Source organism: Alnus glutinosa, chromosome 3 (genome assembly GCF_958979055.1).
Source record: "Alnus glutinosa chromosome 3, dhAlnGlut1.1, whole genome shotgun sequence".
NCBI classification, from domain to species: Eukaryota; Viridiplantae; Streptophyta; class Magnoliopsida; order Fagales; family Betulaceae; genus Alnus; species Alnus glutinosa.
The window spans coordinates 5,565,237-5,625,000 of record NC_084888.1 but is presented as its reverse complement, the minus strand read 5'-3'; the positions used below and the strand labels follow the sequence as shown (position 1 = coordinate 5,625,000).

At 35.7% G+C, this 59,764-nt stretch overlaps 5 protein-coding genes across 9 annotated transcripts; 2 read left to right on the top strand and 3 right to left on the bottom strand.

Annotated features, from left to right (window-relative positions):
* Positions 1-7,793: 7,793 nt before the first annotated feature.
* LOC133862966 (mediator of RNA polymerase II transcription subunit 12) lies at positions 7,794-23,616 on the top strand. Of its 4 annotated transcripts, none has more exons than XM_062298904.1 (14): positions 7,794-8,139; positions 9,372-9,437; positions 9,644-9,838; positions 10,918-10,977; positions 11,249-11,354; positions 12,543-12,611; positions 12,733-12,786; positions 12,970-13,077; positions 14,252-14,401; positions 14,498-14,845; positions 15,020-17,433; positions 18,200-20,803; positions 21,659-21,992; positions 22,796-23,616. In XM_062298904.1, exons 3-14 carry the CDS (start codon positions 9,711-9,713, stop codon positions 23,246-23,248), a joined length of 6,828 nt encoding a protein of 2,275 aa, XP_062154888.1. In that variant the 5' UTR covers positions 7,794-8,139; positions 9,372-9,437; positions 9,644-9,710; the 3' UTR covers positions 23,249-23,616. The 4 variants fall into 4 exon arrangements, with proteins under 4 accessions (XP_062154888.1, XP_062154890.1, XP_062154887.1 ...); XM_062298906.1 differs by having other exon boundaries at positions 9,372-9,513; positions 12,979-13,077; XM_062298903.1 differs by having other exon boundaries at positions 9,372-9,513.
* A 2,909-nt stretch (positions 23,617-26,525) lies between these two features.
* LOC133863935 (rop guanine nucleotide exchange factor 3-like) lies at positions 26,526-29,964 on the bottom strand. The gene is made up of 8 exons (XM_062300097.1): positions 29,718-29,964; positions 29,017-29,360; positions 28,794-28,910; positions 28,528-28,682; positions 28,323-28,397; positions 27,712-28,002; positions 26,927-27,271; positions 26,526-26,821 (listed from the first exon to the last, which is right to left on the bottom strand). The coding sequence occupies exons 2-8, from the start codon at positions 29,333-29,335 to the stop codon at positions 26,702-26,704; spliced, it is 1,422 nt and encodes a 473-aa protein (XP_062156081.1). The 5' UTR covers positions 29,336-29,360; positions 29,718-29,964; the 3' UTR covers positions 26,526-26,701.
* A 4,325-nt stretch (positions 29,965-34,289) lies between these two features.
* LOC133862707 (pentatricopeptide repeat-containing protein At3g24000, mitochondrial) lies at positions 34,290-37,813 on the bottom strand. Its single transcript, XM_062298560.1, is given in 12 exon segments — positions 34,290-34,566; positions 34,889-35,027; positions 35,113-35,178; positions 35,297-35,397; positions 36,210-36,611; positions 36,613-36,707; positions 36,709-36,801; positions 36,803-36,895; positions 36,897-37,138; positions 37,141-37,201; positions 37,204-37,533; positions 37,679-37,813. Coding segments are annotated over 12 exon segments (2,034 nt in total).
* A 2,768-nt stretch (positions 37,814-40,581) lies between these two features.
* Positions 40,582-42,135, top strand: LOC133864020 (gibberellin 20-oxidase-like protein). The gene is made up of 2 exons (XM_062300201.1): positions 40,582-41,018; positions 41,143-42,135. Exons 1-2 carry the CDS (start codon positions 40,663-40,665, stop codon positions 41,750-41,752), a joined length of 966 nt encoding a protein of 321 aa, XP_062156185.1. The 5' UTR covers positions 40,582-40,662; the 3' UTR covers positions 41,753-42,135.
* Positions 42,136-44,492: 2,357 nt separating this feature from the next.
* On the bottom strand, positions 44,493-48,885 carry LOC133864428 (transcription factor EGL1). Of its 2 annotated transcripts, XM_062300761.1 has the most exons (9): positions 48,488-48,885; positions 47,540-47,797; positions 47,310-47,406; positions 47,141-47,155; positions 46,828-46,884; positions 45,810-46,709; positions 45,690-45,737; positions 44,981-45,424; positions 44,493-44,876 (listed from the first exon to the last, which is right to left on the bottom strand). In XM_062300761.1, exons 1-9 carry the CDS (start codon positions 48,610-48,612, stop codon positions 44,805-44,807), a joined length of 2,016 nt encoding a protein of 671 aa, XP_062156745.1. In that variant the 5' UTR covers positions 48,613-48,885; the 3' UTR covers positions 44,493-44,804. The 2 variants fall into 2 exon arrangements, with proteins under 2 accessions (XP_062156745.1, XP_062156746.1); XM_062300762.1 differs by lacking the exon at positions 45,690-45,737.
* Positions 48,886-59,764: the final 10,879 nt, after the last annotated feature.

The following is a 59,764-nucleotide window of genomic DNA, read 5'->3' as shown; positions in this document are numbered from 1 at the left end:
AGCAATTTGCATGGAATAAAGGGAATCTAACCAATCAGCCAAAACCTCCAAATACTCGACAGTGACAGTGGTGAGAAATTTATACCCAAATTGTCGTTAACCCCTAAACCATAGAAATATTAAACCAATCACCAACCGGAATTAAACTAAGCAAACAACATAAACAAACCCTAAACCCAAATTCTCGACAACCAAAACCCCCAAATACTTGACAGTGGTAGTGATTTTATACCCAAATTGCCGACAAACCCTAAACCCCCAAAAATATTAAACAAATCACCAACTATAATTAAACTAAGCAAACAAAATAAACAGAACCTAAATCCAAATCCCAGACAACCGAAACCCAAAAATATCCGACAATTACAGTACACACACAAATTTATACCCAAATCACCGACAAACCCTAAACTATAAAAAAGATTAAACCAATCACCAAAAATGAAAGAAAAAGCCACTCACCTGCTTTTTTCAGTTGGTTGAGAGAATCTTAGTGTATGTCTGAGATAATATCGACAAAAATCGGCGTCTTGGTGCGTCGCCTTCTTCTTTTTGACTCGAGAGTGAAAAAGAGTGGGGAACAACCGAACAAAGTGTGGGGCATGAGACAAACATATGTGGGTTTGTAGGGCTTGATGGGGTCGGGGGTATTTTAGGAACGGGTTTTGTGTTGCATGTGACCTTCTTTCCGTCCAAAATGACGGGTGGGTGAGCGGAATGTCCACTTTGACACATGTTAATGTCAGGGGGGTCATTTACCAATTTTTAAACATTGAGGGCCAAATCGCCATATGGTAGATATATCAGTAGAGTAAAGTGTAATTTCCCCAATAAATAAATAAATAATATTTAAATAATAAAAAAAATAAAGGAAAAATCTCACTTATAACCCGTGATCTTTTTTTATCACTTTTACAATTAATTAAGTACTAAAACTTTGAAAGGTGTTAATTTAGGATATCCTTCTTTAATTTTTTTTAAATTCAACATTCCGTTACAATTTTCCGTTAAATCCTATCAAAATTTTCAAAATACCTCTATTTTTTTTTTTTTAAAGAAAAAAAAAGATCAAGGATTTAGGTATTGATCATAATTTAACGAAATTTGCAAAATACCAATGCCTGAATCTTTGAAAATTTATAATTTTTTTTTTTAAAAAAAAATTACGGCATTTTGGGAATTTTAACAGAATTTAACAGAAAATTCTAACATAGGGTTGAAATTAAAACTTTTTTTATTTTTTTTATTTTTTATTTTTATAGATACATGAGAAACATATTACATCAAGAAATAAAAAACACAGTAAGGGCTGGGCAACCCAAAAACAATCTTAAAAACGAAATTACGCGGGGGCAATGCTTCCGAAGTTGCAGGCCCAATAGCTTGAGGCACGGATGCCACAAAGCCGGGGTCACCACTGAAGGTAATTTGAAAAGTGTATTAAGTCACAAGGACCCAAACACCAAAATAGGGGTGAACATGGGGAGATGGAAACAATAAATAAGCCCAAAAATACAATAACGCAAAAACAATAACATAAACAGCAGAGGTCCAGATGAAGGCGGGGTGGGAGCCTTCCCTGACGGTGAATGGGGCACATGCACCGCCAAGGGGAGGCCTCTCAGTAGCCGGATTCGCAGGCGAAGCCTAGAAACACCGATGGTTGACGAGGTGGAAAGCGAGGAGAGCAAACATGGCATCCACGAGCCGATGAGAGAGCTCTCTGGAGGGCGTGTGTGCCACGCGCGGGGGAGCAGATGGCAGTGGAGCGAACGGAGACCATCGGTGGATGCCGTAGATGCCGATGAACCCATTGGTGAGGTGCGTGTCTTGTAATAGTTGTTAGAAGAATATAGATCTAGATCCAAAAAATTTAAAAGAAACCCCTTGCCAAAAATTTCAAAAAACTCGGTGGAAGGTGGAGGAAATGATCATGAACAACTGTTGTTTAGACTCAAGCCACAAAAAAACAAGGAAAATGTGAATAAGATAGGTGGGTAGCTAGAGCTTATGTCTTATCTCCAAAGGCCTAAAAAATTGTAAAGATGCTAGATGGTGGAGAGATAGATGATGGAAAGTGAGAAGTAAGGGTGGTTGTGTGGTGGGGTGGAAGGAGGAGATATGGAACGGAGATGGGTGGTGGGGGGGGGAAGCACATTGCTTTCCTCCCATGGCAGTTTGCACAGGAAGAAATATCAGGGAGTGGGATAGAGGAGAGAGAACAGAGAGAACAGAGAGATTAATTAGAATTCTGAGTGGAAAGTTTTAACTTTGAAATTGAAACTAATTGAATGGCTTGACCACTCCTGGATTTTTATTTTCATTATTATTATTATTTCGTTTTATTATTATTATTATTGAGTTGGTTTGAATTTGAAAAGTTGGGTTAAAAATTGCTCGAAAAGCAAGTTGGGTAAAACCTGTAGGGGTGTGCAAAACCCGCAATCCTCGCCCCGCCCCGCAGCACCCGCCCCACCCCACAGAGGACCGGGTTTTCAGATTTTTTTGCCGGTTAGGGTCTTAATTTGAGAAATTTATACGGGGCGAGGCGGGTTGCAGGTTTAGCCTTTTAAAAAATGCGGGTCCCCGCCCCGCCCCGCCCTACACAGAGGAGAAAAGAAAAAGAAAAAGAAAAAAAAGAAATCATGTTTCTTAGAATTTTATCTTATAATTAATAGGGCTTTTAGTTTAGTTTACAAGGCTAATTCCATGGAAAATGTTCTTGTATAGAAATATGAACGATTGAAAGATATGTGTCTAACATGTTGAAGGACTAAATTTAAGGAGCTTTGAAATTATAATTTTTTTTCTTTAATGAAACAGAGTGGATTCCCTAAAAATTTGACTTTGCATTCATAAGATTCTGTGAAAAAATAATATGAATTTAATTTTTTTTATTAAAAAAACCAGTATTTTTTCAAATTTTTATTTTTTACAAAGTAAAATCAAAATTACTTAAATGCCACTCAAAATACCCGTCCCGCCCCGCACGGGTTGTCTTTATTAAGTGCGGTTTGCGGGTTGGAAATTTCCAACCCGCATAGGTGCGGGGCGGGGCCAAAAAAGGCGAAAAACCGCCCCGCCCCGCCTATGCACACCCCTAAAAACCTGGAAACAATTTTAATTCTAATTCAGAATTCAAAAAGCATCAAAACATGCTTTTCAAATATAATACAATATAATTTGAAAAATATAGACACTCAAACATCCAGTTAAATTGACACTTTTTAAAGTTTAAGAACTTAATTACAAAAGTAATGAAAGATCAAAAGTTATACAAAAATAAAAATAATCGGATGTAAAATGTAGTTTATTTGAACCTTTTTTTTGTAGATAAAATTTTAAATAATGTGATGGGAAGCTCTCAACATGAGCGCGGTGTGAATAAACTGAAGTCTAAGCCATCGATCAATTCATCTGACAGCTGGCAAGGCATGAATACTTGGAGCTCATTTCTACACTTTGCAGAGGCAGAGCCGCAGAGGCTAGACCTGTTAAAACAGAGATCGTGTGATCGTGGGAGTCATGGTTAAGACTTGATAACAATTTTTTATTATTATTATTATTATTATTATTATTATTATTATATACGTGAATTATATTGGATTCTGATGTAAAGAAGAGTTACGAGTTACGAGAATGTTTTTCTTCGCCACTGAGAAAGCAATGACAAAAATTTCCCACAGAAAGCACAGAAAATGGTAACTTGTGCAATTTTCAGCTATAAGATAAAGGGCAGAAGGCTTGTGCCATAGCTTTTGAACTGGAAATCTACAACATAGCAGCTATAATGACGTACAATATTGCAAGTGTCAAAACCTTTTCTAATTGCAATTTTTATCACACTCTTTGTTGGTATAGCAGCCTATTTATAGGCACACAGTCCTAAAAATACTGGAGTGATTAAGTGCAATAGGATTAGGAGTTTGTCCTAGATTGCACGAGCTTCAAACTTATCTTAATAGAGTCAAAGTCGGGTAGAACTCCAACTCTTTAGTCAATTCCATGTTAATATGTGCCTTATCTCCTGATTTATGGGATAAGGGTTTATCCTGAAATATTTGAAATAGGAGTCTTTTGATAATATGAAAAGTCCTTAATAGATAAATTAATCCGTAAAATCCGAACATAGCTCCTTGAATACATTGCAACATCTTCCTGTAGGATCCGAGGAGTATATCTGAGTTGGTTTGACATGCTTTGACAATATGTCCGAGGGACAGTGATCCCGAGACAGTCTATCACCAAGGTATAGAGATCTCGAGATGTTTTATACCTTGAGGAGTTTTAAGCCCGAGATGCTTGTACTCCGAGATGATTTTATCTCCGAGGTCCTTAGGGTCCAATGTGTATTTACCACGTGACATTGTACCAAATACCCGAGGCGAAATTGACTGAACTAATCGTAGTTAGGTCGATCCGACTAGCTGGGCCCCCAATTCGGCTGTGGGCCCAGTCGAGTTTAGGATTAATAATTTCTCCAACACTCTTGATTCGAAAGAAAGACAGAGTGGGCACCTTAAAAAAAGGGTAGGCTCTCTAATAACAAACAAAAAACAAAAATTATAGTGCAAACAGTAAAAAATGGGCCGCGTAGAGCGGTGAAAACACCAAAACAGAAGGCACAAGCAGGGAAATGACTATCTCGAGACCCTTCAACCTTATCCGAATCCCAATGAACATAGATAGCTAGGAACATGACCCGCAAAATACCATTCCAATCCTACCCAAGTAGATAAGGTCATAACGTGTAAGATTATGTGAACGACATCTTTTCTTTTATGAGACTTTGAGCAACGCCCTCGAATTATTTTCCTTTAATGATAAGTCGAAGTCGAAGAGCTACTACTATGTCTCTTTGACATAATTACAGAAAAAACAAGTGGCTATATATATATATATTCCTTTCTCAACAAGCATCATCAAACAAATATCAACCTAGCTAGCATCTAAATAATACCCATCACATCATACCATGAATATTACATGTGTTTCATAGGTCGATAGTTGCAATTATATCTAATACCCATCAAATCATACCATTATATCTAAGTTTGAATCATGCCTTAATGTATATACAATATCAAAGAGCAGTTAAGCTCATAATATCGCCCAATGCCCCACATATAGTGCCATCCACAGTCTACCACATATATCATATCAGGTCCTCGAAAAATATAAACATAAATAATCATACATATTCAGGGTGCTTCATATACCTCCTGGTCCTCTTGTTCGTCCTTTTAAGGTTGAGTTTTCCAACAAGTAGAATGTGTAAGTCCACGACTTATTGGATAATTGCCTCCATTCTTTTTTATACTCTAGCTTGATCTACTAAGTACTCTCAACAGATAATTAGCTACCAAAATTGATAGGAGCGGTAAATATCCGTGCTCGTATCATTGTTCAATGGGCCGTTACAATTAGCTCTACTAATACATGTTCCTCTTGCTAGATCTACCTTTCCACAGTTTCAAAGACCCTCCTTAAGAGTTACTTTAAGGCCTTTTTGTAGTCCTGGTTTGCCTGTAATGCATGTTCTCTTTATGTAGTATTGTGTTATTTCTTAGATTTGGTTTTTCTTTTCAGTTGTTTATGTGTTGTTTTTCGGTACTATCCCATATATTAAAAAAACAAAGTATGTGTTTTTTTTTGTCTTTTGCCCAAAAAGGTACGTACCACACACGAGATCTCTCAAGTACAAACACCCAATGAGTTGATCAATCCTAAACTGCTACAAAGAAAGGTGCTTGTTCAGAAGAAAGAGAAAAATGCAAGATTTGTTGTTTAAGGATGTATACAAAAACTGTTCTTTTGCGTTCAAAAGCTACCACACAAGTGCTCTTTTAGGTGCAAAAACAATGCCAATTTCGTCATGTTCATATGACGTGTATATAATTTAGTTTTAACCTGATTGAAATCAAGTTTATTCATATATATATATATAAGCTAAAATAATTAAAAATAAAAAATAAAATCGAAGAGGATATGAATCTTTTTCAAGTTAGTGATGTATCTAAATCATATGTGCTGCAAATATTAAAGCTGTTACCAATTTATTAAGTGAAAAATGTTTTTTTGGGTGGATGTCCAAAATCACTATAAATATACGTAAAAAGACATGGATCTCATGGTTTCAATTTTACTCTTTTACATGTCTCTTTTATGCTATTATTTTTCTCAAAAAAAAAAAACTTTCTTGCTACTCTGGAAAGTACTATTTTAGAGCAACGCACGAGCTTCATTGTGTTATGGGAACTATTTTTTCAAATCCTTTATCACTTAGAGAGAGGACAAGATATATTATAAAGATATCATCATTGCGATCGAACCTTGAAATCCCAAATTTTATTTTGCCTTCATAATTTGACCTCTTGTATTCCATAATTTTTCCAACACTTGTAGAAGGGATGTAATAATTTGCTACCAAATAAAGAAAATAATTTTAGAAGGAAGATAGTGCAGGATCCACTTTGTCTTATATGTGGGTTGGAGGTGGAGACTCATAACCATACTATGTGGAGATGTCGGTCATCCATTGACTTATGGGCTGATTGTCTCTGAAAAATTCAAAAATGCTCGAGTGAATAAGACAATTTCCTACTCATGTTTAACAGGATATTGGAGAAACTTGAAGGGGAGAGAGTAAGCTAATTGGTAGTAACAATAGTTAGAATAATATGGTTTCGAAGAAATACTTTAGTATTTAGAGGGGATCTCACTCTTCCTTTTCAGCTAGTATGATGTGCTAAGGAGTTTGGGGATGACTTTCGTAGAGTTGCACAGAATATGAAGAAGAATATTGAGTAGGAATGTGCTATGTCGACCCTAAAATGGATTTGACCCCCCTTGTGAAGTAATAAAGATAAATTGGGATGCGATAATAGACTTATCAACAACAAAAAAAGAAGAAGGGGTGAACGCTATTGTATGAGACTATATATAAGGGAAATGTGTTAACATCTATGTGTTCCTCTAAATCTTATATAACTGATCAAACAATAACCGAAGGTTTAACAACATGGAAACTAGTGAAATTTTGTAGAAATTTGAGTCTTCAAGATGTTATAATTGAAGGAGATGCAATAAAAGTAATTCAAGCATTGAGGAAGGGAGAACGATGTTGGAGTCGGTATGGATAATTGATTGACGATAAAAAGATGGTGCTTAAAAGCTTTCAATCATGTCACCTGAGGCATATCAAAAGAAAAGCAAACATGACAGCTCATAATCTAACGAATGCAGCTATCGAATAATATTTGGAGCAAATTTGGGTGAAAAGATTATCCCAACTTTAAGTGATATTGCACTTGTTAAGCCTTAATGATAGTTTGAATTCTTACAATTTTTTTTTTTTAAAAAAAAAAAAATCTAAAATCTAAAATATGTTTGAAAATTAATTATCTAATCTCTTCATAAATAAAATTCTACATACAATTATCAAAATTGGATGTGTTTCACACACACATCTTTACCCAATCGAAAATCAAAGCATCCAGTTAAAACACAACCGATTCCATGCATTTCAAACAACCACAAATCACACACACACGAAATATACAGATTAGTAATTAAAGCACGCAAAACACAACACTAGACCATTATGAAGGAGTAGGATTAATTGCGGTGCGAACTCGCTTTGACCATTCAACCCTCCTAAAACTAACTGTATACCCAAGCACCCATTCAACACTACTACAAACGAAGAGGGCAAAATAGGAAGCAAAGTTAGATACAAATAGATTAATAATATTATTTTTATTGATATTTACGAGATCGCCCTCCTTCCCCTTTATTCTAAGTACAGGAAGTCGGGAAGCAACAGAGGCATCATCGTCATCATCAGCAACAACAAAAGCTAAAGAGTCAAACCCCTCAAGCCCCGAGACCCTTCTTCTCCTTCGTATCTCTCTCTCTCGCTCCCTATTCGAATCCCTAAATCCATCAAAGGTGTGGCTCTAGGAATCGCGATTTTTTTTGTGATTCCCATTCTGTCCCGAATTTCTTCACCCTTTTTACGAGATTGCCATCAAAACCCTAGCTCCGCTTTTCTCTGTATAGCCTAATCCGAGGCGTCTATGTAGCTCGCGCTCCGTCTCCGAAGAGAGGAATCGGGATTCGTTCAAAACCCTAGCTTTGGTCTGTGCTTTGAGTCATTGTGCCTTTGGTACTAGATTTGATAATTTTTGGTGCGAGATTTTATTTACTTTGATGAAAACGGTAGCTTGGATTCCGCGTAATTTGTAAATTTATGATGGTCAGTAGATTGGTGTATTGGAATTGTGTATTTCGTTTTTAATAAGTTTCTGTTGATTTTTTGTTTTTTGGGCGGGGGGATTTGAACTGATTTGAGCTACTTGGGTTGTTAGGTTTGGAGAGGAAAGTTTGAATTTTCAAGTAACATTTGATGGGTTCTTAGTTTTGGTTTTGATCAATTACGCAACTTATTTGCTCTGTCGGCAGTGAATTTGAAATTTGTAAACAATAGAAGCTCCAAGGTATAGGGTTGTGCTCAATTTTTAGTTAGAAATTGTAAACTTCAAAATAGGTGGTTAGCATTCTGTTTTATGAAATTGACGAAGAACTTAGTGTCAAATTTATGCTAGGGTCCAAATTTTTATTTGGTTGAACATGGTTATCGTTTTATTATTAGCAACTCCAAATTATTATCTTAGCATCTTGAAAGTCCAGCATTTTGTTTTGTTATAACCGGTTTCCTTAGGTTTTTAAATTTTAGCAATTTCTAATTGTTGGGTTATACTGGATTTACAATTTGGCATGAGTGATCAGTTTCAAGATGTAAGATTTTATGATGTGTTTAGGGTTAAAAATGATGATTAGTTTAAATGTTTGAAATTTCAAGTTTTGACTATTCCAGGTATTGAATCATGACTTATGAGTTCCTTTAATTAATTAATTAATTATTTAAATATTTTCCAGATGGATTTACTCCTTGAATTTATCTGTTTCAAATTCTATACTTTAGCAACTTCAAGCAAGTGAGGGGTTCATTATCTTTGTTGTTTATGTTTAAAATTGGGAAATGTTGCAGCCCCAATGGTAAAAGTCCTGGTTTGTGTATGTAAGAGAGTACAATGTTAACTTTTTATATTTGCCTGATATTTAAAACACCAGCAATTTAGAGTTCACAATTATTAAGTTTCCCTCCAAAAGACCATTTGTCTATCTCAAGTTCAGGCAACTTAAGTATAAATTGATGTAACGAGTAACACACGAGAAAGTTCCTGCATTTTTGGTTATCTTGTTTATACGACTGTCCATCTTTTAGCTTTATGTTTGTCCTTGCATTCTTGCCGTTTTCCCCAGCCATATGATGTTTTACTCACATATTCTAGCTCTAACTCTGACAGGTTGATGGTACACATTCAATTTGATACATTTGTGGTTCCTTGGACTGAGTCACAAAGATTCGACACGTAAGATAAACGGAAATTTCAAGATTCAACTAATATTCTGTAGCTGTTTATAGAACTCATTGACCATATGCTTGAGGTCATACATTAGAATCCCTTTGTGCACATCCAATTTTGTTCCCTAGTTTGTCAATTATTTGACTGTATTAATCAGGTGGTAAACTCGCATTTGTTGGACATAATTTGGTGAACATGCTTTTCTATTGCAGTTTAGCTTTCACAACTTTGAATAGCAGCTTGATGCTGGGGGCAGTATGCCGGTGATAGTTGGGAGAAATGCAAAGGTATCATGCTGCCAGCTGCACTAGTGCAGTTAATAACAGTGCAATAGGTGGGCCATCAGCTAGGGATACTGCCCGAGCTGATTCATCATCATTATCGGCTAACTTTGCCCTGAATCCTAGGTAACTGGGTTCCAGAAAGTCAGTTATCTTACACTCTTTCTGCAGATAATGAACCCCTGTACTGCCTACCATCCCAAGTTCTTTTATAATTATTTTTCTTTTGAAAGCATATTGTGACCATGTTCTTGCTAGTTTATGATATGACGAGGTTCCAATTAATAGCTGGTTGATCATATTAGGAGAGTAGGTTATTGAGTGTCTCATACCCGCTTGCTTTGTTATCATAATTAATTTACTTGTGATACAATTTATCATTCGGTTTGTCAGGAAATGATGTAATTCTTTATTATCAAGCATTTCCATACAATAAGCAATGAGATATGGAGATCAGAATAATGCTTCGAAGCAGGAGCTAGTTCTCTAGTCTTTGTTTGTTATCAAAAGTTGACTTTCTGCAACCTTTTTCTCTTGCTAAGAGGACTTTCTGAGACTAATATTTGTGATCTTGTGGTTTCATTTATCAGTAGTGATGAATTAGCCATGCTTCAAATATAGACACTTGTGCTCCTGCTGTGCTTTAAATAAGCAACAAAATTAATAAAAAAGTGAAATGGCGCAAGACTCTAGCACAGAGATAGTAGACAAGAGAAACCCTAAGACAAGACCTAAGAAAAAAAGGAATCAAGAGGCCTTGATGTAGCCATCAAATGGACTAGCGAGTGCAAGAATAAAAGTTTGAGATTATGAAGAGAAGCTTGACACCAACACCACATTAGGAATAATGGGTATGCACATTATACCCTTTTTTTTTTAAGCTTTTCTAACCTCCCTTCCAGCTAGCTAGTATCCCAACCACCATTTGGAGCATTAACCATGAAATCTCAAACATGTAAAAGTTGTTTTCGTAAAGTTCCCTAACGATCCAATGAGTGTAGGGTCCTGCTTTTTTCTCTTCAAGAAAACCTTTTCCTATTGTCCTACTCATTTTTTGCTATTTCTAGGATCCCTTTTAAATCCTGATGTTGCTTAGACAAGATTGGTCAAATAGAAGTTGTTTGTTTGCAATGTGTTATAATGTATTTCTCATATTTTACTTATAAAAAATAGAGCTATCAATTTATCATTGACATTTTGTGCAGGCGGCCATCACAACTAACTCCCTACAAGTTGAAGTGTGATAAAGAACCTTTAAATTCCCGGTAACTCTGCAACAAAATAGCACCTATATTTTTTTTAATAAGTTTTTTTTTTTTGCCCTTTTCCACAAAATGTTTTGAATTGAGAAGTTCACAGAGTAGTCATATTTCAATTTCTTATGCATTTTGGTTTTCCTTTGTTTTCAATACATTAGATTTTGGACTAGAACTGTGTTAAAGTTGCTGGTTGTTTTGATATTTTGCTTTTGCATCTATCATTTGTGGTTCATAGCTCTTATCTCATTCTATATTTTTGTCACTCATTTAATCTCAGACTTGGGCCACCTGACTTTCACCCCCAAACTCCAAATTGCCATGAGGAGACTCTCAACAGAGAGTATGTGCTGACTGGTTACAGAGAGACCATCGAAGGAATTGAGGTACACTTTTACTATCTGCTTAATAAATTAATTAATTTTCTAAGAGGGAGTATGTATAATTTGGATGGTATTGCCTTATTGAATTGTAAATGCATTTTTGATCCAGTGTCTGCTTTTTAAAACTAATTTGTGCTTTCGAACGTTACTTAAGAAAAGAAATTGTGGTTCTCTTGTATACAAGTAAAGTCCTTTCCTGGTAGTTATTTTTTTCAGTCTCAGACATGCAATGGATGATATTTTTAGGCTAGTGTTCCTGTTTTCTACTATTTTATGAGAAGTCCTTGCAGAAAGTGTAATCAATATATTGTCCTCTACCTGTTTTGAGGGGAGTGGCCCCATCATTATAGCTGTTCTAATATATATTATATTCCCTTGTGAGTTTGAAGCATGTGTCTCAGTATCTAAGTTTATTGCAATGGAGAATCAAGTCTTGCAAAATCTGCTTCATTGAAGTCTTTCAAACTGTTCATATTTTAGATTTTTTCCCTTAGTCATACTGAGTTATTACTACGTCATGGTTTGTAGGAAGGTAAATGGTTTGTTTACCAATGGATGACTAGCAAAGTCGTGGGTGGTTTAAGGATTCTTGATTTATGGGTGAATACCATATGCTTCAAATTTGCATACTTGTTTTGGCTACTCTATATCTTAAGCTCTCTCTGTGTGTGTGTGTGTCTCAGTTTTTATTGGGGAAATATTTCATTTTGGTTTGTTGTAGATTAAAAAGTGTTGATTTGTATGGATGCGTAGTTGAATTTAGAAATCACATTCATCAATTAAGGAGGTTTTGTTGATTTGGATGGGGTAGATAATAAATGACACTCTTTGAGTGACCTAAGTACAATGATAGATCCAATTTTGGTATAAAAAAATTCTGATGTTATTATGAACTGAGAAAATCAACCAGCATGTTTCATATTTAAATTTTGGTGTCTGTATCAGTGCAGTAGACAGTTGACATCATGATGATGTATTAACATTTTTTTGATAATTTTTCATGTAATTCAAGGCCATGGAATTGTGGTGATAAGAAGGTTACTTGAGTGTTGAACGAATAGGTCCCTTAAGAAAATAAATATTTACCGTGCATGTTTGCCTTCAAACATACTATTGACAAGAACCTCAATTCTCTTGTATTCTCCTTCGGTGGTTATTATCTAACTTGGTTTTACTTGCTGAGTGTGTTAGGAATCTAGAGAGATCTCATTAACTCAGGTTCAAGCTTTTTCTAAGCCTGTTATCGTCAAGTGCAAAGAGGTGAATCACTTGGGCTACGATAGCTGTCTATTATCTCTTACTGTATAACATTATCGGTTCTATTTTTTTCCACCACAATCTGTGGGCTACATGATTTGATACTGTTTGCTCTTCTTTGCAGGCGATCAGAAAACGTCTCAGGGCCATCAATGAATCTCGTGCTCAAAAGCGGAAGGTGATGACTTTTTTTTCTCAATTATTATTGGCTTCCAGAAATAACAGATTCAAGTCTTTTTCTACTTGTGTGCTTTAAAATCCATGTTCATCTTGTAATGGTTCTGTCTTGCCTATTGAGGTTTTTCAGGTTTTGAAATCTTGTTATGAAATTTGACGCTATATGATATTCTTACTATGACAGGCTGGTCAGGTTTATGATGTGCCTCTTTCTGGTTCACAATTAACTAAACCCGGCTTTTTTCCTGAACAAAGACCTTGTGGTGAAGACTTCCGGAAGAAATGGATTGAGGTATGTCTTCTATTATCCCTCAATACCATTGTGCCTGTGCTATTATAATTGATAACATTTTATGTCCTTTTTTCCCTTTCGATGATTAAGTTACCACCATTGCGCCTCTTTGAGCGTTTAACGAATTTGAATTACTATTAAAAAAAAAGTAGAACAAACTAAGCAACTAGCAACTGATCAATTGCAAAATCTTATTATTATCCCTAACTAAAAAATTATCATCGGGTATGAAATTCTGAATAACGAGTTTTGGTAGAATACGTCTTCTTTATCTAGAAGAAATGGGTGAAAGATATGTTGGGGAGTTGGATGGGGCCAAAGGGCAATCGGACGTTGATACCGATTTGGCGCATGGCTCCATTGTGTTTGATGTGGTGTGTATGGAGGGAACGAAATGCACGCTGTTTTGAAGATTGTGAAACTGACTTGATGAACTTGAAGAAAATGATGCTACAAACATTGTTTATGTGAAGAGAGAAATTTCAGTTTATGCATGAGTGTTCTTATTTTGAATTTATAGGTAGGTGCTCTCTTTTTTCTTTGTATTAGGGGTTTCATGTATACGTCCTTGGGTTGCGCCCCTTTGTGCCTTTTAAATATACTTATCAAAAAAAGAAAAGAAAAAGAAATGGGTAGAATGGTGATCCTGGTTCCAAAAATATTTAAAATCTGAGAGTTATGAATAATTAGTCTTGTCTCAGAAATGCTCTTAGGGGAGTAGAGAAGGGGACCTCAGTGTGCTTGCCAATATTTCTCTAGCTATGGTAGAGAAATTCTTGATTTTATAGGAATTATAAGTTCCTACGTCATATGTAGACTGTTATGAGAAAGGTGAGATAAGAACTGCATATTGCCCATTGGGACAATTGGTAGCGGTAGTAAAGCCTACATGCCCCATCTCCCAGCATGATTAGGATTTGACAATTTTTGTAGTGGTTTTTCTTGAAATTGATCAATACACAATCTTAAAAAAGATTTCTAGTGAAATGGCTGCCTATGATAAAGCATCTGAACCTTATTTTCTCTCTTTAATATTGCTGCCTATGATAAAGCATGCGTTTCATACGTGAAATATTAGATGTTTGACTTAATAAATCTTTGACTTTGATTTCCTTTATTCCTTCCTTTGTTCAACAAAAAAAAAAAAAAAAAAAAAATTAAAATTTGATTGCAGGGTCTATCACAACCTCACAAACGGTTACGTTCTTCGGCTGATCATGTTCCTCATGGATATAGGAGGAAATACCTCCTTGACGTTCTTATTAAGAATAATGTTCCATTACTTAAAGCAACTTGGTTTATCAAAGTAACTTATCTTAATCAGGTATGTATACTTGAACACTTGTACCCAGTGTTACTATTCTCACCTGTTCTTTGCTATTTTTAATACTGGAAGGTTGCTTACGGTTTTATTTTGCAGCTCCGGCCTGGTTCTGCAACTATCGCTTCGGGGACACCTGACAAAACACAGCTGTCCCGCACTGAGCTCTGGACTAAAGATGTTATTGAGTATTTGCAATACCTTCTTGATGAATTTTTCTCAAGAAATAATCCCCATTCTGCTTTACACAGCAGAGACCGATCTCCACAAGTGCCTTATGCTGCGTCATTACAGCTTAGGAGTGACACAGCATCAGCAGTCCTTGATGGTGAGGAGCCTTCCCTGCATTTTAAATGGTGGTACATGGCACGTCTGTTGCAATGGCACCATGCAGAAGGGCTGCTTCTTCCTTCTGTTATCATTGATTGGATCCTGAATCAACTACAGGTACTGTTTTTGCCATATCTGTTGTTTTTGTTTCTGTTTTTTTAACTTTTTAACACTAAGATTAAACATAACTGATGTGATCTCAAAAAGACTAATAAAACCTGTTGGTATCCTTTTTAAGTATTTGAGTTTTCATTCTATTTGGTTTTAAATTTTCATATTTGTGCTTTTCAGGAGAAAGAATTGCTTGAGATTTTGCAGTTGCTATTGCCTATTATATATGGTGTTTTAGAAACTGTTGTTCTATCTCAAACATATGTACGGAGTCTTGCTGGAGTAGCTATTCGTTTCATTCGTGAGCCTTCTCCTGGTGGATCGGATCTAGTAGATAATTCCCGAAAGGCATATACAACCGCTGCACTAGTTGAGATGCTTCGGTATCTAATATTGGCTGTACCTGATACATTTGTTTCATTGGACTGCTTTCCCTTACCGCCTTGTGTAGTATCTCATGCTGTAAACGACGGGAATTTCATATCGAAGGTATCTGGGGATGCAGAAAAGATAAAAAATGGTTCTGAAGGAGTTACTTCTATGCTCAAAAGTAAAGTTCTTGATTCTCAATTTCAATCCTTGGCCTTTGATCATGTTGTTTCGTCCATTCAGAAACGTGCTGATACTCTTGCAAAAGCAGCTAGTCCTGGCTATCCAGGTCATAGTCTGGCTAAAGCTGTGCAGGCCCTGGATAAATCTCTTGTGCATGGAGATGTCAGAGGGGCTTGTAAGTTTCTCTTTGAAGATCATTGTAATGGTGCTACTGCTGAAGGTTGGATTGCAGAAGTAAGCCGATGCTTAAGATCCTCGTTGAAGTGGATTGGGACTGTGAGCTTGTCATTCGTTTGCTCTGTATTTTTCCTTTGTGAGTGGGCAACATGTGATTTCAGGGATTTTCGGACTGTCCCGCCTCATAACCGTAAGTTCACAGGCAGAAAAGATTTTTGCCAGGTATATATTGCAATTCGAATTTTAAAGCTGAAGATAAAAGATTGGCAAAATTCATCTAGAGGCAAGAGTGGGAGCATTGGAGTTAGTAGCGTTGGAAAAGGTGTCTCTCAGCAGAATTCTGGTAGGACATCAGTGGGAAATGTATATGAAATGAAAAACAATTTTAAAAGTGTGGATGGAAGAAGTGTGAATGGAAGAAGTGTGAATTCAGATATATTTGATAGCCCCGGTCCTTTACATGATATCATAGTGTGTTGGATTGATCAGCATGAAGTACGCAATGGAGAAGGTTGCAAGCGCCTTCAGCTACTCATAGTGGAACTCATACGTGCAGGCATATTTTTCCCCCAGGCATATGTAAGGCAGCTGATAGTAAGTGGAATACTGGATATGAATGGACCTAAACACCTTGACAGGCGGAAGAGACACTATAGAATCTTGAAGCAGTTGCCTGGGCTCTTTATGTGTGATGCTTTGGAAGAAGCAGGGATTGCTGGAGGGCCACAGCTTTTGGAGGCTATGCATATTTACTCAAATGAACGCCGCCTTGTACTTCGTGGCTTATTTTGTGATCAACAGAAAAATTCAAAAACTGCAAATATTTCAGCTCAGAAGCCGATCCCTGTGAAGGATGGTGCTTCCCCTGTGTCCATTGATCAGTGGAAATCTGCTCAGGCATCATCCAATGTATTGCCTGCTAAAAGTGGCAAAAATGAACTTGACATTGAGGAGCTGAAGGTGGCCATCTCAGTAATTTTGCAGCTCCCAAGCAGTTCATCTTCATCCACTGATACTGGACTTGATGAATCTCAAGGGAGTTTCAAGAGGCCTTTTGGGTCATTTTGCAACAAGATGGATCTAGTGGAAGGTACACCTGGCTGTGAAGAGTGTAGAAAGGCAAAGAGACAAAAATTAAGCGAGGAAAGGAGCTCATACCTTCAAGTACATTCACCAATTGCTTCAGATGACGAAGATACCTGGTGGGTAAGGAAGGGGCTTAAACCTTTGGAGTCCTTCAAAGTTGATCCTCCCCTTAAGTCAACCAAGCAAGTCCCCAGGAGTCGGCAGAAGACTGTGCGTAAAACTCAAAGTCTTGCTCAATTAGCAGCTGCAAGGATTGAGGGTAGCCAGGGAGCATCTACAAGTCATGTCTGTGATAATAGGGTAAGCTGCCCTCACCATAAATCTGGAATGGAAGGAGAGACTCCTAAGCCAATTGATGGAATCAGAACAAACCATTGTGGTGATATTGTCGCGATTGGAAAAGCTCTAAAGAAGCTGCGTTTTGGAGAGAAGAGGACCATTACAGTTTGGTTGATGACTGTTGTTAGGCAGCTTGTTGATGGGACTGAAAAGACTCTGCTCAAGGTTGGCCAATTTGGTAGGTCGTTCACTCCTGCTGATGATAGGGGCTCTATACGGTGGAAGCTTGGCGAGGATGAACTGTCTGCTATTCTGTATTGGATGGATCTTACTAATGATTTAGTTTTAGCAGTGAAATTTCTCCTTTGGTTGTTTCCAAAGGTACTCAGTAGCTCCAATTCGACAATCCATGCTGGGAGAAACATTGTGATGCTGCCAAGGAATGTGGACAACCAAGTTTGTGAAGTAGGGGAGGCATTTCTGTTATCATCCCTTCGAAGGTGGATCTCATTTTTTTTTTTTTTCTAGTTAAATCAAACAGCTTTGATATGTCTGGCAATTATTTTTTTTTCTTCTCCTCTGCTTCTTTTTCTTATGTCTGGTTATCCATGTAGCATGGTTGCCTTGGTATTTGGTTGGTTCTCTCTTGGGAATTTGATTTGAATCTGCAGCTTGTTGAGCATTTATTTGCTATATTGTTGGCTTTTGTCGGTTTTCATTTCTTTGTTGCTGGTTTCACAGAAGTTGTGTGTGGCTACGCAGTGTGTCTATGCACAACCTTTTCTGTTAGATCATTTCTTTTCTCATTGGGTGCCTTTGTCTTGATTTTGCTACTTTGAGCATCAGGAAGACATTTGAGGGGACAGTTTTTAGGAAGTTTAAGATTTATGAAGCATTTGAAACTTCAGCTACAACTCATTTGGCTCAAATAAGTTATTTATTTGCAGAGAAAATGTACTCGTGGAACAGAAGAGTTTGTTTTCCTTACATTTTCTGAGCAACTTCTTTTCCTCTAAAGCTTATCTTCCCTGAATTCATCTTTTTTAGTTTACTTTTTAATTTAGTTTATGGTTTTACACATGAGAGATTGATTATGCAGCATATTCTTGTTGAGTAATTTGCATATTTCTAATTGAAAAATGCTTTCCTCCACACATTTTTTTCCTTTCCCATTTGGGCGTGGTTTGTTTTTCTTGGGTCTACGTTGGTAGTTGATATAATGCCAATTTAACTTGTGTGGTATGCCTAACAACTAATTTGGTTTAGGTACGAGAACATGCTTGTTGCAATAGATCTTATTCCTGAAGTCTTGTCAGCCACAATGCATCGGGCTTCAGCAGCTATGACCTCAAATGGAAGAGTTTCAGGTTCAGCTGCCCTAGTTTATGCTCGATATCTGTTGAAGAAATACGGCACTGTGGGTAGTGTTATTGAATGGGAGAAGAATTTCAAGGCAATATGTGAAAGGAGACTTCTTTCTGAACTTGAATCTGGACGATCAGTGGATGGAGAGTTGGGGTTCCCACTTGGAGTTCCTGCAGGAGTTGAAGATCTTGATGAATTTTTCCGTCAAAAGATAGGTGGTGGTCGGTTGTCAAGAGTGGGTATGAACATGAGAGAGATTGTGCAACGACATATTGAGGATACTTTTCACTATTTTTCAGGTAAAGAGAGAAAACTCTTTGCTGCAGCTCCACCAAAAGGTCCTGTAGTTGAAAAATTAGATGATGGATATCAGGTGGCTCAACAAATAATCATGGGGATAATGGAATGCATTAGGCAGACTGGTGGTGCTGCTCAAGAAGGAGACCCGTCTTTGGTGTCTTCTGCTATTTCTGCCATTGTTGGTAACATTGGACCAACTATGGCGAAAATGCCTGATTTTACAGGCAGTAATAATATGAACTTTTCATCTGCAACAGGTTCCTTGAATTTTGCTAGACACATTTTGCGCATCCATATAACTTGCCTATGCCTGCTTAAGGAAGCACTTGGGGAGCGCCAAAGCCGTGTATTTGAGATAGCTCTTGCAACAGAGGCTTCTTCTGCTCTTGCAGGAGCTTTTGCTCCTGGAAAGGCTTCTCGCACTCAATTTCAGTTGTCTCCCGAAGCTCATGAATCCAATACAAACATGTCTAATGAAACGTTGAACAGTTCGACAAAATTAGTGCTTGGAAGAGCAACAAAAATTGCAGCTGCTGTTTCTGCACTTGTAATTGGAGCGGTTATTCATGGGGTTACTAGCCTGGAGAGAATGGTAACTGTCTTCCGCTTAAAGGAAGGATTGGATGTAATTCAATTTGTAAGGAATACAAGATCCAATTCGAATGGTAATGCCCGCTCTATTGGAGCTCTTAAGGTGGATAGCTCAGTTGAAGTTTATGTGCATTGGTTTAGGCTGCTTGTTGGAAACTGTAGAACACAGTGTGATGGATTGATTGTGGAACTCTTGAGTGAACCAACCATAGTGGCTCTTTCAAGGATGCAGCGAATGCTCCCTCTTAGCTTGGTCTTTCCACCTGCCTATTCAATATTTGCCTTTGTTATGTGGCGGCGATTCATTGTGAGCACAAACCTTGCGACCCGTGAAGATATCAACCAATTGTACCAATCTTTAACAATGGCCATTGTTGATGCTATAAAACACTTGCCTTTCAGAGATGTATGTTTGAGAGATAGCCAGGGTTTCTATGATATTGTAGCTGCTGATACTAATGATGCTGAATTTGCAGCCATGCTAGAGTTAAATGTTTCAGATGCCCATTTAAAATCCATGGCCTTTGTTCCTCTCCGTGCCAGGCTTTTTCTAAATGCCATCATTGACTGTAAAATGCCACAATCTGTATTTTCACTGGATGATGGGAGTCGAATATCTGGACAATGCGAGCCTAATGTTCAATATTCGGAGAATGAAACAAAGCTTCTGGATAAGCTTGTACATGTTTTGGATACCCTGCAACCTGCGAAATTTCATTGGCAGTGGGTGGAGCTAAGGCTTCTTTTAAATGAACAAGCCCTCATTGAAAAGCTTGAAACCCATGATATGTCCTTAGTGGATGCTATCAGGTCGTCTTCCCCTACTCCTGAAAAAGTTGCTGCTTCTGAGAATGAGAACAATTTCATTATCATCATTCTCACAAGGTTACTGGTCAGACCTGATGCTGCTCCCCTATTTTCCGAGGTGGTTCATCTTTTTGGACGGTCACTGGAGGATTCAATGTTGTTACAGGCTAAATGGTTCCTAGGAGGCCAGGATGTTCTTTTTGGTCGGAAAACTATCAGACAGAGGCTTATTAATATTGCTGAGAATAAAGGTCTATCGACAAAGACCCAGTTTTGGAAGCCTTGGGGCCGGTGTAATTCTGGTTCTGATCTAGTGGCAAAGAGGGGAGACAAGAAGTTTGAAGTCCCCTCTCTTGAAGAAGGAGAGGTTGTTGAAGAGGGGTCAGACTCGAAAAGGTATGGAAAAGGGTCTACTCAAACGTTGGACACTGAAGGTTCCAATGTCAGCCAGCAGCAAGTTACTGAGAGGGCTCTCATTGAATTGCTTCTTCCTTGCATAGATCAAAGCTCTGATGAGTCGCGGAATACCTTTGCAAATGATCTGATCAAGCAGTTGAATACTATTGAGCAACAAATAAATGCAGTTACTCGTGGAACAAGTAAGCAGGCAGGAACAATACCTTCTGGAATTGAAGGACCTACAAACAAGGTAAGCAATCGCAAAGCTATGAGAGTTGGCAGTCCTGGAGCCAGACGTCCCACAGTCACAGCAGATCCTGCTCCACCGTCCCCTGCAGCTTTGCGAGCTTCTATGTCGTTGCGCTTGCAATTACTCCTGAGATTTCTTCCTATTATTTGTGGAGATGGGTAATCATACAAGGACTTAATTTTCGTTTAGAAGCTTCTTCCATTTTTCACCTACATTGCCTGTTACATGAATATTTTATTGCTACTACAATTCCACTATAATTTGTTCACATAAACCTCACTTCTATACAAATTACTCCTTTGCTTTCCTCACTCATCAGTTGTGTTTTAATTATGTTATTTGTAGAATTTTTTTTTTAAGTTAATTTTTGGCTCACACGCCTTTTTAGCCAATCCCCTTTGTTAACGTTTGCCAAATAGCGTTTTTTCTTTGTTCTCTCATATTCGTTCAAACAGTTCTAGTTCTTAGGCACAGCTGACCTTCTCCGTAAGTTTGATTTGGAAGATTGACTTTCTCGATTTTTTGGTGTTCAAGAGTATTTTTTATGTTCCCTCACTTCTGTTCTAGGACTTCTTATAAGTGTAGATGGTTGAAGTTTCATATGTCTTGATTGCCAAATGGATCTTTTCTGATGTAACAGAAGTGGCAATTATGTGTTTGAAACTTATCTAAAACATTTTGTGTTTGAAACTTATCTAAAACATTATGTGTTTGAAACCATTCTTCTCTCAGTCTTTAGTAAATGATGTCAAACAAATGGATTTCTTATACTCTCAAAAGGAAGGAGAAAAAAAAAGTTAAGAGGAAAAAAGAAGAAAGAGAGGTGATTGTGAAGAGTAGAGTTTCTGTTAATCTTTTGATATTGGTAGAGTATGTTTGCTGAAATGATTGGATTGCATGAGCAAATCAGGTTGGGAATATTGCTAATGGTTGTGCATTGAAATTTTATTATCATACAAGAGTGAAATAGCAGATACACAATTTTGGCTAAGTTTTGATACTGGATTTGTCAGGGAACCATCAGGGCGAAATATGAGGCATTTGCTTGCCTCCATAATACTTCGGCTCCTTGGGAATCGGGTTGTGTATGAAGATGCAGACCTTTCATTTTATCCCACACAGAGCTATCCATCCAAGAGAGAGGTGGAGACTCCTGCAGAAGCTTCTTCTGCTGCCTCTGCGGAGTCGTCTGGCGAAAGTCTCTTTGATCGGTTATTGTTGGTTTTGCATGGTTTGTTGGGTAGTTGCCAGCCAAGCTGGCTAAGGTCAAAGCCTACTTCCAAGACAAGCAGCGAGTTTACCAAGGAATCTTCTGGATTTGATCGCGAGGTAGCAGAGACTCTGCAGGTTTGATCTTTGTCAGCTTACTATTTAATTTTAATGTGTTTTCTTGAATATATAAAACCTTGACTTATTAGTGACTTGGGTTTGACATCCAACTCCATGCTAATCGATTAACTTCTGATTCTCACCCCTCCAAGATAAATATACGATTATAGATAACTAAGTGAAGAAAGTAATAAAAAGCTAAATGTGACTTTAAAAAAAAAAAGAAGAAGAAGAAAAAAAAAAGCTAAAATGCGTTAATAAATGTGTCATATAGACAATATAACTCAAAAGTTCTGGGTACATTACAAAGTGGTTGTATAATATATGTTGGAGGATTTTGAGAGTTCTATGGAGGATATTTTAGCTTCATTTTTTTACACGCTGTGTCTTTGGACGGTGGCTTTTTTGTCACCACTGTCGATTAGCTTTGTTGATTTCCTTGTTTGTTTTTCTATTTCTAGTTAGGTATTTCCTTTTGTATACTTCCACGTGTACTTAGAGGTGCCTTTCGCTTTCAATAAGACTAAATTTACTTATAAAAAAAAAATTACCTATTACATTGTATTTAACATAATGCATATCATAGATTACACTTATTAGCTATATCTCTAATTTACTTAAAAAGTAAATTATCCTTTATGCGTAATGCGGAGCTAGAAATAGTGGGTGTATACAAGTTTTCTTCTTTCGTTTATTTTTCTACTTTTTATTTCCTTATATTCGAAGCTATTAATTTCTCTCACATTGATGTATATAATTGAACAATTTATTAAATAGATAAATGGTTGTCTTTCTCTCTAACATGCTATCTACTGATGCAGAATGAGTTATATCGGATGCAACTGCCTGACACAGTTCGGTTGCGAATTCAAACTGCAATGCCAATTCTTGTTCCTTCTGTCCGTTGCTGCGTCTCTTGCCAGCCGCCATCTGTTCCTGTTGCTGCTCTTGCTTCTCTTCAACCTATCTCCATTCCTGGGGTGCACTCAGGACATTTATTCCCACCTCAAAGGACTCCAGTTCCTTTGGCACGAACTGCAACTAACATATCAGGGAAGTCCAAGCAATTGCCTTTGCAGCTGGATCATGACATGGAAATTGACCCATGGACTCTCCTGGAAGATGGTGCAGGGTCTGGGCCATCTTCTAGTAACACTGCTGTAATAGGCAGCGGTGACCATGCTAATCTTCGAGCATCCAGCTGGCTTAAGGGGGCTGTAAGGGTGAGGCGGACAGACCTCACCTACATTGGTGCCGTGGATGAGGACAGCTGATATAAGTTAACTTCATTCTTGATTTGGTCTGGAGTCAGTGAATCCCTCAACAGGTAATTTAAGGTTCTAATTGTTTTGCATAATTGGCATCAAGATTACTGTTGCCCTTGCCTTCTATGATGAAGGGAGCTGTTGAGAGGGATATTTTTTGGGGTTGTGGGGTCCTTGTGAGAGAAATGTGAAGATAGTGTTTTTTCACGCAGCCCATTAGATTGAGTCTTGGGCCTGCTTGACTACTAACCCTTTAATCTTCCCCCATCCAGACTGTGCACTTCCAGGTGCAGTTCGGGGGCTTGTTGTATATATAGAGATAATTGTTTCACTTTACCAATTGATCTGAGTAAAATATCTCAAGAATGATCTGTATCTGGTCCACGCTCATCAATTTCTAGTTGCATCTTTCACTCTCCCTCAAACATTTGTAAGCACATACTCATGTGCAGCCACACATGTTATGTATATATACTTATATGCTTATATATGTGTGTGCGCGAGCACGCTCAGAGATGCACCAAGCAAACCTGTGTTAACTAATTTTTATGTGTCTGTCCATATTCTCTTCTTCCCAAAAAGATACTTCACCTTTCCTTCTATGGATGTCCCAAATTGTTTTTCCCATTCTCAAAATTTAAGAACTTGCACTTTTGCACGATGCCCTTTGTCTTTTCATTGATTACATGAGATAATGTACTATTTGCCCGTATATATAAAGGGGAAAAATTTGGTGAAGAGTAATTGATGCTAGTTTCTTAACATATGTGCTTCAAAGTGGACAACCTTTATGGGACTGAAATTCTTCATATGCTCTAGTCTAAAACGAATTCTGATTGGTCTGAGTATCCACAGAAGTAAAATTCTTACCTGTGGATGCACTGAGAGAATGGCAAACACCAAGAATGAGGACATGTATGGCTCTAATTTGTGAAACAGCTGGTTTTGGAGCATGAATTCATTTTTCCAGTATTTCTTGATGTTAACTCATGATTGCTGTTGTCTAAGGCGCTCTACTGGGCATCTTAAATTTATAGGCCATCCTAAAAGCAGTCGTGTAAAACTGCTACTCTCTCATTTGTTACTTGTAATTATCTATGCTTGGTGGTAGTTCGAGGGGAAGGGGACAAGGGGTGGTTGCCTGTGGGTTTGGCATATTTATCACATCCCAGAACTTGTGCTGTGATGTGCTTTTCATGAGAGGGCTTTAGTTTGAATTTTAAAATAAAATCCTTGGTATGGATGACTTGCATACTTTTTCTCTGTATGGATAGTATTGATGAAGTAATGGATCACTGTTAGAGGAATAGGTTGTTTATAGTCAATTTCTTCTCTGAAGTATTGACATTCGGTAAAATGAAATCAATGCTATTTATAGTTTCAGTATTATCAGGCATTTGTTTACTTCTTCAATTGTACTTTTCAACTATAAAGATCTGCAAAGGGGTTGAGGTGGGTCTGATGTCAATTTTAGCTGTTAATTTAAATAAAGAGCTCAAAATGTAGCACTATTTTAATTATTGAAGAAGAGATTCCTGATATGTTGAACTTCTTTTTGTTGTGTGGAGTGAATAATCTTGAAATGTTCAGCTGGATATACATTGGCCTGGTATTATTTGGGATTCAATGCCTTGGTAATAAAGTTCCTTAAGATTAAATTGGCTCACTATCCTCCATTTTGCTAGGTTAATATCTTTTCTATGTTCATTCTGTTTTTGGAGCAGTAAAGCTAATTTTAGTGTAGGGCATAGAACTCCCAGAAACTTGGGAGCTGTGTCTTCTCTGAACCTCAGGTTTTGTTATGCATGCTTGCTAACTATATAGTCTATATTTCTGAATCGGGGTACCTAATCCATTGCTCTGTTTCAAGATTGTTGTCGGATGCTTGTTTTTAAATGCATTTTTATGCTTGCACACGAATCCACGCCCTGGAGTTTGCTGGTTCTCTTTATGAAAATGCTTTACAAACAAAGAAACTTGTATTTGTGGGTTGATTCCTTTACTCTTAGCTTAAAGGTGGAAATATAAGGTGGTAGTTTCTACTTGATTATTGTAATATTTAGTATAGTTTTGCTAGAATAAGAAATGTTCTCGTGACTCGTCATTGCAGGGGTCCGTTGAGTATCACAAATGAAAAATGTGAACCACTGGGAAGTTTTTGATGCCTTGTTGAGAAGTAGTGTTGTTAGAACAAATCTTTCTTTTTTCTTTTTTCTTTTTTTATTATTATTATATAATTCCAACCGTCTGCTAAATGTAACCTCCACTCGAGTAAACTTGCTTGCACGTTCTTAATGTTTAATGGGACGAAGGTTGGCTTTGGCAGCTGTGGTGATGACTCACTTCCATATTTCTTCATGAAAATTGAAAAATTTGAGGGTAGAGTGCAATATTATATTACATTTTCGTAAAAGTTGACTTCCAAAGGTCAAATTTGACCCCAAGGGTTGAGGAGCTGTAACTTGCTGTCACTCACGGATGGTGTACAACATGCTTAAAACTAGGGAGAAACTACGCTTTGACAAACTCATTTGTAATTATATCACTAAATTCTATAAAGTGGCAATCGATCCCTTCGTATTATCGGGCACTCGATTTGTCCTTTCCAGTAGCATTTTCTATTAATTTCGATGAAAAATACTTCATTTGACCCGCACGTGACTCTCCACTACTCTTATGGCCATAGACCCACGGCCTGGCCATGGGTCATCCTATGGAAGGAGACCCACTAGAGACCCATGGACCATGGTTTGGTTGTGGGTCATGGGTCTCTGTAGAAGGAGACGTATCGTCAAGTCATGGGTCTTAATGGCTAGAGACTTGAGGTCTAACAATGGGTTTCCACTACCAGATGCCATCTCCATGGCCAGTGGAGGTTATTTTTCTTTTGAAAATTTTAGGGCATAATTGCATGTGAACGTGAGATATGTGTTACTGTATTGGGGGTTGCATTGCATGGGACAAGATTACAATAGCTTGACGCACAATGAAGAGCTGGATTGCATAGGCACTATCTTTTAGTAGCTATCGATCTCCATAAGCTAATATTTCAAATAGAAACATTTGATTTCATTCTATTGCACATCTCCTTCAAATCTTGTGTTTGCCAGAAAGTCTAGGTTCTCTCTCTATGAATCTAAAGGTCTAGGTTTCCTCTACAAACCTACTCGACTTATCCAGTTGCGAGTTCAAGAAATTATTGATGTAACAATATGACTGTAAGATCGAGTTTCTAAATTTATGAACTTAAACTTTCGAGAATTTGTGTAAGCTTCTAATGTACAAGTTATGCTTAAAAATCATTAAATGGATGTAGATGATGTTTTACGTATTACAGCTAACAATTCAAGTTCGTACAAATACAGTTAAAACTTCCTAGGATCATCTACTGCCTCTTTTTTCTTGGAAAGTTTGCTGCAAAAATTTTGAAATGATCAGCTTAGAGGAGAGCTTCTCCTCCTCTTATTCTTCATTTATCATCGTTCTGTCTACGTGAAGCACATCTTCAATCCAAGCAACAATGTTGAATGCTAGGCCTTCCAACACCCTTGAGTAGCTCTCCAGTATTGCTTTCCCAACATCCTGCAAAAAAGTAAAATTCCCTTCAAGCCTTCAGCATTGCCCGTTCGAATGCTTTTTTCTTCTTTCTAATGAGCATGAAATATGGTTTGATGGCCGTACACTTACCCTATTGCACTGAATCTTGCTTGTGTCCAAGGTTGTCTGCGACAGCTCAGGATACCTCTGCTTGAGGCAGAACAGCAAGCTCTCTGCCCTCTCTGCTAGAACATGATTTTTGTCACTCCTGTCAGATTCAGCCATGAGATCCTTTACCAGGTCCCAGGATGATTTTGAATGGCTCAAACATGATTTACGCCTCCATGTATACATTGAGGCTTCAACCCTGTCTGCAAGTTCAAGTGCTTCATGTTCGGATGTTATACTGAGACAGTCAAGAAGATGGCCCGGTAAGAATTTGTCTCCGGTGCACATGTAGCGGTAAATTGTTTCACCCAGACATGCTTTTCCACTCTGTGGTTAAAATGATATGAAGAAAATCATGTCAGAAGTAGGAAATTTGTAATCTCTGGAACAAAATTGTCTGAGAGAAGTCCTAAGAACACTCAACTGTTCCATTAAACTTATATTTCTCATGCATAAGATGAATGGAGAATCTTTACTAGGATAAACTTCTGTTCCAATTCTTACACTTTTAATATGATAATGTTCTGCCCAAAATATTTGTTAAATCATTTCCCGAGTAATACTATTTAGTAGATTGCTATACGACTGTCATATAACTAGAATGACAGTTATATAACAGTTTACTAAATAACATTACCCATTCCTGAAACTTTCAGTATACATCTAATTGGAAGATAAATGCATGGGATTCGAGAAGACTCAAAGTTTCAGGAAAGAAAAAAAAAACAAGTACATGTAAAATTGTTGGATTAGCAAAGAGGACTGACTTTTGGAAGAGTTGCCATGTACGTGTCTGGGATTTCCATTTCTGCAAGAATAGTACTGTTGATGGCCATGGCAGCTTTGTGAATTTGATTGGCGCAGTCACGTTTGTGTCGCAAGTGCTTCCTTGCCTTCTCAGAGAGGCCACCTGGGGAAACACAGGGAACTGGCAACCACCATTTCTCTTCTTTCCTTTGAGCAACCTTCCGGAATGAGCCTAAACGAGTTGAATTTCCTGACATGCTCCCCTGTTTCGCATACCAGAACTCTGTATCTTCAAAACTATCCAATATTTCCTGTCAAGAAAAATTTACGCTTCCATGAGCCATCGGCCGTGAGAAAAAACTGTGCTACTCTGACTAAGAGCGCGTTTGGCATTGCAATTACGTAAACTAAAAATCCCTAAAATGTATCGTTTGGAAAGGCCTTCTTTTAAAAATTTCAATCTAAAAATGTAGAAAAATCTGCATAAGCAATGGGTGCGTTTTTAAAAGCTAGACTACAATTTTCAAATTGTATGTTTTAACATCGCTATTTTTAAATCGCACGTTTTGAAATCATAAACCATCGTGAACCCTAAAAGAGTATGACTTTAAAAAAATAGAACTTGACTCACTATGAGCATCATGTCAAGCTTCTGCAATGCAGGAAGGTTAATATAAATATCCGATCTTGGTGTACTTGCCATCACCTGAAAAACATCACAACTTACGTTAGAAAGAGGCAAAATCACTTAAATTCAACAATTAAAGCATCAGAGTGGATATATATATATATATATATATATATATATATATATATATGAATCTAAAAAGTTTCACCTCCACACTAGTCCCGTCATCTAAATCTTGCGAGGTTGGGCTAAATTCTACAATGTAATCACACACGGATAAAAGACAATCCATTTCTCTTTTCCACAAAGCCTTCTTCTCAGTATTCATTGGCTCTAACCTTAAGTTTTGGCCAAATACGGTTGCTGCAGAAGATTACAGAGATGTGTGCAATTAGATTAAAAAATATGAAAAAAAAAAAAGCATATTGATTTCCTTCCCCATTAGTCTTCTTAATTCGTTACAAAAGATGTTACCATAAAGGTTGGTTATGGCATTTGAGATAGTAACCGCAGTGGAGACACCTTTCCCACTTCCTGACATGTCTTCCCCCAACAGAAGCTTTGCAAATCTTTCCTTCATCAGTTCAAGTTCTGCCAAGATTTTCACATAATTTAACCAAGGTTTCATAGCCTTTTTGGAAAAAAAATAAAAAATAAAAAATGTTGCAGAAGTGAGACTCTTCAATTTCAAACTCACCTGAATCAGTAGATTCATCATGATCATCAAGTTTATGATCGTCGACAGCTTGCTTGTGGGGCTTCATTGCTAGTCTGCTAAGGGATCTGGATTTGGCTACCGGCCAGGGAGAAGGAGAAGGTCCACTGGAAAAGCTACTGTCATCTATAGGCTCTGAAAAGGCAGAGGTCTCAGAAAAAGTCCTGCTGTATGCAAAAGGACTGCCGCTCATCGTCGAATGCCCGGGAGTTTCCGACGTCGATTGATCGTTTTGATCCACTGAAGAAGGCGACGGCTGATAACCCAGATCATAATCATCGGAATTCGACAAATTATCCATTAACTTATGGTCTAATTGCTCAAGCCTGCATACAATCATGAAAGTCTCAAAAATTGGGTTAGTGGGCTCAAGATTTTCAGAACTTCACGATCATTATCAGACATAGTAATTTGGTGGGTCTTTGAATGAATGTCTGGACCCGGGAACTGCCTTAAATAGTACAACATAAAGAGTTGGAAAGCATGAATCTTTCTTTCTTGCAACAAAAAGCAAAAGGGGTTTCTGAGAAGTTGTTATTCTTGTCAGAAACAATAAATAATGCACTGAAAATGCAGCAAAAAAGCTTATGCATAAATTTTCAGGCGGTCCACAAACTGAAATTTAAAAACTTAAAAGGCAACGGCTCCCAAAAGAGCAACGGTCTAACATTCTTTCATGTTACCTTTATTGACAAGATTTGAATTTGAACTGTTGAAGCTGGCTGAAGAACGTTTGAAACAGTTCCCTCCCAATTACCAAAAACCTTTTCTTTCCTAAAGAAACAACTTTCTTTTAGCAAACCCATATCACCATGATCGTGGCCGGAAGATGTTGGCAGTTTGATCATGCGGTTGACCTTAATTATTTGATCCAAGAACACACACCCAGTTGCAAGAATGGCTGAATCTTAGCAATAGATTATGCGATACAACGGCTTGGTGCTTGGAATATGTAATTGTGAAAACGTGGGCGATAGTATTATTGAAGCAACGAATTTCAACACATCATTTGCAATTTTATAATAGGAGAAAAGTAAGTTCCACCGCCATTATTTTAATCTATTTTGAGCAATTTTTTTGCCTTGTAATCTTTGTTTTTTTTTTTTTTTTTATGGATTAATATTATTAATAAACTGTTATATGACTGTCATATAATTTGATGATGTGACATTGAAAATTAGTCATTGGCCATACAATTTGACGATGTAATTGCGAAAATCAGTCATTTAAAAAAAAAAATTTCAAGATTGCTTTTCACTGTCACGTCATCTCAGTTGTATACTTGTATGGCAGTTGTATAGCAGTCTACTAAATAACATTTTTTTTTTAATATATTCAAATTACCAGACTCAAGGGTATGTTAAGTTTGGATTAAATGTTGCCTTGATGCCTGTGTTTTGGCCCATGATGCTCTTCCTTCTTATGATAAATTCATATAGAAAAAAATCACATCCCAAAATTGATGATATTGTATGTGAGTCACGGACAATATTGCAACCAAAATAAATATGATAACAATGAGGGACATAAATACCATGAAAAAATCGTTTTTGAGTTTTGACAACGGGCAAATAAATCATTTAAAATCAGCAAGTTGTAATTTTGGTGACCTTTTTGAGGATGATTGATATTTAATGCTGAGAGTTGGAGAAAATGATAGAATCCAACAAAAGAAGAGAAGAGGAGGAGCCTACCAGATTATATCATCTACAATTATTTATTCCAATTTGAGAAAATTTATGTAGGTAATTATGAGAAACTACTTATGGGACCCACTTGACCAAATAAAAATTGAGTTGTCCAACTACTTATCTGGTCAGATTGGTCTCATAAGTAGTCTCTCGCAATTATTTGCCCGAATTCTCTCAAATTTAGACAAATAATTATAGAGAATCTTTATCCGAACCTTAAAGGGGCTTTACACTACTGAATATTTATTGTGATGTGAGCACGATTTGCATGTAAACCACACGACACTTCATAAGATGATGACGGAGTTTCAAAAAACCAATTTAAGGTTTCCAAAGTTGAGAAATGGTACAAGCATTTTCAAGTGCTTACTTGTAAATGCATATTTTTTTAACGTGACTTTAAAAATCATAATTAGATTTAGATCCAAAATTCAATGATAATCCATTAACATTATCACGTTAGGAAGTATGCATTTGAGAGTAAATACTTGAAAATACATGAAGTATTTATCTTCCGAAGTTAATCACTCTTTCTCTTTTAAGTAATACTATATACCACATCAACGGTATATGGCATTACTATTCTCTTTTATTCCCGGAATTGGTAGGCCCACAAATTCCACAATGAGTTAACATGAAATGAAACTTGGCAACATAATCTTAAATACATGGACACAAATTTCCATCTAATTAAACAAGGTTAGTGAAATTTCCTCCAATTCAGTGATATTTAAAAATGTTTTTGATAATCACAAGCCTTTTAGAATTATCACATGAGTTTAATATATTGGATTAGAGAAAATCCTTCCGGCCAAGTTTAGAGAAAAACTTTGTTCTAAATAAAATAAGAAATTAGGGTTCAAATATCATGAATTTTTAATGCATAAAACCCATTTGAGTTGTCAAATGTTAATTGAACCAAAACTTGAAAGAAAAAAAAAAAAAAAATAGAGCATGGGGATCCCATTTCCATGCCGAGGAAATATAATATGTAGTATAGTAGCTTGCTTGGTCGGAGGTTAGCTTAGAAATCATGTGAATGGCATTAATCCTCCAATAAAAATTGATGAATTATTAGTTTGAACAAAAACAAAACAAGTGATCATATGAAACTAATTGAGTTGCTGATAATGTTATTTAGATGTGAACAAAAATTGGTACAAGAGGTCGTGGGATAGACGTGCATCCCATTTCTGATTTCTCAGCCTTGTGAACTTTGGTTGGTCGTTTGGGCTCGTGAAAGTGTGATGAGGGTGACGGTACTAACATACAAGTAAGGACTTTCTGATTATTAAATTGAGGTCAAACTTTCTTCGTGACCAAATTCATGCACCTCTTTGAGTCCTGTAGAGTGCACACCATTAAGTCAAAGTTTAAAGCCAAGTAAAATATAGAACAAACTAGCAACAAATACGACCAATGGAGAACCAACATATGTATGTTACTAGGAGTGAAAATACGGCGAATAATAACCGCCCACATATGTTATTTGCACATATCCACATCCGTATACTTTTTATATTTAATATGTATTATGTAAACTTAATTAAATTCCCTAAAACGACGTCTTTTTTGTGTTATCTCATATGTAAGAACCTAAATAATGTATGAGACGAAAAATTTCATGGCAAAATGATTAGCAAGTGTGATCTGAATAATAACGTTCAACTATATAGAATGCATTTTTGTATTTACTAGAAGAATGAATTACAATTTCAATGCCCGAAACGTCTATTACCTCATACGCGGATAGCGAATAATAACTGTGTTTGATAACAGTGTGAATACGGATAATAAGCGCATGATGTGAAAGGGAAAGTCTGCTACATTTAGGGTTGTATTTGAGCCGAGTTGAGTATTGAATGTTCAAGTTTGGCTCATTTAATTTTATTTCGAACACGAGTCGAACTCGAACTTATTACCGAGCTAGATATTTTGTTCAAGCTTGTATCGTTTAATTTTATTTTAAACACGAATTGAGCTCAATCTTATCACGAGCTGCTCAATTAACTTATTAATTTCTTACAGAAAGTAAATATCATGATTGTTTACCTTTACGTGAATCCATACTAATCATTAATTAATTAAGTATTATTAAAATTTTATCATTTAAGTTAATTAAATAAATTAACTTGAATCTTAAATAATATAATCTCTAGTTTATATGTATGTAGATAAATTCATTATGCACATACACAACTTACGCACGTGCATATACACACATATAACCACACGTATATACTCGCAAACATACTCAAGTACACACAAATCTATAAAACTAAACTCACAATAATAATTCAAGTTATATATATATATATATATATATATATATATATATATATATATATATATATATATATATATATATTATAGTAGGAAGATAATTCATTTTTAATTAAGATGTTCTTATTAAAAAATTAAAATAATAAGAAGCTTATTATACGAGTTTAAACAAGCTTATTCGAGTCGAGCTGAGTTTATACGAGTACGTCTCGTTTAATATTTGAACATATAATTGTGTTCACGAATAGCTCAATTATTATTCGAACCAAGACGGAATCAAAGTTTAACCAAATTGAACCAAACCCAGCCGATGTGTTATGCTGAAGGCCTACGACACAGCTGATATGTTAGCACTGCTGAAAGCCTATGACTTAGCGTCTTAGCTCATAAGGCAACGCTGCTGGAGATCAACAGTCCATATGATATATTATCTCATTAGAAAATTGATCAGCCGACAACGGACTAAAGTTGGTCATGTACCCATATTATATCGATCTCATTGAGAAATTGATCAACCAGCACAAAACTAGAGATGATCATGAACTCCATATCATATCTCATAGGAAAATTGATAACCTGGCATGAAGTAGGATGAGTTTTCTCATGGGGGGGAATCCGTAGACGTCAAACCCATATTGACCACCCACTGCGTGACTTGGTTCAGTGATGATCATTATTAGATTTTGATCAAGTAATTATTTTAAAAGCCACATAATATTTTAGAGGACAAGAGCTAGTACTCCGATCCTTAAAACATTACTCCTCAAGGAGTGGACTATTTATAAAAGAAATTGTACATTTTCATACAACGGACTATAACACGATTGAACAATCCCCGTATAACATCTTCTTGTCTGTTAATTAGCAGGACTTTTAATTTCGTAATTAATAAAAATAATAACTCACTAATATAAATGGATATTTATTCTTGACCGTTACATCTTACTTATAACAACAAAGAATGACTTCTAATTATGACCCATGGAAGGATTATTTCACCAACGGATAATCAAAGTGCTTAATGTCTCAATGGTAGACATAAATGGCCAAAAGAGTTTTGATTTATCTCCATGTCTCCAATTCAACATTCCAAAATAAAATGCAATTAATTCAAAATCTTCAAAATTAATCTCTCCATTAAATATTTATGACTCCACCTAATTTTCTTTCTGCTTATTTTTGAAGTCCCTTTGTTTGAGGAAACACACGAGCTTCCACCACGAATTTCTCCATAATTTGACAATGGCGCTACATGTCCTTTTGCTTGGTTCATTCTCTTCCTCAATGTGTCCTCTTGTCTCGATTGCAGGCACTTCTTTCTGCAATAAGTTTAGTGGCTGTAATCTGTTTAATTAGCACTCTAATCTGCTTAATTATAAATGCTAAATCAATCACACGAATTATATGTATACTCATTCTTACATTTGCAATGAACTTAAATCCGATCTTTATCTGGCCTTTGTAGGTGTCATCTTCAAGCACCACGTTGTATGGAGCCGGTTTTACTTCAAGGAAACCGCTGTCACTGCCCTCTGTAATTATTCCACCAAGGTGAATTCTGCAGTGCAAATTGGATTAAATTTACTTGAGGAAAAAACATTATTAATTATAACGAAAATACTGTTCTTTCCTTTTTTTTGGGTAAAAAATTTGAGAGATTTAGACTTTTTTGGGTAAACAATCCAAATCTTACAACACAGGACGCAAGCCGGAGTGTCACACGTCTCCAGTAATATCTTGTGCATACAAGACACAAGACAAAAATTGTACTCTTCTATTAAGTAGGAAGTTAGGCAACTCTTAAGATCATCAAAGGTTTTACTGGTGAAAGTAATTAACTTCTAGTAAAAACCCAGTATGGCTAAAGGAAAAGGCATTACATGGTTCCACCAACAAATCCTCCATCTGTGAGGAATTCAGTTTCCATTATTGTTAGTTTAAGATGGGTCAAGTTTTTCCAACCAGACAATGGGAATTCAAAGAAGAATTTCTCATTCCACCAAGCATTATCATCTTCACCTGCACAATGAAACTTGGTTACTAGGGTCATTAGGATGACCTGATTAATTATACTAGCATTGAAAAATAGCAACAAGAGCTAAACCTGATGATACTTTGCTTCTATGTACTTGAGTTCCACATTCGATATTGACGTAATAGGATGGTGTTCCTAGGACAATATGATCAGAATTCAAACTGTTAACAAGCTCTATTAATCGGTTCAACATATAAAAGGGAGGAAAACATTATTATTTTTGATAAAAAATAACAAAGAAGTGGAAGGATACCAACAAGATTTGTGTGTGTAATGCCTTCAGCATTAACAAGAAGTACTTCAAGGATTCCTCCTCCCATGTGTGTGTATAGAATGTAAGGCGATTCAGAGGGTGTGGGATGCTATATATATTGGGAAAAGAAACTATTTATGGTGCATGGCATGGCAGTTTCATCAGTTAATTTAATACAGCAGTTGCTTCAGTGAGGGTTGTAAGAAATCCCTATTAATCCACTTGAAGGTAACGCATGATAAATATATTAGAGTTACATACTTGATTATTACAGTTACAGTTCCCTATAACCGACACTCCTGTCGTGTCTATATGCAAGCCCAATTAGCATCCTAGTTATAGGATTCTTATGATGAAAGTGGCTTTTGGTCTTAGGTTACTTAACAATGAGTAACATTAATACGTTAAAACCTCCCCCACTAAAGTTCTTTCCATGCAACATGATTCATGAATATAATTCGCAACACTGACAACTCAACCATAATTAAAACATAAATTTTGGTCTATTATCTCATAATTAACAACAAATTAAGTAACAGAAATATCAATTGTAAGGTTTCCAATGTAAAACGACAGAAATACTATTACATGATTGTAATGCCCCACGGACTAACAGGTGAAAGAAAAGAACATCAGAGAACAAAAATTTACATGCAGGTCGAGCTTTTGATCCTCATGAGTGCAAATTCAACCGTGCTTTATCCCCAATAGCCTTTGCACACATCAATTGCCGGTGTTTCCCTTGTGTCCCCTGTATCCTTCTTGAAGGCAAACCCGAGTATGGCAATCTTTTTACAAGAAACTGTATTAAACATTGAGGTGACAACCCTGTTCACAAACAGGTTCTTTTGAAGTCATTCACCTTAAGATATCGAATTTGAACAAATCATGCTACTCCTAAAGCTTCCTCGATCCCTTTTCACCCACCAATTTAGCCAGTCTTTCCGCATCTTCCCATCTACCCTGTTCTGACAAAATCACATAATGGCTAGTATCATGTGGATCCTGAGTAACAAGCCGTTCAATCACAAACTCTGCAATCTCAGTAGATTTGCATGTTGATCTACTACGCGCAAGAAGAACTCCCCAAATTCTTTTATCAGGCTCCTCTGGCATTTCTCTTACAAATTCAAGAGCTTCTTTTATATTTCCATGGCGACTGAGCAAATCCACCATGCGAGCATAGTCTGGAAGTTTGGGGGTAATGGTAATGCCACACATAGCCTCCATAGAATGAAACCAGCTCCGACCTTCATATTCTAGCCCGCACTGACTACAAGCAGATATTACAGATATAAAGACAATATCATTGGGCTATTCCACAGTCCAACATGCTTGAGAATGTTTATAGTGCGACAGTTCCACACCCATTCATTCCATACCCTTTGATCATTGAACTCCAACATATATATTAGATCTTTGGTGGGAAGTTCATCAAAAAGAGCCTTTCCTTGCTTTATCCTTCCAAATTTGCAGTATAAGTCAACGAAGGCTGATTTTAAATTATGCATTCAGTGAGTAACCAGCTTTTATTACATGAGCGTGGATGCTTTGCCCAAGCTCTTGAGATCCCATTGAAGAACATGCTTGTAGTACTATATAAACTGACAAAATTAATCTCATGGGGCTTCTCATTCATGGATTGCATCTGTTTAAATGTATCCAAAGCATTATGAGGATTCCTGCCTTGACCATATGCAGAGATCATGGCACTCCAAGTTATGAGGTCTTTGTGATTGAGCTGATCAAATATAGTCCTAGCTGACTCCTCCTCACCAAATTTAATGTACATTTGCGTAAGTACAGTTCCAACTGAAACAAAAGCCAGGAAACCACTTTCAGTATGTAGCAATGAAATGCCAGACCAAATTTATGCTCTTCTGCTTGTGAGGATGCTACAAGCCTACAACCGTATCCCGGATGATGGTTCCATTCAGTTGAAAGCAAGACAATCTCATCTTTAAGAAAATATACAATCCCCTTTTTGGACACTCATTCTCAATACACCCTTGAATTATAGTCCTCCATGATATTATGTCCTTCTTCAATATATCCTTAAAAACTCGAATTGATGTCTCAAGATTCCTACATTTTGCATACATATCTGCAAGTGAGTTGAACATTTGTTAGACAATAAAACACCCTTTTATGGAAAACCCATGTATCTCTTTCCCTAAAGACAAGACACCAAGATCAGCACAAGCAGATAGAATGCTTACAATGGTCACATGGTTTGGCTGCACACCTCACACACGCTGAAACCATATATTGCACTCCATGAAACCACATCCTTACTAGGTATCTGATGAAATAACTTCCACACAATTATTCCCATATCATACATATATAGAATAACAACCAAGTAGAGCCGTTAGCACTGACACTTCTGACTCGGACCCCATTTTGATCATGAACTACCAACAGCATATCCTCCCAATCATATATATCCAATGCACCAACAGCCCGTATTACGCTTAACACCGTCACATAGTTGGGCCTTTCTCCATTCCCAAGCATCGATCTTTTTGAACAGCCCAACCTCTTCATTCGGCTGGTTTTTCCTCATCAAACCGGATATCTTAGATGTCCAGAATACTACATTCTCTCTTTGAGCATAAAAAACTCAAACTGGGTCTTCATAATATGCACATGCACTTAATGCGCAAAGAACTATAATTTAGAGCAAAGGTAAATTAAGTTTCTCAAACAAACATGCCCATGGGCCATGGGTAATTTTTTCTAACACTTTTAGTGCATTACGAGAAAGATAAATCATTAGACAGAGGGCCTAAAAGTTAGGCCGTGAACTTAATTTTTAGCTTGCTTTGAGGAATTTTTTGAGGAAATTAAATGAGAGTTTTGCTAGTGGGTGCGAAAGAGTGATCCTGACAGAGTTAGCTCAGAGAGAGTAATAGCCTAATAGGCGTAGAGAGATGCCATGAGATGAGATAAAAGCGGAATGTCGTGTTGCACAGGGTTGACGGTGTGTCGTATCGTATGGATATACCCGAGGGGATCGGAACTAAAGACGGCGTGTCGTACTCGAAAGGCAAGAACTTGTAGCAAATTCCCGTTTCTAAAAATCTATAGAAGACTGATCATGATGTATGTGCTTATGTCTGCATTTTTGTAACTATTGGGTTTGGCCCATTTCCTTAATTGACTTTACAAATGGTCATTAAATTAATAATTTAATGCAAAATCCCCAAGTCTCTTTTGCCCAAATGTGGCTTGCTTTTGATGCAAGGAATTTAACTATACTATTAACACATTACACATGAATCATGAATCATGAATGCTTCTTCAAATTTTATTTTTAAGTGCAAATTCCAGGAAAGTGTTGCCAACGTGTGTATGTGCTGCTGCTCCTTTGACATTCTCGCATTCAAATGGAAATGATGCTGTTGTGGATGGCCCATTGGAAAGTGGGCAATCTAATAATTAGAGCCTTATCGACTGTATATTTAATCACTATAAGTTGTATAAAGTCTTCTCTCGTTTTCTAATTTCAATGCTTTTATCATTTTGCCTTTCTTTGTAGACTGACAAATGGCAATGAGATATGCCTTTTTCTTACCCACTGAATCAATTAACCTCGCGCAGGGCAATGGTATTTGAAACCAGCATCACCAACATCATCATAACTTGCTTATACTAGGACCAAATGTCATGGTTACATTTTATACAATAATACAAGCACATTTTCAAAGGGCATCAACATAATTGCTATTCCAATTTCCAGCTGCTATGGATACTTAATTAAAAGGTCTTTTTCAAGCCACCATCTAGAGCCAAGGATGGAGATCCCGTGCATGCAATACCTCGGTATTGCACGGATAAAATACCTCTAATCTAGATCATTCATTTAAAATGAACCGCTCAAAAACGGTCACGTCATACAAAAAAAACTTGCATTTCATTTTCACCAATTGTCTCACCTCTTTGCCCACCACTGCTTCTCAATCAGCTCTTTTGCCATCTCCTCAGCACCATTGAGCTCCTATCCCACCACCTCCGCTATCATCGTCCTATCGCTCAACATGGTCGAACCACTCCTAATGGACAAAAGAGGTAGTTCAGCCACCTCCAAATCGGATTTTGGGTGTTGCTAAACCACCTCTTTTGGCCAAGAGATGTGGTTCGGCCACCCCAACTGGCCTCTCCACCTCTTTCAGCAATTGAGGTGGTCCAACTACCCTACATGATGGGACGATGATGGGAGAGGTGGCAGGATTGGAGCTCGACGGTGGTGGTGGAGGCGCTAAGGGAGAGGCAACATTGGGTAGAGATGTAAGCGAGGCAAGCAACTGATAAATATGAGATCCAAAAGTTTTTACGATGACATGCGGTATAATATTAATTTAAATGGCCAAATTTACTTTTTCCTATAAACTTAAGTTTTTGAAATAAGTGGTTATTTAACATAGTATCAAAGTAAATGTCTTGAGTTCGAACCTTGTGAAAAATTTGAGCCTGTTACCCACACGTAAGAGAGAGTGTTATACATAAATTAAATGAAAGTTATTGTAGGGAATCTCAATTCCTATAACCATTTTAATGTTAAGTTGGTAAAAGGGTATCCATGTAGTTATATTTTGATCGTTTATATCAAGGGTATTGTGGTCCATTTCTCTTGAGGAGCGGTTTTCAAGCTCTACATGGTTAGTGACCATGAAGTATGGCTGGTCAATACTTTGTCCAGAAGAATCCAAGCAGAACAGCATATATTTAAGTAGATCTTAATACTCAAGCAGGCAGGCTACCTCCTTCACAGCCTGTCTTTGCTCCACATAACTGAAAATTAAATGAATTTAAACTTACGTTGACTAGCTGCACTAAACAACTTAAAATCAAAGTTAATATAGTCAAATCTTAAAGGCGGCTTCTTTTTCATTATAATTAGGTTATGCTACAAATCCTTTTCAAATGGTTGTGATATAGCATGAGGGTAATTGTCCTTTCTTTTCTGTATGGATTGTCATTTTTGTACAAATGTATAACTAATATATATCCACGACCCAACATATATATAAAGTAGCTAGCTAAGTCCGCCTTGGCCATTGTGTTAGAATATAAATTAAATGATTAAATTAACAATTTTATATCAATTTAAACTTTTAAAACAAGTAATAATTTAACGCACCGACTCGTGTATTGATCATCTGCATTACTTAATTAGATGGTGCCTTAATTCTGAATTTGCATACAAGTATGATCAACTTGTAGAATTGGTGTCTTAATCTCTCTTGTCCACATGCGTATGCGTGCGCAAGTCTCTCTCTTCTTAGGCTATAACCTACCATCTATTTAATAGCCCAACATAGGTGGACAAACCATGCCTTTTCTCTATAATCTTTCTAGACATAATGTCTGAATCCCAAACTTCTGTAGAACTTCCCATCTTAGACATTTCTCAGCCACTAGACCCATCTTTCCTGTCCAGCCTATCAGAAGCCTGCAAAAAATGGGGTTTCTTCCACATTATTAATCATGGAATCTCCATAGATTTCTACAGAAAACTCTATTTGCTCTCAAAAGACCTCTTCAGGCTACCTTCTGACACTAAAATTAAGCTTGGTCCTTTATCTTCCATCAAAACTTATACTCCTCATTTCATTGCCTCTCCATACTTTGAGAGCCTTAGAGTTTCCGGGCCAAACTTCTTTGCCTCTGCCCAAAGTTCTGCAGATATCCTCTTTTCCCAAGAGAACTCTGAATTCAGGTAATATATAAAAAGATATCCATCCTCTTGTGCTTTCTACTTCTGTATTTTTTATTTATGCCTGTTTCTTATCTTACTTGATTAAGAAATTTTCCTTTCCTTAATAATCTATTCTTTCTGATAGTGTGATATTACAGGAATGTGGAAGCAAGATGGCAGAATTGTCAAAGGCAATCTTAAAGGTATTGCTCTTGAGTTTAGGGGATGGTTTTGAGGAGAAATATTATGAGTCTGAATTCAAGAATTGCCATGGATATATGAGAATAAATAACTACTCACCTCCAGGGAGTTTGGAAGATGATGTTGAGGGGCTTGGAATGCATACTGATATGAGTTGTGTGACAATTGTCTGTCAAGATGAAATAGGAGGGCTTCAAGTGAGATCAGAGGAGGGCAAGTGGATGGACATAAGGCCATGTGAAGGGACCCTGGTTGTGAACATAGGTGATATGTTGCAAGCTTGGAGCAATGAGAAGCTGAGATCATCCGAACATCGTGTCATTTTAAAGCAACCAGCAAACCGCTTTTCTCTAGCTTTCTTTTGGTGCTTTGAGGATGAGAAGGTGATTTTGGCCCCTGATGAAGTTGTAGGAGAAGAAAAGAAGAGGCTTTACAAGCCATTTGTTTGCTTAGATTACTTGAAATTCAGAGAGAGCAATGAGAGGGGGAAGTTTGAAAAGGTTGGGTTTACAGTCAGAGATTTTGCAGGGCTTGAACCCCAGATTGATGGTTGAAAATATAAAGTCGTTTTTAATGTGTGTAGATCATATGTTTGATAATTTCCATGAAGATATTGAAGCTGGGGCTTGTGTATAAGGCCTCAGGCAAGGCTTCTTTTTGTGCTTTAAAGTATGTGATGTTAGTGACTGAATTTGTATGTTCCACTTTTCCTTCCTTTTTTTCTTTTGCCTGCAGTATGCAGGGAAAGTTGTGGAAGAGAACAGAGTGGGAGTTAGTTGAGTTTGGAGAGCTTTGACCTGTTGGTTGTTGATAGGGGAAAAGGTTGTGCAGTTGGAATTACAACTTCCAACTTATGCATTTGTTTATCATATGTTATTCTTGTATTTTATGTACTTATCATTGAATGAAGATAGAATAAAAGCTAGCTACAAAAGCATCTGGAAAGTCTTTTCTTTGTTTATTTTCCTTTCAGAACATGTCGATCTAAAAACAAAATGCTTGATCAACAACTTAACCAACTTTGACCAAAAAAATGCATTCTCATGGAATGTTTAAATTTTTTTCTCCCATTATTTTAGTTCCACGTTGAAGTTTTTAAACTATTATGTGCTATATAAAACTTAACATCCATTATTTAAGGAAGATGAAGTCACAAATATACTACTTAATTCATGTTTGTTGGTTGTCTGTCATCCCCTAGGTTATTTAATTAGAAGTACTTGGGTTTCTCACAAATGGCCTTCCTAGGTTTTAATCTGATTAATCTGTTTTTGCCAGAATATGTATGACTAAGGCCTCGTTTGGTTTACGAAATAGATCCTTAGAATGGAATGACTATTCCTATTTTTGTTTGGTAGGGGTCTATTTATTGGAATAACTATCCCCTTACGAAGAGGAATAACTATTCAGCCTATTCTAATAGAAATGGACTGCAATTTCCAAAAAAAAAAAAAACCACTCTTATTGGATCTACCTAAAAAACATCCTATAGTATAGATTAAACCACCAGATCAAATGATCATGACCATCCAAAATTGTATGGTCATGATTAGAACGCTTGGTGCTAAGTGCGCCTTAGCACCCTACAGCCCACTACCACGCGCGTCCAGTGCTTCCCACCATATTAGAGTATACACATAAGTGCATACACCAAAGCATTACTTTAAATGCTTAAAGTGTGTTGGGCCTTATAAATGCTAACTACACTTTCTATTTTTTTCCATGTGGGCCTTATAAATGCTAAAACATTTTCAAGACACAAAATAAATATATATATATACATATTAATTTTGAAAATGCTTTAACAATTTTCTATTTATGTCCTAATATTCTGACATGTTTATTATAGAATTAACATTCTTATCATTTGGTAACTATTTGAACTTGGGCTTTGGTAATTTGGTAAGCAAGAACACAAAATCCATTCAATCGACAGTATAATCTTAAGCCTTTGCTTCAATAAGATACATTTAGTGCAAAATACATTATACATTTAATGCATCATAGAATTCATTACATGCAGATCACATGCTCATATTATAATCAAGATTGGAATATCCAAATAACAAGCATGAATGCATAGATGAAATTTAATGTTGCTTAATCAACATTTTAATATTTCTTAATTATAATGTTTCTTGAAGAATTAATCAAAGGATTGTTTATTTGTTAATGCGTGAAGTTGGCATTTGACAACTTGTCACTGTTTTGCAGATCACCCATATGATCGATCATGCATATATATATATATATATATAGTCAATGATATACAATAAAGCATACGCTAATCATGTCCTATTTTTACAGCAGTGTGTGATTTGGTTAAGCCGCAAAGGCTACTTAATAAGTCTAATCATAGGGTTAGTCAAATCATCAACGGTTTTGGGCATTCATTTGCTTGCTTGCAGTCTAACAGTGGATTCCCAAATTGGGATTTTCATTGGTTGGACTATATGTGTCTTACAATTAGTTTTCTTAAAATTTAGATGCTTATGGGTTGTTGTTGTTTATTTTATTTTTTTTTTAACAGGAAACACATCAATGCAGGGTTATTTCATGTACCAACTCTTAAAAGGGCAAACTTTGGACCTATGCAAGACGCCCCCCCGCATGGATCGGGTAAAACTCGGCTTCGTAGCGGGCATGGCCCAAAAAATTGTTTGCACTTAGGTGAATTCAAATCTTAGACCTAATGGGATGCTACAAAGGCCTTGGTCCAAGTGTCCAACCCATTGGGGATTTATGCTTATGGGTTATTACTATATAATAATAAAAATAAATAAAGGAATCAAAGAATTTATATGCTTGAAAATTAGAAATGAAAGGAAAATAAATAAACAGAAAAATTAATTGCTTTGAGAGGATTTGGGTAAATGTTAAGAACAAGGAACATGAGTTTATTAGCACTTGTAATAAAGAAACTGGTGATACTATAAATAAGCCCATCGCTCAAGGCCTCGGCCCAATTGACACCTAAAGACCCAATCATAAGAAAGGCTAAAAAGTCTATTAGTCTCAACAATAATATAAGCCCAACAACTGGCAGTTAACAAGGAGTCTAAGATAATGGAGGAAGAAGGCCATCCCAAATAAGATTAGAGTCCATTTTCTCCCTAAACTGTATATTCTACATAATCTCTATAAATTCTCTACTAACTTAACCGTAGGCGGCTCTCCGCCGAGCCCCAACTTACGCCACTCTAGTGGTCGTTTTCTTGTCTTGCAGGTGGCCCATCGACCAGTCCAACCTTTCAAAAATCTTCTTTTGCAGAAACAATCAGTTGTACCTTGCAATAAAAAGACAAACTACCATATAAATTAGAGTGATTTATTTAGATGTTCAACACATTAGCTCATGGTACATAAATTACATTGAAGGGTTTGGTTCTCCATCATTCAGACAAGCCATTGGCCAAAGCTTATTGGCTTCTTTTAAGGTTGAGAACTGATTGTTATGGAATGCATGTTAGGGAGTAGATATCAAAGTTCTCCAAAAACTATTACGTTACACCAAAAAAAAAAAAAAAAAAAACTAAGAAACTAAGACTGCTAAACTGAGGAATCCTACAAATACAAGTTGCTAATAACTAGCTTCAATATGGCTTCTCAACACTTGCAAGCAATTTTCCAGAGCGCCCGTTTGATCATTCCCACGGGTGCAATTGCTGCTCCTCGAAACTGGAACCAAGTCAAAAGAATCAACATTCAGGAGTTTGCATTTGGAAGCAACTTAAAGGAAAAATAACTTCTGGAGTCTCCCTAGATCAGCATGGAGGACAAACCTTAGATTTTAAGGTCAATGTCAGAATGCCATTAGGAGCGGATGATTGAACTGAGTGTGCATCCAAGTGCAGATTATTTATGGCATCCATGACATCAAGCAAAATATATTCTCTATAAGGACATCTCATCTCAATCAGAACCTCCTGCTCTTTAATGCTGACTTTCACGTCTAACGGTAGGCCGTCTTCGGGAACAGCTCTGTTGAGCTCGGTGTCAGTTTCATCAATGTCACAAGCCTTCCTCTTGTTTATCCAAGACTTCCTGCCATTATCAATCTTTTTCTTGTCATAGTTATCTGATATCTGCTCTACCATGTCCAGGTATTTCCTTCTGGCCCTTGCTTCAAAATCTACTGAATCCATGCAAGATTCCAACTCTTCTACCCTTGCCTCAAGCACTTTCATGTATTTAATTGTGTCACTGAGAACTGATGCTTTGTCAATCTGCATAAACATGATCAAGTGGATTATAATAGAACATGGTAAGAAACTCAATTAATAGTATTTGATTCAAGGAAATAATTTTTGAGAAGATACTTCATAGCAAGTGCTATTGACTAAACCAGATAACATCATTATATGCCTTTTTCCTTAACATAATAACAAGTATTGTTTCTTATATAGTTAAAACCATTGTGAAAACCTTGAGAACTGATTGACTATATGAGAGTATATTCGGTTTAAGCACTCAATGTCAAGCTGTGAATACCTGAGACTTCCACAAAAATGTAGAGAAGTTTGTCAAAGTGAAAGAATCCTAAAGAAGAAAATGATCCTTTCAGTTATGACCAATTGTAACATAATCTCCAGTAAATGACAATTGAATTACCTCACTGATAGAAGGAACCATTGACCTGAGAACCAGAAAGTTTTCATTCTCTCTTCTATTATCTGAAATATGTCCTATGCAAATATCATCACTTTTCAATTTTCGCACCCAATCTTTTCCACCATTTTCCTTTGGGGACCTGAGAGAGCAACCACCATACATCAAAGGGACTGTGAATAAAATCTTTTTTAGCATTCTCTGCTGTACATGTGGCCTATGAGCATCATTAATTGCTACATTTTTCCAACTCAGAAAACTGGATTTGCGATCGCGCAAACATGGGTTTTCAATCAACTGAGGTGAGCTTCCCAGAATAGCAGAAATAATTCTTCTGTAGTGCAAGTCATCATCAGATTCAAGATCCAAGGAACTTAGTTTTGCATGATTGGAGTTTTGAAGTTCTTGCAAATGACTGCGGTTTACATTTCCACGCGCGGGAACAGAGATAGCCTTTTGTTGATTCACAAAAGCTTCAGATATACAGTCACTGGAATTCATGGAATCTTGAACACCATTGCTTAAGTCATCATCCATGAAATGCCAGCTCTGAACTTGAGAAGCCACACCATTAACACCTTCAAGCATGAAGGAGTCTTCCGTCTGGTAATTGTGCTCACAGCCATTGGAACATTCATCAGGAGAATCCATGTTGATTTCTTCATGGATTTGTCCACCTAATTCACCGATTCCTTCCTGATCAAACTTGATGTCTTCTGTGGAGGAATATATGTTCTCCAAAGGCAAAGTATTCATTATTTCAAGGTTAACCTTGGCACACATTGGATCTCTATCATCATCTGCTTTGTGAGGAGCAGAAGAAGATTTGTCAGAACAAACAGGCTTTGACAACTCCAATAAGGAGGCTTTGATGTGTTGAAGGAGACTAGGATCCTCTGAGACCTTAAGATAGCACAAAAACGGAGAAGAACACTTAATACGGGGATGAGTTGTACTGCTGCATAAATTTGTAAATGGAAAACTGAAAAATTCAGGATTCTAATTCCACAAAAAATATTACCAGTTCAGTTACACCTAGCTCAATCACACCCCCCAGATAGGGAAAACATACAACAGTCTGCAAAACAGAAACAACGTACTATGTCACGAAGATGTCCGAAACCAGAAAAGAACACATTGTTGCCTGAGTAGATTTATTATACACGAATAGCATCTTAAAAACTGTTGCTAATACTAAACACATCCGGATTTAATTTATCTGTCTAAGTTTTATAAATTGCATTTAAATTCCAAGTGTAGGAGTCAAACTGGGCAAACCCAAATAGAAAACTATACATGGTTCTTTCCAATTTTTACAAGAGAAATTTTCATACCTGAATAGATGCACTCTAAAAGCATCGATGCGCAGTTATGGCAAAAGAAGTTCACACAGAAAACACAGAAAGTCAGTTCCTTTGGCTGCTTATAACATAAAATGGCTAAATTACCGGTTGAAACAGTGATAAATTTGAAAGAACTATATATCTGCCAAAGAAAACCAACCTTAGCCAGCAAAGATCTAGAGAATACTTTACTATCCGCATATTGAGCATCGCTTAACCAGATGGTTTGACCATTTTCTAATGCTGTTCCTGGCAAACTGTGCAACAACAGCAGGAAGAAATATCAAAATATGAAGCATATATAACTCAAAAAAAAATAAAAATTATAGAGACATTGAGAAATATTACAAAGGGAAACCATGAGCTTAGATCAGTAGAAAAGATTAGTACCCTTGGCCAGGACTGAATGAAAAGGACATGCAAACCAAGTAATACCACTCAGCATCTGAGAGATCCTCTGGAGACAATGCTACAGAAGGCCTCTTAGCTTGTTGTTGGTCGGTTTCACCTTCCAAAAGAGACAGGTAAAGTTCTCTCAATTGCTCACTCCTCTGTAAGCCTATTTTATCAGCCTTAAGTTCCATCGCTTGGACTGTTTTTCTAGTCTTGATGTCTCCATTGTAGTACCCATCTCCCCATTCCAGTACCCTAAAAATATTAATCACAACATATCTTCTTAAAGTAAGCCATAAAAAATGTGAATGAAAACGCATGTATCTTGATTATTTTATGTCAAACTCCTACAGTAACACTCAAGGGAAACACATGTACCCAGGGGAATAGATTGCACGTGGCTTAACTTGTTCGAATGCCAAGGGAAGCATTTTCCATGAGATAAAGTTTTCATTTTTCATTTTTCAACTTTCCTTTTCAAAGATATATTCCTTTCAAAGAAGAAAACAACTTTCAATGGATTTAAGCTGAACTGGATGCCTTGAAATCTCACTTTCCTTTCTTATAGACCAATTTAAATTCCATACCCATGACTAATTTTCACCAAAAGGCAGTGCTAAGCTCAAACAATGACCATATTCTACTTCCATCAAATTCTTCTGCAGAGAACTACATCATACCATTTGTTACAAAAACACAGACAATAATTATAAAGACTACTCTGAGCTTGCTTTGAAAGAAAGTTCCCATTTTGGGTAACACTTCTCCAGTGCTAAAGAAAGGAGGTGATCATTTACAGTAGATTCCAAATATCTATACAAACCCTGATGTGGAAGTAACGAAACAAGATTTGCACGGGAATAATATATACTGGTGGGAGGAAATGAAACACCATGGCTAAAACAAGACAGAAAATGATATACAAAAACAGAAGAGAGGTAATACCCTTGCTGTGTTGTTGACAGTGACCAGAAAATTGCATAGCTCCACTGGACACTCCTCACAGCAACAGCAAGCTGTTTCCTTAGGTTTTCTGGCACACCATCATGGGTTTGACTTCCATTAGCCATTTCCTAGCAGGTAACTCTTAAGTTGATCTTACAGAATTTAGAAGGCCATTGGTTCCAGTTTTCCAGCTGATCTAGTTGTGATAGATATTTGCTTTCAGCAGAGTGAAAAAAAAAAAAAAAAAAAAAACAATCCAATTGGGTTCTCTGTCAACAATTCATGGCTGAAACAACCGATCAATGATAGTAGCTCAGACCAACTTGGAGCTGCCTTCAGTGAGGTGGTCTGGTACGGTTTCTTTTGACAGATGACCAGAAGGCTGTGCTATGGCTTCTGAGCTCTGACGTTGAAAAACCAGGAGCCAATTGAAAGTTTATAAAGCCCAAAAAAAAAAAAAAAAAATTGTAAAAGCAAAAGCAAAAGAAAAAAATAAATAAATAAATAAAAATACAAATCTAAATTTTCCTAAGATTACACAAGAATCTGCCTTTTTGGCTCTGTTACCATTTATGAATTTTTTTTTTTTAATTTGTACGTGCATCAGGCTATGCTATGCAGCCTATGCTACATATGTACTTAAAAAATAGTTTTTGTTTTAACTTTAAGTAATTCATAAAAGAAAAGTGATAAATGAAGTTTATAAAATGTAAACCTTATCTTCTTCTTTTTTTATTAAAAAAAAAAAAAAAAAAAAGTGACAATAAAGTTCATTAATGAACAAGTAACAAAAAAAAAAATTGATGCCGTTTTTTTTTTTTCTTAGTTCTGATATTTTAATATTCAAGTTATTATTATTTTCACTTTATTTCTTCTGACAGGCCAGAATCTACAATAATAACATAAAAATATTAATAATTTGACAATAGGGTAAAAAAAGAAAAAATAGGACTTTGCTTATCCAACAAAGGCCAGGTACTTTGAATATCAAATCATAGTCATTGAAATATGACACCAAGAAAATCAGAGTATTTGAACACCACATGGTAAAGGGAGGTGGCCAGGTGGGGCATGCCAATTGTCCGGCCTGCAGCTGTATTATAGTAACTTTTCTTGTTTGGGTCCTCTTAAAGGCAAATCTTTTATTTTATCACAACAGTTGATTTTTTTTATTTTTATTTTTTTTTTTTTTTTGACAGAAAACTACCACGTTTACTTGTCCCTGTACAGCAAAAGATAGAATAAAATAAAAAGAAATTGTTTTTATCCTATTCTTTTCTGTGAGCACATTGTTAAAGTGGGGCTGCTCACGTGCATCAGATCCTCTCCTTCGATCGGAGGGGAGTCGGACCTTTATATATAAAAATATTTTTATAATTTTCAAATTAATTGGAGAGGATTCTGTATTTTATACACAGAGATATTTTTGTAATATTACATAGTGTAAAATTACAAAAATATCTCTATATATAAAGGACTAACTTCTCTCCGCTTCCTTTCAACCCGAAAAAATCTTAACCCTACTCACATGAGCTTGGACTGCTATGAGATTCTTTATTTACAAGCAATGTGCAATAAAAATGTATAACCTATTTTGTTTCTACTCTCTCTGTGATTAAGATGTATTCCAAATGAATGGTCCAAACTCCAAATTTATACATTTGAGGGAATATAATTAATTGAATTTTGTAAGATACTTTCCCTTCCAATTATTTGCCAAGGAGTAATGCTATATATATATTGGATTTGGTTTACATGTTGTTAAAAAAAAAAAAAAAAAAAAAAAAAAATTACAGCATATATATCTTCTATAGTATTTTCAAACAACGGTTCAGATTTAATTTCAAATTTTTCACAAAAATAAAGAAAGTGGAATTAAATCTTGACCGTTAAGAAAACTATAAGAAATATTAGATTTGGATTAGGTGCTGTAAATTTTTTTTTTTTAATAAAAAAAAAAACTACAGCATGTGTGCTGTAATTTCACTCAATATAGTCCATACTTAATTTTACTTTCTCCTCTTCTAATAAAAACTTGAAATTAAATCTAAACCATTGATAAGCCAAATTCGAAGATCTTCTATACCTAAGCCAAATCTAGATCATTAACAAAAGTTAAATGGGCGCTGTCATATTAGCTAAGCGAGATGAGATAAAATAAAGGTATGGTATTTAGAGTTTCTCATTCAAGTTCTCCCTACGGAATAAGATATTTTCAGCTTTATTTGGAGTGAAATAGAAAATATTTATTTTTATGTTATGAGATTAAATTTTAAAGATTTAATAGTAGTGGAAAATGGAAATGGGTCTACCTTTAAAGTGAAATTCAGGATGGAAAGCCCTAGGGTTTAAGCGAAATTTACTCCTTTTTTATTTTTATTTTTTTATCTAATTGAATAAGAAAAAGCGTTACAGGAGAGGATCCTTCCCGATCTTGATCCAAAAGAAAAAAAAAATGTGGGTGATCATATGAACGAAAAAGGGGTGAACTCTTTAACAATAAACCTAAAACAAATTATAACAATGCTAACATAATTATAAATAAAAAAAATAATAATAAATCAAACAAATAACTTAATTCTCTCTAATGGTTATACAAAGCAATTACATAAGTTAAAGAGAGATATAAGCAAAGCTTATATACACTTAAAGCAAGTAAAGTGGTGTGCTAAGAAAGGCCTTTTTCATATGAGTTTGTGGATTGTTGGGGGTGAGGTGGGTAAATGATTATGTCACACAAAATGTGGAGCTCAAGATGAAGAGGGTGGGCATAAAAAGTAAGAAGCAGGGGTGCGCAGAACAAGGCTTTAATTAATAATGGCTTGGAATTTTTCAAGCAGTGTTTATTAGGAAGGAGCTGGTTTTCATTATTGGAGGGGCCAGGCAGGGGGGCAGGGGGGGAGGACATGGGTGCCATCATGAATTGTCAACTTGTGCATAAAACCACTCCTTTTGTTTGTCTTTTGACGTCTTGTTTGGACCCCAAAATCTTTTTATATTCGCTCTCTAAGTACGTAATTCTAAACCAATTCCAAAAAAACTACCTAATTTATGTTTATTTTTATTTTACTGTACTCAAGTCAAATCTCCTTAAATCTTGGATTATGATCGTCTATAATTATTTATTTAAATTTAAAAGATCTCGGACAAGTTATCGTGAGAGATTATTTATGGGACTCATGCACCTAACCGAATAAATGACTGGGCAGCTCAATTTTTAATTTGTCAATTTGGTCTCATAAGTGATATCTCATAATCACATATCCGAAGTTTTTCAAATCCGAACAAATAATTGTAGACGATTCTAATATTTAAAGCCTACCGGTCACAATTATCTGCTCAATCTTAAGCTAACTTGTGCGATGTCGGTGATACCAACAATAATAGTCCAAACATTACCCTAGAGAATTAATAAGAGTCTATTTGAAATTGTGTTGAAAAATTTATTTTTTATATATAAAAAATGCTTTATCATTTTTTAAGATTTTCTTAAAAGTGCATTTTTGGCTTCTTGTTTTTTAGAGCAAAAAAATTAAATAAGTACCTTTTGAGTTTTTTTTCTAGCAAACATACCAAATTTTGTTTTGCAAAACTTTCTATGTGCTAATTAAAAATACTTTTTAAGTTCTTTAAAGCAATCTCAAACTAAGTGTTAGTACAACTACGACCTATAGGTCTAGTAAACGGACAAAAATGAATTGGAGAGGATCCAAATGCCTAGTAAACAACCTCTAATACATATTATGAGGGTTTGGTTTAGAATATTACTTGACCACCGGAAGGAGAAAAAAAAAATAAATAAATACAATATAACGAATTATAGTTATGCGTAATGCTTGGAAACACATTTTTATCTGGATTACATCGGTGAAGAGTTTTCCCATTTCCACTTATTGCAAGGAAACACTTTTTTATCCTAATGAAATATGAATAAAAAAGTGTTCTCAAGCATTAATCTAGAGTTATTAACCCTTTTGATCCATGAATAAATGCTTCAAACTGATTTTTTTTTTTTTTCTTTTTTGGCAACAAGCTCTTGTACAAACTGACATTATTATGTAGTTTATGAGACATGCTTGCGTTTTAATTTGGACAAATGATATTTAGTGGACTATTATATAATTGAGATGATGTGACAGTGAAAATCAACAATTGATTTTTCTTTTCATAAAGTCTTTGCTAATCCAAATGCTAATTTTTGCTGTCACATCATCTAATTGTATAGGAATATACTAAATAACATTTCTCTTTAATATTTGAGAAATATTACATGGAACTTAACAAGTGGTAATTATTATTATTATTATTATTATATATATATATATATATATATATATATATATATATATATATATATATATATATATATATATATATATATATATATATATATATATATATATATATATACCGAGTAATGCTAGGATCCATCTTTTTATCTTATTTTTATTATCTCAAAGTTGAAGTGACTTTTAAAACCATCATTGAATTTAGTATCGCTCACTATTGAATTAATTTTGGACCAATGATGATTTAAAAGCCACGTAAAGTTTGAGAGGATAAAAATATTAATCTCTCTAGCTCTCACACACACACACATATATTTATATATAGCACCTTATATACAATAAAATTCATCTTTTTTAATTAATCCAAATATATATTTATTGCACAATTTTAATGGCTAGCTAGCTATTAATCCAAACATATTACTAGTAGTGTTTGAATATGAGACACGTACGTAGGTTTATGGCACAAATGTTGTTTGTTTTAACGTATTGTCTCCGGATCTGTGGGAGGAATGAAGATGGATTATATTCCAGTCCAAGTGGTTAAGTTGCTGCATGCAGCAGTACAGATCGATCAGTTACTATTTCCCGTGGCCATTATTTTCGTCTCCATCCTCCTGCTTTTGTTTCTTGCTATGTTTTTGTTCTCTTTGTTGTAGTTTCACGTATTCAAAGAAGAAAACAAAGGGGAGGAAAAGTCCGAGAGAAAAAAAAATGAAATATCCAGACAATCACGGGACATATATATGTGAGGAGGTAAGAGTGCATGAGTGCATGATTGGTCTATGACGAATATTTATGTTTGTCCTCCAAAATCTTTTCAACCCCATAATTATTGTAACCCCAAAAAAACTGGGGTAAAATAATTTTTTTCAAATATATAAATTTTACTGTATTTTTTTCTTTCTTCTTTTTTTTTTGCATCCATGTGGCTTTCTGTCGCAGGTTGTCTATCAGAGTGTCGTTACCTTATATCATTAATTATATATAATTATTTTAAATTAAAACTGTAACCCATCATGGTACGATATGATTGACATGGAAACCCTAACATATCTGTCTTATATCTTGTTCCTAGATCTCCCCGTTCACCATAACTTGTCCTATTGTTCACGTTTATTTATAGAGTACACTACTTTCTATCTGTCACTATTCTTCTATCCCAAGTTAAAAATGAAAGGAAAAGAGACTCCTTGAGTCCTTGTGCAGGTTTGTAGAGACACTCACCATATATGTCTTACCCATGTCTCTGAAAGTGCTTGCAACTGTTGTGCACCATGGCTGTAAAGGGTAGCGTTGGTTATCTTGATCCAGAATACTTTAATACCGTAAAGTTGACAGAAAAATATGATGTCTACTCCTTTGGAGTTGTACTTTTTGAAGTTCTTTGTGCTAGACCCCCTTAAAAGTGAACAGGAGAAAAATCATTTTATATTTAAAATTTTATTTGATTATATTTAATGATATATATATATATATATATATATATATATATATAAGTTATTTAAAAAAATAAAAATAAATGGTTTCATAACATATTTACTATATAATAGTATAAACACTATTAAATCTCTAAACTTTAATCTTGACCATAAATTAATGAAAATGATGCTATTCCTCAGTGAACACCGTACTATATATAGTTGTCTTTATTAAAATAAGACAAACCGCATTTATGAGGGCTTCGATTAAGACGACCTCGTTTTCTATAATAATTAGTACCTCCGTTTATTTATTAATTAATACCGTGACACGATATTCGAGAAGGTCCACGTGAGAAAGCAGCCAAAGAGATTGGTCAACAAGTAATCCCGTGGCCCTCTTTTTCAATCGGATAAATACTTTTTAATCATCATATAAGGTTACTGCTTTTACGGAGTACGAGGCTGTCGAATTACCAATTTACCAAGATGCTGTGCATCCCGTCCCGATAAGTTACCAATTTACTAATTATTAATTTACCAATTTACAGAATACGTGGTTGAGTATCGGGATGTGCACGGGGCGGGACGAGGCGAGGCGAGGCGAATTTTCACTCTTTTTGCTCCCGCTCCGAGCCCCTGCGAGTTAATAATTTTTCACCCGCAAATCGCACAAAAATAGGAGAATCCGTGTGGTACGGGTTGGGCGGGGCGGGTTTTCGTGTGAAATCCTCTGAGCATCTCAGATTCTCAGCAACCAAACAGAAAACACAATACACATATGTAGAAATCAAAAATAAAAACTGAAAAAGAAGCCACTAACACTAAGGTTTGAAAACAAGGGTTTGGATCTTGGACTTGATTTGGTCCAATTCGATCTTCAACGCAGACGACAGCCACGCCTATCAAGCTTTGAGCTCTCCATAGTCGCCGACTCACCATTCCGCAAACCCTAGAAGGCTAGAAGAACCAGAAAAAGACGAAGAAGAAGTGGAGGAGTTAGTGAATGCGAGAAAGACGGAGAAGACTCTGTACTCTGCAGAGAGATCAAAGATGGAAAAAGAAGAAGATTCTAGATTAAGGGCAAAGTGTTGCGTTTTTACATTTTTAGGCTAAACGCACCGTATGAGTGGTTTATCAAACAAAACGCACCGTTTGGAGAGTGACTAACAGCTGCAAAACACTTTGAAAAAAAAAGTTCATCTGCATCCTCTACATGGCTTCTAGCTTCTTCCAACGTTCCCTCATTTACTATTTTACCCTTCAGGCCTTCATGTAACGATTCATCTCTTTCTTTTCCTTTTTCTGCGACGACTTCATCCAACCCTAATTGCAGCCGCCGTCTCACATATCTCAGCCGCCGTCTCAACGTATCTCAGCCGCTGTCCTCCTCCAGTCTTGCTCAAAGACAAAGAATCCAAAGCTAGAAGTCCTAACAAGATGAAGAAATGGTGACTTATTTCATTTGAAGTGAGGCGTGTGTCACGTGACTCGTGAGGGACAGCCAAGGTCGCCGGACATGGGGGTTAGAGTTTTTTATTTTTAGGTGTTTTAGGTTGGTCCGGTGCGGGGCGGGGATTCGGTGTTGAAAAAATCCTAAACCCGCACCCCTCCTCGCCCCGCATGGTTTGGCAAAAATCCAAACCGTGCCCGCAAATATCAAGCTAAAAACCGGTAAGGGCGGGGCGGGGTGGGGCGGTTTTGCACAGTTTTGCCCACCCCTAGTTGAGTAGTCTAATATTTCTTTGGTTAAATTTTATAAGTGGTATTTTATAATGATCTGTCCGAATTCTCTTAAATTCAGACAAATAATTATAAATGATCTTAATCAATCACTCGATGAAAGAGAAAACATTGAATTTTCACACATTCATTGAGTTACACCGTACGAATGTTGCACCGGTTCAATATTCTAGCAATATTACATAAATTATGAAAACAAAGCATTGATCTGTTTGTTTTATTTTTTTTTTAAAAAAAACCATGCAAACAAAATAAAATAAAGTAACCAGAAATACACAATAAGGCTAATAATTCTTTAGATCGATCGTGCAATTGCCACCTTTCCTTCCCTCGCTCCACTCTTCTGAGAAAAAAATGTACGGTTCTCGTTCCCATGAATCCCGATTTGCCTGGCATCGATAGTGATTGATCGAATTACACCAACTTTGTCGTTAACTTGTCGGATGCGAGGTTCACAAGGCTTACTTAGCGAGGTATTTCATAGACCTCTTTTAAATAGTTTAGTATGTAAAAAGAATGGATATCTTGTGCTTAATAAGGTTGAATTTTAGTTGAGAATGAGTTTGATTGTCTCTAATGTTTACATGTCTTTCAATAAATTCTATAAATCAAGGGGTATGCTCGTGAGAAATTTGTACATAGAGAGTTTTATCGATTTGTTCATATTCAATGTCATTAGCATCGTCAGCATTTCGTTCATCTTCAGTAATCATATTATGTATTATTATACACGCTTTTATAATGAAGAGTGGATGGGAGAGAGAGTGGGATACATGAATATCATATTGTTTTAGTTTTGGTTTTTCTCAATATTTTATTAGTTATAGAATAAATAGTGAATAGGCTCTAAAGCCTATTCATTATTCATTCTATAAGGAAAATGGCCAATTTGCCTCATCCGTTGAATTGGAAAAAACATAATAATAGTTAAATTTAACTATTTTGAGGCATTTGAATAGCCCGCTAGAAATGCTCTTAATCGGGCCAGTTATTAGGGTGCATTTGAAATTGTGATTTTGTAGATAAAAAATGCGATTTTAATCAAATTGCATAAAATGAACAGTTAAGGAATTGCGTTTTAAAAAAAATTGCGATTTAAAAATGCAAAAAACTACATTTTCAAATCCCAATCAATGGGGTGTTTTTTTAAAAACGAATAATTTTAAAAGCTAACGTGCGATTTTGTCAAATGCTTAACTACGTTTTTAAAAACTACTTTTTAAAATCGCAAACTCAAATGAACGTTTTGAATAAATTTAGTTAAGGAGGACCGATTATTATTAGGTCCTTGAATTTTGTAATATTTAGAGAGGTTGCATGGCTTATCTGTTTAGATATGGCTTACGTGTTGTAGTAACAATTATAGTTATTTTTTAGATTATTCAAAGCAAATGAGTTCCCTAATTCTGCCGTCTTAGACCTTTTTGAATTTCACAAAAATTAGAACATCCTAATAATAACAAGAAATCGAGTGACCCTCCTGATGATCAGGATTAAGAGGAACAAGGGGTTTTGGTCACTGATCCACTCAATCGATAATTGAACTTTGATGGAGGTTCGAATTTATTAACCCACCTTATATTTGAATATGGGATAAGTTAAAGGGAAAATCATATTTTACTCGGTACGTTTTATCTTATTTAGATTTAATCATTAAGTTTTCAATTTCAACAATAAGATATTTAAAGTTTTGTTCAAACTTTAAATAAGTTATCTCTTACTTTACCGTCAAAATTTACAATTTTTTTTATTTTTTTATCTGTCACGTATGTCTTATTTGACAAATTAACACTTATATCAACACCCAAATGTTAATACCACGTCAACAAGTACCATGTCACTTGCTTAGAAACTAAAAGGAAAGAAAAATAAATGAAACTTTATGGCATGTTTGAGTGTGCGATTTTTTTTTTTTTGTATTATATTTAAAATTGTAAATACCGATTAAATTTATTTTTTAAAATTATGTTCGGATGATATAGAAAACCCTTGACAAAATTGGAAAAAATTGAATAAAACTTTATTAGGATTCAAATTTAGCAAAATAACCCAAACACGTATTCCAAAAATAATAAAATATAATTAAAAAAAAAATGTGTTAGCCAAATAATTAAATTTGGGACATTTACTGTATGCTGTCCTGGTTTAGAAAATTCTGTGAATAACCTAGTGAATAAGAAATTTAAAACCCCCCCATAATTCAAGCCATTTCACTTTCTTTAATTCAAAAGACAACAACAATTAGGGGTTTAAACGAGTTGAGTTACTTGTGAACTTACTCGAGATCAGTTTGAATAAACTCGATTCGCGCTCGAATCGATTATTAAATGAGCTACTCGTGAACATGGAATTAAGCTCGATTATTAAACGATGCAAACTTATATAAACTCGGTTTGATTCGATTAAAACTAGTGAACCCGCTCGTATAAGAATCGACTCATTTATTAAGGTTCGACTTGTATATATATATAAATAAATAATTCATATATTAATTTGTTGATAGATAACTTAATTGTTAGTCATATGATATAATGACAATCCAAATACTTAATCATATTATTAATATAATATAATAGGATTATAGGACCATATGATCGTATAATAATATAACATTGTGGCATATGACACGTAATCACTTTATTATATGTTATAAATATTATCATTAGATATTTAATAATCATTACATCATTTATTTTTATTTTTTTTGTAAATTATATAGTTTATTTAATATACAATATATATTGTTTATATGTTATATAATGTAATATTAATTTTTAAATGAGCTCACTTCTCTTTTTTGTATGTTAAATAAACTATATAACTTACAACAAAATCGATCAAGCCAAGCTTAATTTTAAAACTCGTAATGAGTTCGAGCTCATTTAACCGACTTGAGCTTAATTTTTAAAACTTGTCATGACTTCAAGCCTCGTAATAAATTTAAATGAGCCGAACTTACACATGCACAATTCACTTAAGCTCGGCTCATTTACCGCCCTAACAACAATCACATATTGGAAAACTCAAATCTTTAATTCAAAAGCCCATTTAGATTCTATTTTTTCAAGTTAATTTGTTTTTACTTTTCTTTTTAAAAAAATTAGATGAAATTAGTGGTTAATAAGGAGATGATGACATGTAAACAGACAGTGCATGAGGTAAGAAGTTTTACAAATGAATAATTGAAGAATAATTAATTACTTCTCTATGTTAGTGAAAAAAAAAATTAGATTCATAAAGTAAAAATGTAAAGAGAAATGCTAGATATCCTAATATAATTTATTTATTTATTTTTTTCAGAATTTAGTTCAAATCTAATTTATTACAATCCTATAAGATTATAACACATTTTCAAAAATGATAAATTTTATGAAATTATGACACATCAAATTAAAACTAAATTCTAAAAAAAAAAATATTTAAATATTTAACATCCCTCGTATGTGAAAGTCATTTTGATAAGCAAGTGCGTGGCAACCATGCACTTTTGTGTTGGAAAAGTAAAAAGGGAAATTCCTTCATTAACTGTTTGTGTTTCCTTTTATTTTCATTGACTTTTTCAAGCCATTCTTCTCTTTCCATTGATGATGCGCTAGTCTCCTTAACAGGATAAGGATCATTTACAATTTTTTAAAAATTTGAGATTTTTAAATTAGGCAAATTTAGACTATTTTCTACCTCTAATGATATAAAAAATACTGTATATTAAAAACGTGACTTTATAACAATGAGAGTTGAATATATTTTTATCATATTCTTATATTTTATGTCGTATAAAAACTTTGAATAAAAAATTATATTTTAGTTTAATAAAAAATAAACGT

Excerpts from the sequence above, each read along its gene's own strand:
- LOC133862966 (XM_062298904.1), top strand. The coding sequence starts at position 9,711 with ATGCAAAGGTATCATGCTGCCAGCTGCACTAGTGCAGTTAATAACAGT. Across the intron at positions 14,402-14,497 it reads AAGTAACTTATCTTAATCAG|CTCCGGCCTGGTTCTGCAAC; the intron begins GTATGTATACTT and ends TTTATTTTGCAG. Across the intron at positions 21,993-22,795 it reads AGGTAGCAGAGACTCTGCAG|AATGAGTTATATCGGATGCA; the intron begins GTTTGATCTTTG and ends CTACTGATGCAG.
- LOC133863935 (XM_062300097.1), bottom strand. The coding sequence starts at position 29,335 with ATGGATAATTTGTCGAATTCCGATGATTATGATCTGGGTTATCAGCCG. Across the intron at positions 28,683-28,793 it reads TGCCATAACCAACCTTTATG|CAACCGTATTTGGCCAAAAC; the intron begins GTAACATCTTTT and ends AATCTTCTGCAG. Across the intron at positions 26,822-26,926 it reads GCAAGATTCAGTGCAATAGG|GATGTTGGGAAAGCAATACT; the intron begins GTAAGTGTACGG and ends ACTTTTTTGCAG.
- LOC133864020 (XM_062300201.1), top strand. The coding sequence starts at position 40,663 with ATGTCTGAATCCCAAACTTCTGTAGAACTTCCCATCTTAGACATTTCT. Across the intron at positions 41,019-41,142 it reads CAAGAGAACTCTGAATTCAG|TGTGATATTACAGGAATGTG; the intron begins GTAATATATAAA and ends TCTTTCTGATAG.
- LOC133864428 (XM_062300761.1), bottom strand. The coding sequence starts at position 48,612 with ATGGCTAATGGAAGTCAAACCCATGATGGTGTGCCAGAAAACCTAAGG. Across the intron at positions 46,710-46,827 it reads AGCTAGGTGTAACTGAACTG|GTCTCAGAGGATCCTAGTCT; the intron begins GTAATATTTTTT and ends TGCTATCTTAAG. Across the intron at positions 45,738-45,809 it reads TGGTTCCTTCTATCAGTGAG|GATTCTTTCACTTTGACAAA; the intron begins GTAATTCAATTG and ends TTTCTTCTTTAG.